A 72,089-nucleotide genomic window follows, 5' to 3' on the forward strand; every position below is an offset into this window, starting at 1 on the left:
TTGGGAAGAGCACAAGGTCAAGGATTTTTGTGATGAAACACTTTGATTTTGAGGAATCTATAGCAATATGAAGATACATTGCATGTTTAGAGAATCTTAAGTAGTTTCATACTACTGAAAGTTAAAGGGCATTGTACTCTCTCTCTGAGAAACATCCAATAGGCAAGAAGGAACCACCATGGAATATTTAAACAGCGAAACCATTTATTAGACAATATAATATATGAATGCTCTAATTTACAAAGAACATGAGGCATATAGAGAAGTGTGTTACATCAGGTCTGTGTTTCAGAATATATATTTGTATATATATAATATATGTAATATATATAACATATGTAATATATATTATGCATAATATATTGTATAGAAGAAGAGAGAAAGTAATTAGAAAAAAACTAGCCTCAGTAAATACAAGCATACCTCCTTGTATCACACTTTGCTGTATTGTGATTTGGCGATATTTTGTTTTTCACAAATTGAAAGTTTGTGGCAATCCTGCATTAAGCAAGTTATCAGCACCATTATTCCAACAGAATGTGCTAATTTTGTGTCTCTCTGTCACATTTTGGTAGTTCTTACAATATTTTAAACGTTTAATCAATATTATATCTATTATGGAGATCTGTGATCAGGGACCTTTGGTGTTAATAATATAATTACTTTGGGGCACCAAAACTGCACCCATATAAGATGGTGAACTTAATCAGTAAATGCTGTGTGTGTTCTGATTGCTCCACCTACTGGCCACTCCCCTATCTCTCTCTTCCTTGGGCCTCTCTATTCCCCGAGATGCCATTGAAATTAAGCCAATTAATAACCCTACAATGGTTTCCAAGTGTTCAAGTGAAAGGAAGAGTCACCCCATCTCTGATGTTAAATCAAAAGCTAGAAATAATTAAGCTTAGTGAGGAAAGTATGTCAAAAGCCCGAATAGACTGAAAGCTAGGACTCTTGTGCCAAACAGTTAGCCAAGTTGTGAGGACAAAGGAAAAAGTTCTTGAAGGAAATTAAAAGTGCCACTTCAATGAACACATGAATGATAAGAAAGCAAAAAAGCCTTATTGCGGATGTGAAAAATGTTTTAAATGATCTGGATAGAAGATCAAACCAGCCACAACATTCCCTTAAGCCAAAGCCTAATTTAGAGCAAGGCCCTAACTCTCTTCAAGTCTATGAAAATGAAGAGAAATGATGAAGCTGCAAAAGAAAACTTGGAAGCCAGCAGTTTGGTTCATGAGGTTTGAGGAAATAAGTCTTTTTTTTTTTTTTTTTTTTCTGCCTTAAGACTGAGTCTTGCTCTGTTACCCATGCTAGAGTGCAGTGGCATGATCTTGACTCACTACAACCTCCACCTCCCAGGTTCAAGTGATTCTCTTGCCTCAGCTTCCCAAGTAGCTGCGACTATAGGAAAACACCACCATGTCCAGCTAGTTTTTGTATTTTTAGTAGAGACGGTTTCACTATGTTGGCCAGGCTGGTGTTGAACTACTGACCTCAAGTGATCTGCCCACCTTTGCCTCCCAAAATGCTGGGACTACAGGTATTAGCCACTGTGCCCTGTCTAAGGCATTTTTATAACATAAAAGTGCAAGGTGAAGCATCAAGTTCTGATGTGGAAGCTGCAGCAAATTATCCAGAAGATCTAACTAAGACAATTGCGGAAAGGTAGCTACACTCAACAACACATTTTCAATGTAGACAAAACAACCTTATATTGAAAGAAAGTGCCATCTAGAATTTTCATAGCTAGAGAGAATTCAATGTCTATCTTCAAAGCATCAAAGGACAGGCTGATTCTCTCATTAGGGACTAACTGTAGTTGGTGACATTTAGTGGAAGCCAATGCTCATTTACCATTTCAAAAATTCTAAGTCCTTAAGAATTATGCTAAATCTACTGTACCTGTATGTTATAGAGGAAAACACAAGGCCTAGACGACAGCACTCCTGTTTACAGCATGGTTTACTGAATATTTCAAGCCTAGTTTCAAGACCTACTGCTTAGAAAAAAAGTTTATTTTAAAATATTACTGCTTATTGACAATGTACCAGGTCACTCAATAGCTCTGATGAAATGAATGAGGAGATTAATGTATTCATGCTTGCTAACACAACATCTATCCTGTGACCCATGCATCAAAGAATAAATTTGACTTTCATATCCTGTTATTTAAAAAATACATTTTATAAGGCCATAACTACCATAGATATTGATTCCTCTGATAGATCTGGGAAAAGTCAATTGAAAACCTCCTGGATCTTTCATCATTCTAGCTGCTATTAAGATTATTTATTCCCAACATAAAGAAATAATAAATGCCTTACATTATGAATGTGTTAATTACCCAAATCTGATCACTATATATGTTTTAAAATATCACTATTTACCCTATGAATATGTACAATTATAACTTGTCAATTTTAAAAAAGAATAATCATGATTCATGGGAGGTCAAAATATCAACCTTAACAGGATTTTAGAAAAAGTTGATCCCAATTTTCATGGATGACTTTGAAGAGCTCAAGACTTGAGTAGAGGAAGTAACTGCAGATGTGATAGAAATCGCAAAAGAACAAGAATTAGAAGTGAAGCCTAAAGATGTGACTGAATTGATGTTATCTCATGATAAAACTTAAATGAATGAAGAGTTGTTTGTTACGGATGAACAAAGAAAGTAGTTTCTTGAGGACAATCTACTCCTGGTGACAATGCTGTGAATATTGGTGAAATGACAACAAAGCATTTATAATATCACCTAAACTTCATTGATAAAGCAGTGGCAGAGTTAGAGAGGACTGACTCCAAATTTGAGAGAAGTTCTACTGTGAGTAAAATACCAAATAACAAACAGCCTTGCATGCTATGGAGAAATCTTTCATGAAAAGAAGAGTCAATAAATGTGGCAAACTTTATTGTTGTCTTATTTTAAGTAATTGTCACAGCCACTCCAATCTTCAGCAACCACCACCCTCATCAGTCACCAGCCTTTAACATGGAGGCAAGACCTGCTGTCAGTAAAAAGATTACAACCCACTAAAGGCTCACATGATTGTTAGCTTTTTTTAGCAATACAGTATTTTGTAATTAAGGTATATACACTGTTTTTTAGACATAATGCTACTGATCACTTAACAGACTACAGTATAAACACAATGTTTATATGCACTGGAAAACAAAAAATTGTGTGACTTGCTTTATTGTAATATTTGCTTTGTCGCAGTGGTCTGGAAATGAACCTGCAATATTTCCAAGGTATGCCTGTAGAGTATACATCCTCCACCTGAAGTATCTTAAATTTCATATTTAATTTAGTAGTAGCTCAAGATTATCACTGTCACAAGTGAGTTAAATTCACATTTATGAAAAAATGTGCAGCGTTAATGTGTATATTCATGTAAGTAATATATTTCATAAACTTTAGTTTGACTCAAAACAAGGCAAAAAACTTATTATCACAACTTGGAACATCAGTAAATCAATATCATTATTTTTAGAACTAAGAAAAAAGTAAACTTTGAAAACTAATTTTAAGTATATAATCTAAAATACATATAAAGTAAAAATAAGTCATGAAATCTGTATATACTATGATCTTAACTAATTTATTTCTTTATATTTCTGTACTCAACAAACATTTACAATAAAAAGAACATTTTGAAAGTAACTATATTAGAATATTATCTGTTATTGTCTCTGAGAAATGAGACTATAAATACTTATTTAATTATTCTAGCCTTTCAGCAATTATGGAATTATGTTACAATTACAAAAATCAGAAGAAAGGGAAGGTAGGAAGAAGAAAAGAAAGAAGGTATGAATATAGAAAGGGAAGAACTTAAGTTAAAAAAAAAAGAGACAAAGGCAATAAAATGATGCATTGTTTTATGACTTGCCTGAGTAGAAAAGGAGATTTGAGAAAGAAAAACAATAAACTACCAAAAAACAAAACAAAACAAAACAAAAACAAAAACCTACACAAGTGGTTGAAACACAATGATTGCTTGTTGAGTGTAAAAACTAACCTTTTGTGAATATTTTCACCACTTTACAAGACCTTGGACTTTGAGTATGAATTGTTGATCTGTTACAGTTATGAGCTGCAGTTTGTCTTTTTCTCACTCTTGCCAGTTCATTCCTTTCATGTCAATGGAAGTGAGATTTAGTGATACAAAATGCATTTTTGTCAGCAAGTCATGCTTAGGATCCACACACAGTCAGGCATGTAGATAACACACGCTGCTCTTAATATCCCAACAATTCAACCTCCGTTTCTGACCTTTCCCACTTATGGCATATTGAAATATAAAAGTCCCAGTGTATGCAAACTTAAAAATGAGGAAATTTAAACATTTGTCCCGGGAAGGATGTAATTTGGTTTAACAACTATGCTCACTAACTCTGAGTGTAAAATCTTAGCAGAGGGACTGGGTGGGGTTTACATGATACTATTAAATTCAATAAAGAGAAGAAAGGGTCTATTCATTCATTCACCCATTCAAACTAATTTCTTCATTGTACTTTTTATTGTTTGTTATCCCTAAAAGGATGAAATTCAATATGTAAAATATGTTTTTTTAAGAGATGAATCAGCTCTAATGCCAAATTCGATAAACTCAGCTGCTAAATTCACATTTCATTATCATAAGAGGGGGGAAAATAAATGATGCCCCAAATGTTAACTATTTTTCTCAGAAGCTCCAATCTGGAAATTAAGGGTAAGTTATTGGAGTGCTTAGAAACCAAATTGATACTTGGAAAATAAAACTCACATAATGATTTTTGCAGCCAGTGTATTTATTCTGAATCCGACAGCCATTAATACACTTTAAACTCCAGGGAATGGAAGGAACCAATGTGAGTTACTTTATTATCTCATTTATAGGGGATATATGACTTTAGAAAGAACTGTGATTACAGAAAATTTGGCTTCACCCCTTCATTGTCTGATACTTAATGTATTTATTCTGGAGATCCTATCTTCTCTAGCATAGAAATACCACAAAGATCTCATGCAATTACATGAAATGCTCTCTTTCAATGCCTTTGAAATTTCCAAAGAAGAAAATCGTCCTTCAAACAGTTGGTAGTAAAACCTTCTGACAATAAGAAGCCCTGATAAGAGATGATGGGTCTATGTAAGTGATTAACAACTTTAATATTTATGTTGCCATATGGCTAATTCATGGTTTAAGCAAGGTAGGGCTGCATTGATTTTAGCCTTCTAGTTTGTGTTAAGATCACAGCTTGCTAGATACAAACCTCTCTGAGTTAGATATTCATTTCAAGAAATGCAACATATTGATGGATCTCTTCTATTTGTCTCTTTGAACATTTGTCTTGTTATTCCCATCACAGAGAGGGTATACTAGAGCGACATGGAGCAATTAACAGAGCAAGGGATCTGGATTCAGGTGACCTGGGTTCTAGGTCTGTATCTATCTTATAAAAAGTGACTCAAAGCAAGTTCTAAGCATCTCTGGACCACAGTGTTCTCCTGGGCAACGTGAGGATTGACCACTGTATTATAATATCAACTGACTCTGCAGTCTTAAAAATCCATCTCCTATGAATAAAGATGTGAAACTGAAGTAAAGGGACCATATTATTTGACAAAATACAACTCATTCTGAAAAAAAAATCAAAGTGCTAGAGATGAATTACATTACTACAAAAGTGCCGAGACCAGCTCGGTCAGGGAGACCCTAACCCAGTGGCGCTAGAGGAATTAAAGACACACACAGAGAAATACAGAGGTGTGCAGTGGAAGGGAAATCAGGGGTGTCACAGTTTTCAGAGCCGAGAAACTCGAACAGAGATTTACCCACGTATTTATTGACAGCAAGACAGTGATTAGCATTGTTTCTATAGATTAAGTATTCTTTATGGGAAACGAAGGATGGGCTGAAATAAAGGGATGGGTTGGGCTAGTTATCTGTAGCAGGAGCATGTCCTTAAGGCACTGATCACTCATGCTATTGTTTGTGGTTTAAGAATGCCTTTAAGCTGTTTTCTGCCCTGGATGGGCCAGGTGTCCCTTGCCCTCATTCCGGTAAACCCACAACCTTCCAATGTGGGCGTCATGGCCATCACGAACACGTCACAGTGCTGCAGAGATTTTGTTTATGGCCAGTTTTGGGGCCAGTTTATGACCAGATTTTGGGGGGCCTGACCCCAACACAAAAGAGTCATTGTTTTGCTTTGTGCTTCAAATGTAGACACTAATATAGCCAAAGAGGTTGACCAAAACTAGATTTGTAGGGTATACATTTAAATTAATTATCAGGACATTAAAAACTGCTCTAAATAAGTAATCAAATTACATTGGTTGGTTGGTTTTGTACCGTTGGTTGGTCCTAGTTCAAAAATGCTTACATGTTTAGAGAAAATACTAAACAATAACAGATGATACTATAAAAAATGTGTGTGCATTCTTAAAAACAGTCTTACAGGACATTTTATTAACTGTGTTTTACAAAACCCAAAATAATTTTCTAACTATGTCTCACAACACATTTAGAAGGAAATTTGTAATGCATAGGAGAAAGTAAGAAAAAGGACCAGAATTTTCAATTAAAATTGACCTTTAAATTTCATAATGGACAAAAATCGAATCAGTGCCTACAATGCTAATATAGATAAAAATAGTGATGATTGTATCCTGGCTAACATGGTGAAACCCTGTCTCTACTAAAAATACAAAAAATTAGCCAGGAGTGGTGGCAGGCGCCTGTAGTCCCAGCTACTCAGGAGGCTGAGTCAGGAGAATGATGTGAACCTGGGAGGCAGAGCTTGCAGTGAGCTGAGATTGTGCCACTGCACTCCAGTCTGGGTGACAGAGTGAGACTCTGTCTACATAATAATAATAATAATAATGATTGTAATAATAGGAATGATATTTAGCATATGTGAGTGCTACGATATCAGGAAAGCACTGTGATAAGAACTTGTATTGCATTATATCACTGAATTTCCCTAATAATCCTATAAAGTAGATAATATTATGTGACTTTACAGAGCAGGAAACTTGCTGACGTTCAATGTGAAAGTTGAACACTGACTACCCATAGGTACTAAGAAAGTAGCAATAGACATCGGGGCCTGCTGGAGGGTAGAGGGTGGCAGGAAGGTGAGGATCAACAAACTACCTATCAGGTACTATGCTCATTACTTGGATGATGAAATAATCTCTACACCAAACCCCCATGTCAGGCAACTTATCCATGGAACACACCTGAACATATACCCCTTGAACCTAAAATCAAAGGTGGAAGGGGGAAAAAAAGAAAGTAAAATGGCAGAATGAACAGGAATAAATATATTTGTTTTTCTCAAAGTGGTTTCTTCAAATTATAGCTAGATAGTGTTACTTTAGTCATATTTAATCTGGCTCTGCCCATACAGCAATTACAAAACTGAGAAAAATAGTTTTCCCTTGGGAACTTCCTATGCTCCTTGCTAGATATTGTCTTTATTTGTCTAGTGTTTATTTTTTTAACTTTATTTTATTGAAGTGTAACACATACAGTACACCAATATCACTTGTACAGTTTAACTTTTACAAAGTGTGCACACTTAGACAACTTCCACCAAGATTAATATGTATAACATTTCCAGCAGCCCAGCACTCAGCCTCATAGCCTCCCATGGTCATTGCCCACCCAATGAAATAAAAGTGCCATTGTGGCTTTTACCACTGTGGATTAATTTCTTGGTTTTATAGCTACATATATATATGTGTGTGTGTGTGTATATATATATGCATATATATACACATATGTAAGTTTATATATACACACATACATATGCATATTTTTTTAACTTTTATTTTAAGCTCAGGGATACATGTACAGGTTGTGCAGATTTATTGCATAGGTAAACGTGTGTCATGGTGGTTTGCTGCACAGATCATTCCATCACATAGGTGTTAAGCCCAGCATCCATTAGCTATTCTTTCTGATGCTCTCCCTTCCCTTATCCTTACAAGCCTCTGTGTGTGTTGCTCTCCCGTCCACGTGTTGTCGTCATTCAGCTCCCACTTGTAAGTGTGAACATCTGGTGTTTGTTTTTCTGTTCCTGCATTAGTTTGATGAGGATAACGGCTTACAGCTCCATCCACCTTCCTGCAAAGGACATGACCCTGTTCCTTTGTATGGCTGCACAGTATTCCATGGTGCGTATGTACCACATTTTCCTTATCCTGTCTATGTCTATCATTGTTGGGTATTTAGATTGATTCAGCATCTTTGCTAATGTTATTCATGATGAATAACATTATATATATATATAAAACATTATATATATATATAATATTATCTATATAATGATGCAATGAACATGCACATGCATGTATCTTTATAATAGAGTGATTTACATTCCTTTGGGAATATACCCAGTAATGGGATTGCTGTGTCAAATGGTATTTCTGCCTCTAGGTCTTTGAGGAATTGTCACATTATTCAAAAGAATACATACATGCAGCCAACAAATGCATGAAAAGTAGCTCAACATCACTGATCATTAGAGAAATGCAAATCCAAACCACAATGAGATACCATCTCACTCGAGTAATACATCTTAATAGCAGCCATTTGTACTCGTTCATCAGTGACTTCTTTCACTCAGACTCAAAATCATGTGTGTGGTTTATCTCTGTTCTTACGAATAGGAGTAATTTGTTGTTTTTAATTGATGTACAGTACTTCATTGTATATACAACAATTTATGTATCCAATTCACTTGTGAGGAGCATTGGAAAATTTGACAAAATTGGGGCCAATATAAATGATGCTGCTGTTGACTTTCTTCTTTGTATCTTTCAATGCATATATATGGATATACCAGTTGACTGAAACACAGACACATTACAATTTAGAATTTATCCTGTGCGAGTGTGTGTGTGTGTGTGTGTGTGTGTGTGTGTACAAAATATTAGGTGACATGTTATTTTAATAGATACTGGAAGCAAGTTTTCAGAAGTATTTGTAACATTTAATTTACCCTTAATTATTAAGACCTGCAATTGTTCAACATGCTAGTCAACACACTTAATATTGTCTATTGTCTATTTATTTATTTTTTGTTTGTTTGTTTAATTTAAGCAATTATTTATTTTTTATTTTTTGGTTTAACATGTTTTATTACATTTAAGCCTCACATGAAACTTGGTAGATACAAATGTCAAGTCAGTTTACAGATGAGAAAAAAATGAGTCTCAGAGAAGCTTTCCTGTTGCATATCAGGAGATGGCAGGTCTTGGATGGACATGGCAGATGATACCTTCTTGATCATTACGGTGGGGGAGTTTGGTGTCCAAGCCTCGGGTCAGTGGAGAGCACCACGATGAGGACAGCTCTGTAACCCAAACAGAGCAGAGTGCCAGAAAGACCATGAAAGACTCACACTTGACAGCATCACTTCTGGCCTCCGGGGTCCTGTGGTCAGCTAGAGAGGTGTGATGATGATACTAGACTCAGGAGACTGAGCTGGCAATTCTGATGAGCGTATACTGGTATGTCTTTGATATCATTGCCTTTTAATTGGCATTTCTCTAATGAAGTACTATTTTGTAAAACTTTATGGTATGATTTAGCTGTGTTCCCACCCAAATCTTATTTTGAATTGCATTTCCCATAATCCCCATGTATCGTGGGAGGGACCTGATGGGAGGTAATTTAATAAGGGGGATGGTTACCCTCATGCTGCCCTAGTGAGAGTGAGTGAATTCTTATGAGATCTGATGATTTTATAAGTGGCTTTTCCCCCTTTTGCTCAGCACTTCTCCTGGTTGCCGTCATATGAAGGACATGTTTGCTTCCCCTTCTGTCATGATTGTAAGTTTCCTGAGACCTCTCCAGCCATAGGGACCTGTGAGTCAATTAAACCTCTTTCTTTTATAAATTACCTAGTCTCATGTATGTCTTTATTAGCAGCATGAGAAGGACCAATACACTTCACATATGTGTGTTGACCTTCTACATATGTTCTTTTGTGAACTGCCTGTGCTATTTTTCTTGTTTGTTTTTTTCTATAAAGTATTTTTTGTCTTTTTCTTATTGCTCTAAAGATATTCTTTATAAATACTGGATATAAGTCTTTTGTCAGATGTGTGCATAGCAAACATTTTCTTTCTCTGCTTTGCATTTTATTTCTCTGAATAGTTTATTTTGATGGAAAGGAATTCTTAATTCCTTTCTTTAATTACATCCAGCTTATCAAACCTTTCTTTTGTGAATTCTGCTCCATTTAAGAAATATTTGTCCACTCCATATCATAAGGATATTCTCCTATATTATCTTCTACATGCTTTATGGTTTCTCTATTAAATTTTAAGTGGCAGTGGAAGTCAACCTATTTATAATATGCCTAAACACCTGCATAAAAGACCATTTTGTTCTATTTTGATTCACAAATCCCCTTAAAACTCTGTTGAAAACTATAAATGCTCCTCCTATGCTATAGAAAAAACACTGGGGAAGGTTTTACTAGTCACCTTCACTATTGAAAAATTCATCCACTGGACTTTATCCCCTGCCTCTATGTTGCATGCCTAAAAATGTAGGAAGACTGGAATCCAGGAATGTGTCATCATAGCAACCTAAGAAATAACAGAGTGATTGGATTATTCAAAGGGCACGGAAAATGACTTTTAAAAAAGAAAGGTGGTGGTCTTAGAACAAAGAAAATAAATTTCTGAAAACCCTTCCACAGGATCAGCAATAAGTTCCTGCAGTAAATAAAAGCTTCAGTCAAAGAGAAATCATTTTTTCATGATTTTGGCAAAAATATGCAAACACTTTCTTTAGGTTACTTCAGTATAAGATACCTTAGATACTGGCCTATATTAATCCAAGCAACAGTAGAGTTTCTCCAGGAGGCCTAAAGGAAACAGATTTAGGGGTTCCACAACTGTCAGAATCAAGAGGCAGTAGACAGTTTCAGCCTTCCCACTTGCTAGAGAGATAAGCAAATATATATCTGAGTTCTCTTAGGAAATATCCCAATATTTATACATAGTAAGAAGAGTTAATTATGGATACATAATGTTTTCTAATCAATTAAACACAGAGTAACTTAGATATAATAAGGCTTTTCTGGAATTTTAGACATGCTCACCATTGTTAAGAAATGTGTATAATTTACTAAATACTATTGGATAAAATCTATTATTTAAGGGAAATATTTAATGGGTTTAAAAATTGAAATGCTACAAAAATCATTTTAAAAATAATTAAAGGTAAGAAAAAAGGCTGTGTTGAAAATGTATAACATAAATTGAGCAAGATTTTAGCAACTTCAATAGAACAACTGTTAATTATTTTAAAAAACAAGAGATAGCGGTAGTGTTTGAAGGATGATTTAATGAAACACAACAGGTGATTTCAATAAATTACGAATGTACATTAAAACTTTTGACTGGCACAATCATCATTGCTTTAATTATTCCTAATATATTTAGAGTTTAGAGAACTGGTTACTCAAACAAATCTGTGTTTGTGTGTGGAAAAAAAGAAAAATAGGATGCAAAATGCAGGAGAACTTCAACTCACTAAACATTTCAAAACAAAGATATAGGAACTTGAAGTACTTGAGGCAGCAAATGTTTACCTTACCATTCCATATCAGGTATGCAATAGCAGACATAGCATTCATGTATTCATTCCTAATTAATACTAATAGATGATTTCAGCAGTCAAAATGAATGAAAATCAGATAATTTAGAGAATGTATGGAGTATACCAACAAAAAGATATTCCTGACAACACAGAAGGAAATACTCTTGAGCGACTAAACTTCTACAGACTTCTCCAGAAAAATAGTATTAATGTAATTATGCAAGAAAATTTTGGAGATTTGGGGACATAAGTTAATAGGAATGAGATCTGTAATGATATGGAAAATATGAACTCATGAGTTAGTCAATTAACTCATGAGCAGAATGGTATAGCTCAAAGAATCTGAGTTCGAGAGACAAATAGGTCTGTTTGGATAATAGCTTACTCAGTGTTTAATCTCTCAGGTACAGTTTTCTCACATATAAAATCACTGTAAAAAAATGTGTACATTGCAAAGCTGTTTTGTGAGCTGTAAATATATAAAGTGCCTGAAGATGCAGTCAATGCATGAACACTGTCATTAGGACTAATAATGTCCTTCTCTTTTCATAAATATCTTTTGTGTCCATGAAATGGGGAGAAATCCTTGAAATTCCTATCAAACTTGAGAACTCTGGGAAGAAGTAAAATATGACCTTAGGCTATTAAATCTTAGAAAATAAAAATCTAACAACTTCCAATTCAGTCTTCTGCCTGCTACCTACCTGCCATGTAGCCTAGAGGTGCTAAAAAAGCTTTTTATCGAAATGCTGGTGTTCTGACCACTAGCAGCAACCTTATTTTCATTGCTCAGTTGACTGGAAAGGGTCGCCATCCATACATATTGCAATTTTGATATTGCAGAGTCACATTGCAATTGTTCTACGAATTTCCTCTGGTGGTCACAATTGTTCATCTTTATCAGTCAGACACAGAGCTCAACAGGGCCATTGTGAAACTGCAGGTGAAATCCATTCCCGGCCTTCTACATCAGTCCCCAGTGACCCTCAGTCTCAAACCACCACCTAGGATGTTCTGTTTGAGGCGCTTATACGCTCATGGGCCTCATGAATTATCACTGACAAGAAATACATTTATTTCCATGTGAATTCCATCATTAACAGTGCTATAAATAATGGTAAGCCAGAGGAAAAATTTTTAATTGGAAGCACATGGGCAAGGATTTTAAGTTTCCTTCTATTTCATCAGGGTGATTTTATTTCCATGGGCATTCATTATTGTACCTGACAACTGATGGCTTTATAGGTGATTTTATTGGAGGTTTTAGAGCAGACTTAAACAGGCAGAGATTAGCAAAGTAACAAGTGACGTTGTCAAGCAGGGAGGTGGTCATCACTGCGTAGGCAGAGAAAGGGGAGGAAAGGTGAAGAGTCTGCCACTCATCATTTTTTTTCACAAGGAAGAAATGTGAAGGTTGATAAGATGGAAAAATGGCATTAGACAGAGTTAATGAGAATAGCTAATAGAAAAAGTGGTTCTACAATTGAAACATACCTCGAAATTTCACACAACAACGTGGTAACCAGGTCACATTGCCGAGAGCACTGAGCTATGTGAAACTAAAGCAGAAAAGCAAAAAGTCCCACCGCCAAATTTACTTTCAGGCCTCTGCTGAATGGCCATCTTTCAGCCCAGAGCCAGGAATTGATTCTCTGGCATCTCTTTTCTCAATATTTTGAATTTGGATTTATCAATTTGTGAGCACTTGAACCATAAGCAAATATATGCCTAAGAGGTTCTTGTTTTGTACAAGTATGGAGTGAATCACTCATCATTTATATTTTATTTTAACAAGGTAAATGAGACAAGACAATGATCCTATACATGCTCACATTTATATAACTAATTTATCTTTCATGTGCAGATTTTTAGACTAATAGTTGCCCTGAGATGCATCCCATTCGTAAATCACATGTAAAATTATTTGGGAGTAGGCTTGTGGTATGTACCAATCAATGGAGTAGTTTCAAAAATCCAAAATTTAGAAATGATAGAAATAAAAGCAAGTATTTACTGATTATGGATTTTCATACCTATTATTCATAGTATTATGTTTTCATGCATATACTTAGACTTAATATTCAGCACAACAATATGCAGTAGTTACTCATATTTTGACAATAAGGAAACAGGCTAAAATGGCATAAACGTTATCCATTTCTCCAGCCAAAGAAATATAAACTGGTATGAGAGATACTTGATCCCCAAATTATCTGATTATAAAACCCATAATTTTTTCAACTACTTCAAACTTGGTAAGTGACTGATACCATGATAGACATTCAGGGAATTGTTGGAGCAAAATAAAACTTGTTTTATCAAAATAATCAAAATGTATGTGTTTTAATCGGGTATATTATATCCTGTTTTATTAAGATATTTCTCAGTTATCAGAAAATCTTCCTATAATTAGACAGGCAGTAATCAAAATCGGAATAGCAAATAAAAACAATTTGAAAGACCTAATAATAGCTTTAATGATGCATTATGTAGGTGCTTCATATTTTATTTTTAAAAAGAGTAGAAAATGCTATCCAGAAACCACAAACCATGTGAAATCTGCCTTTTGTTTCAAAACAAATATTTCTGTAAAGACAAAAAATTAGTGATGCTTTGAGATTTATTTTCAGAGTTTTAAAGCTACCAATTTTATTTTTTTGAAGAACAGAGCCTAAGACTTAATAGTTATGCAAAAGATAAATCATCTAACCATGTAATTAACTCAAAATTACAATGGCAATAAAGGTACAGTTAAATTCATATTGATATATGAAATTGTATAGAATGTTAATACACTTAATTGACATTTAATAAGATAGCTGCAGCAAGTTAATTGGATATCAATTTACGTAGTTCATAAATGTCATTTTTTAAATAATTAAGCTCATATCCTGAAGTTAATGTTCATATAGTTTACCATGAATTATTAACATATATTTATTTACATATATAATGTGTTTCAGTCTTCCACATGTCTTTTAATAAAAAAAAACATTTATTTCTTATTTATTTATGCTTGTCAGTTAATGTGCAGAAACATAATACATTAATTTTCATCATTACAACTGAAATCAAACTTACATGGCCACTTACTATTGTTCCTTAAAGCCTGCAGAATACACCCAGTTAAAACTAAAAATCTTTTCTTCTTATCAAGTTCTTGAAAAAGACCTCAAATTTACTCTTTTCTCTAAAGCTTACTTAACTCTCCTTCACCTATAAGAAATTTCTTCTTGCTATCTCCTCCTTTTGGGTCTTGGAAACTGTGTCCTACCAATAACTACTCTTTAATTTCATGGCCTTGGAGTTGCTGGGTAAAGATGAAAAACAATAAGGCTGATGCACAAATGGTTCCTTCTTCATTTCATAATCAAGTAGAGAAAAATAAACATAAAGTTTAAAATATTACAATAGGTATAATTTCATCAGCAATATTATGTCGCAGACTTGGAAAAGTTAAGGCCATACCTATTGGTCCAGCTAGATAAGCTAGACAAGATATCAAAAAGAATTGCCCTAACTACGTCAGAACACAAAGTTATCTGAATCTAGCTGCCCATATTAAGAGCAAGATGAAAACCAAATGAGCTAGCAACTCTTCAAATGTAGTGTGAGCAAAACATAACCAAAGGAATAGAAACTACTTCAATAAAAGAGTTCTCTAAAATTGTACCATCTGATAAGGATTAGGTGATAGTTTGAATTCAATGAAATAAGTGTATAATGAACATTAATTATGAAAAATGCGTGAGATTTTGTTTTTAAAGCAGCACCAAGGGAAAACATTGAGTACAAAGTAATCATGCATTGGAAACAACAAATAACGAAATAGACATGGCCAAATATTAGTTAATTTAATCAAAAACATATTGCACAGAAAAAAATGATATAGTTGCTGTGAAGGGTTAGAAAAAAGAGACTAAAGCAATTCAGGAAAAGATGACAAATACAAAGACCATAGGAAACCAATGTAACCTACAGTTTACTTGTATCCTGAAATTGACAAGTCAATGTATTTGTTATGAATATATTGTATCTATTATATACACAATGGACAAATATATGTATTTTGTGTGTGTGTGTATGTGTGCAAAATATATATCTATCTCAATATATTTTCTATGGACTGAATGTTTGTGTCCCTTCAAAATTTGTATGTTCTAGTCATAGAACTCACAATCGTGTTTGGAGATAGAGTTTTGAGAGATAATAAAGTTGAGATTAAATCATGAGGATGTGGCCGCCAACATAAAATTGCTCCTCTTATAAAATATGATATTGGAAATCTTGCATTCCTTTTCTTCCTTTACCATGTAAGGACACAGTGAGTGAGAAGGTAGCCTTCTGCAAGCCAGGTGGACAGCCCTTTCCAGAATCTCAACATGCTGAACCTTCATCTTGGACTTTCCAGCCTCTAGAACTGTGAGGAATACGAGTTTCTGTTGTTTTGTTGGCCTGGTCTCTGGTATGTTGTTATGACAGCCTGAGCTAACTAATACAAGATTTAACACAAAAAAATTCAGAAATAAAATATGGAAAAATTGTTAGGAAATTAGTCATTAGATCTATATGGTGAAAACACACATTGTATGTATGACAACAAAAATGATTTGGAGTACTCAACATCAAAACATCCTGTTGTTAAGCTATTGAACTTCAGAAACAATAGTAAGAAAGGCAGTATGTAGGCATCGAGGAAGAAAAAACAGATAATGAATGTATTTTTAAAGGAGCATAATATGTTCTAGGTCATTACCTCAACACTGTTATAAAATTTGGTTAACTTACTGCATTAACTTACTGCATTAACAATAATACCATCACAAATAAAGGTATTGTTCAGGCCTCCAGGTGGAAAAGCAAGTCGCCAACAAGAGTTGAAAAATAGACTGACCTCATATTTCTCTTCTATAGTATCTATAGTAAGAACATAAAGAGTCAATGGCTACATACATAGGTGGGGACCAAACAAATGGGTTACCCACAAATACATGCTGTCAAGCACCCTTTATAACATATAGGCAATAGCTAGACATTTAAGATAATAAAAATGAGACTATTGTATCATTGAGGTCATATGGTCTTTAAAAAATGAAGAAAAAAGAAAGTTATTTGAGGATGCAATCAAGTCAAACAATAATGAATTGAAATAAATAAGCAGGCAATCAAGTCAAACAATAATGAATTGAAATAAATAAGCAGGTAATTGAAAGGTGATGTATACAAGTGGTACAAGTATCAAATTTATTTAAATATCAAACTAAGATTAAATAACTGAAAAAGTGATTAGATGATAAATATAAATATTAAAATCCCTGACAAGGTGAAAAGTATCAGCATTAAAATTGGTAGATAAAAGGAAGGAGGCAGAAGGCGTGCAAAAGAGAAGATGATGCAATCTTTCATGAAAGAATATGTATCAATACTGTGAAACTCAAATTCTTTAGTTTAAAAAACTCATTATTTAACAGTTTTTTAAAAGTTATAATGACCTTTCAGCTAGTATTTTTTTGTGTGATAAAACATAATTTGTAGTTTGGCTATTTCTTCCTATGTCATATAGCTTTTTTTCCATTTGATTAAATCAAATTATGAATAATTCAATAAAGTGAATGCTGTTTTAACAATAACAGGCATAGTTTGATTCAATTCTTACAATTGTTTTTCTATCTATGCATCTATCTTGCAATTCATCTTTTTTACATTTGGACATCAATAATTATCTAGAATTATGATCACTAAATTTTAATTCTCATTGTGTTAGAGTAGTATAGAATTATACTTCCTTCCTTCCTTGTACCTTTTTGTATTCTTCAGAACCTAATAATCAAAGTGTATTGATTGTATACATTATTCTAAAATAAATACATAAATCCAGAAATTACTTTATCTTCCACTACCACTAACTTTAGTGACATGTTGATATATATCCTTTTACTATACATTCAGGGAGTATGAAATAGAATATTCTGAATATATTATCTGTCGAGGACACAAAGCCTCACCTACATTTTCCAAACTCTGTATCATAATTTGAATTTACTTGCACATTCTCTGTTGGAATCTTCCATTTTCAATACATCTCATATGCTACCTCTTTTTAAGAAAGCCTTCTCTCATTTCTTTTTGAAATTATTTTTTTCACCTTTAGGGTTCTCAAAACATATTTTTTACTCAACTTCTATTAAAATATAAGTGTTTTAATATATTCTGTAAAATATAAATTCCTTAAGGGAAGGGACCAAATCTTAATTGTTGCATTATCTGTAAAGCTCATTCAGTAATTTTTCATAGTTCAATAAACATTTTCTTAATTATGATATAATAAGCTTTGTTAACATTGCTAGTCAGGTATATATTGGTTTTGTGTTTCTGTGTATTTACAACAAACACAAATGTAAGGAGTAATCAAGTATATTTTTAAAATTTTTATAATTGCCTATTCTAATTACACAAGTTTTGATGCATGCCTTTCTACAATGTGTGCTTGTATTTCCATTACAGCTAATGGTCTGGGAATTCCACTTAAGCACTATTTTGCTGTACTGCTTGCAATTCCTTTATGTGTTTGGATGTAAATTTTAATTTTTTTAAAAGCAATTTGCCATTTGGATTTTTCATTAATTCATACTGGACTCCTCTCTCATGAGTCTTGTGGCTAGAAAAAATAAAGAGTGAGTATACCACACTGTAGCACTGTTGCTTAACTGATGCTAATATGAACATCAAGGGATTTAAAGGCCACCATTCATTCCAGATATGTCTCTGCATTATACCCACCATTTGACTAATGCAACTAAAATACATCTCTTTTTTTTTTTTTTTTTTTTTTTTTTTTTGAGACAGTTTCACTCTTGTTGCCCAAGCTGGAGTGCAATAGCGTGATCTCAGCTCACTGCAACCTCCACCTCCCAGGTCCAAATAATTCTCCTACCTCAGCCTCCCGAGTAGCTGGGATAACAAGCACGTGCCACCACACACAGCTGATTTTGCATTTTTAATAGAGATGGGGTTTCTCCATGTTGGTCGGGCTGGTCTTAAACTCCCGACCTCAGGTTATCCACCCACCTCGGCCTCCCAAAGTACTGGGATTACAGGCGTGAGCCACCACACCCAGTCCATAATAAATCTTTTTAATGGTATAATTTGTGACTCCCATGACAGAGGAAGAGGATTTCCTGTACTTACAAAAAGGGTTGGTTGAAAGTAAATTAGATTTTGTTGAATAAACCAAAAAGAAACTACCCCAGATACAATACAACTTTTGGGAAATCGGCTTACATAAGACAAAACACTGGCACATGATGCGCTGATTTATTTTAGGACTGAATTTTCCTGTGTGAATAATATCAAACAAAATGGAACTTGCCATAGCTACATATTAATTTATTGCCAGTTTACAAACAAGTGAATTTTCTTTAAGGAGAAATAGAACTTTTTTGGTTTTGGTGTAAATCTGACTAGAACATATTATTTTAATTTTTGTCAAATTGACTTGATTTTCAATATTTTGAAATAAGAATACTGGGTATATGAAACCATTTTTGTTTTTGTTTTTCCTAAGAAATCAGAATATCTTGAGATATTGGCTCCATTTTCCTATATGTTAAAAATTGCAGAGTTGAGTAGTGAGAGTCTCCTTTGGAAGAGATATAAAATCTCCAGTTTGCCAAACACTCACCATTCCCTCTTTCTGTGACCAAAATTCATGATCATTTGAGATACTTTAAAAAAAATTAATAGACTTTATGTTTTAGAACAATTTTAGATTTATAGAAAAATTGAGCAGATAGGACAAAGTTCCCATATTTCCTTTTCTATGCACACAATTTTCCCTATTATTAACAGCTTGCACTGGTGTTGTACCTTTGTTACAATTCATAAATCAATCCTGATGTGTTATTATCAACTAAAGTCTGTAGTTTAAGTTTCATTCTTCACATTGTACAATTGCATGGGTTTCAACAAATGCATGATGTCATGCATTCACCGTTACAGTAACACACAGAATTGTTTCACTATCCCTAGAATCTCTCTTGCTTCACCAATTCATCCTTCTCCCTTTCCCTGAAACCCATAGCAACCATTGATATTTTCACTCTCTACATTGTCTTTTCCATAATCTCATATAATTAGAATCATACAGTATATAGCCTTATCACATTAGTTTCTTTCACATAGGAATTCCTATTTAAGATTTCTCCATTATGTTCATAATTTGGTAGCTTTGTGTGTGTGTGTGTGCACACACATGTGTTTTTAGTTATTAAATAATATTTTATCCGATGAATGCAGTACAATTTGTTCTGCTTGGTTTAACAAAGTCTTTAGTCTGATCATGTACAAACATCTTAGTTGCTTCTACTTTTTGACAATTATCACCAAAGCTGCTATGAACATTTGCATACAAGTTTTTTGTGGACTTAAATTTTGAAATTAGTTGGGTAACTGTCAAAGAGCACAACTGATGATTGCATGGTAAGACTGTTTCAATTTTTTAAGAATTGATGAATTGTCTTCCAAAATGGTGGTAGCATTTTAAAGTTTAAAACAACATGTATATTTTTGTCTCACAGATCCTGTAGATCAAGAGTCTGGAATGTATTAGCTGGGGTTTTGCTCAAGGCCTCACAGTGCTGGAATCAATATGACATCCTGGCTAGGGTCCTATCTGAGGCTCAGGGTTTTCATAAGGTTTATTCAGATTGTAGACAGAACTTAATTCCTTGCAGTTGTGGGACACAGGTTCAATTTTTTATTCTTTTCTATTGGTCAGAGGTCACTTTCAGCTCTTAGATGCTGCCCAGAGTTCCTTGCCATAAAACTGCCCCCATAGATCTTCTCACAACTTACCTGTTTGTTTTTCTCAAAGCCAACAGGAGGATTCCTCTCATGATTTGAACCTCTCTGATTTCAGAAAGGGACCAGTTCTTTTGAAGGGCTCATCTGATTAGGTCTGGCCCACCTAGGATAATCTCAGTTTTGATTAACTCAAGATGAACTGAATTAAGACTATAATTATATCTGCAAAATCCCTTCACCGTTAACATAAAACATGATCTAATTATGCATGTGACATTTATCATATCTTTAGTCCTGCCCACAGTGAAAGAGAGGGGATTATACAGAGATTGTGCACCAAGGTGTGGAGATTTTGTTGGTTCTCTCAGAATTCTGCCTACTTTTAAAGAACAATGAGTAGAAATGGAACTGCATAGCATGCACACACATACTTTCATATTTAAACCAAGTGTTTATATATTTGAACTGCTTTACTGGTTAATTTCACTTGAAGTACCCTGCAGACATTTCACTGGAGCCAGTTGTTGACCTCTTATTTCTATCAGATTAGTCTAACCTCTTTGTGTATTTTCCGGTTAGAGGAGGAAAACAATATTGTTTTCACTGAAAATATCAGTTGCTTTTTTTTTCTTCTTCTTCTTAGAACCCCTTGTCATTTATTGCATAAACAGAAACACAAATTGCTCACTCTGATCTGACCCTTGCACTTCTCTTTCCATTTAAAGAAGAGCTTTACATTGGTGATCGACAGAATAATTTCTCTCTGTATATGTCCCTTTAGTAGTATGTGTTAGGACTTTGTTGAACCAAACAGATTTTTCACACAATTTTGGATCTCCCTTCCTTGTTAGAAATACAGAAACAATGAAAAATGTGCCTTTTCCCAAGGAAAAACTCTTCACTCCATTATGGGGCTTTCTTTCCTTCTGACCTGGGTGTCCTGTCATCTGGCTTAATATTTTCCTCATGTGTCCCTGTCTTGCATATTGAAACACAACATTTTAATTGTATGCGGCTGAATTAATGAGACTTTATTGAAAGTTTAACATGGTAATTTGAGTACCGAATGCTACAAAAACATATTTATTTTCCAAGCAACGCTTCTTTATCTTTTTCCCAAAGGGGAAGATTTATTTCTCTCAGTATGCTTTACCCTGCTCCAGATTGTAATATTTTTTATTTTGGGGACCCTCCACCTGTCTCTTTCTGGGGTTTCCAGGAAACTTAAGGAAGGAGTCAGCCTTTTAATCAGCCAGAGTGGGGAGGATGTAATTCCCCACAGGTCCTCTGACTGTTGGATGGCTGAGAGGTAAGGTGAACTCATTCATTAGAGAAGCTTCCCCATGCCTTCCTGTTGTTTATAATCAGTTTGTTTAAGAGTAACATTTTCAGTGATTTGCAGTGATTACCAATTTTGAAGTGATTACCAATCCCCAGAGAAAAACTAAAGACGTTTTGATTTTTATTTTACTTTTTTTTTTCCCTTCAGTGTCTCTGCTATGCTAATATTTTACAACAAGGTGAAACCTAAGAGGAGAATCCTTCCATAAATGGCATGGTGATATTTAGGATTTGGAATACCATGGCATGTGCCCAAACTGGCAAGAAAGGAAGAAAAAAAGATGGGAGTTAAAGGAGAAAGCCAAGACCGATTGAATTCAGATCATTATTAAAATGTTTCAATACAAGAAAGGAAACGGTCCAACCAATGGCAAAGAAAGCAGTACATGGCAAGAAACACGAACCTGAACATGAGGAACATGTGTGACAAACGCTCTTGGGGATACTAGTCCAACATTTTAAAACATTTTAATATTTTAAAATTAAAATCAGAAAACTTATTTTTTCTATTTCTTTAAACATTTATTAGACTAGATTGATTTATTTTCCAAACAAAAATAATTTGGAACTTGGCTAATTTAATATTCCTTTCAACATTTCTAAATCTAAATCAGATTCCTCACGACTGTTTTGGCAAAGCAAACTCCTTGGTATTTGGTGGACATTCAACCTCTTCAAATAATACTTATTTATAAAGCAAATGGGCTAGTTGTTTGAGAAATGAATAGTAAGTATGAAATACAATGACTGAATAGAATGCATTTTCAAACTCGGGAAGATCAGAACTAAACATACAAATATTAAACAATATAAAATTCAGAAAATAATGTGGAAGAATCATGTATTGCTTATTATCTTTCTCAGTTCATTAAAACATGATTCATCAAGAACAAAGTAAGAAGTGAGAAGAGCTCCTCAGAAACATGATTATCAATTCATGTATCTTAACATCTGATTGTAAAAGTTGAGTCATTCTTTTGGAGAACATTGAAGATAGTCTTCATCTTCTGCTATTCAATGTGTGGTTCACGAACCAGTTACATTGGCATCAGATGGCAGTTTGTTGGAAATGCTGAATCTCAGATCCCGTTCCATAACCACTAAGTCAGAATTGCATTTCAGCAAATTCCCAGATAACTTGTGTGCACCTTAAACACACTGGATAATCCAAACTACATAACACTATCTTGATTTTACCTAAACTAAATCACTTACCATATATACCTGTGTATATTTTACTTTTTCTCAGTGATGTATCGCAAACTTACCACATGATAAACCTGTGTTAGGAACTTAATAGATAATTGCTGACTAGTTACTGGAATGGCTTGCTAGGATAATCTGTTCCCTTCATCCATTGACTGGTATTGACTCTGTATGTGTTTTATGATATATTTTTACACAGCCACATAATTCCTCTGTATTGTGAAAAGAAATATTTAGAAAATTAGTGGAGAATACATGCAGTTATCATTTATTCCTCATTATTGCCACTTTTTGAGTCTGATTTAGAAATACTTGACTTCTTTCTAGTCTCGGGCATGCAGTACAATAATTATTTTCAAGTATTACATTTGTGTCACAACCCAGGGACCAAAGCTAGGGCAAATTTAGTATCAAGTACAAATGTTTAAGAATGACTACAAATACCAGAGATAATCTTTTGCAGTTTTCTCAAATGAATCATTGGATTTAATTTCCATTATAATAAATCATTCAAGTTGAATAGTGTTACACTTCTTAAAATAAAGCAAGCCTCTGACCTTTTGACTATCAAATGATTTTATATTTAGTAACTTTAATTAAGGAAATTAAATTCATTTAAGCAAAATTTTGAAGGAAAATTGTTCAACTTAATGACATTCAAATCTTACTAATATCCAGCCTGGGGATCGCTGAGATTCAATATCCGAAAGATACATTAGCCTATCTCCTGCCAGTTCAATGTCATTACATATAACATATAATTTAAGTATTTTTCACATCCTCTCCTTTTATAATGTCTTGACTAAAAAGGTTTCTGGCAAGTACAACCTTTTTCATGACTGACCTTCTAAGGCTAGTTATGTATAACCAGCATACAAATCAAACTGAACATTGATTACGATATTAATATTCTCACATAGTCATACGAATTCACAATTCTCCTCCTTCCTAGGTTAGGGGCAATTCACACATTCATCACACTTATTTTAGGCTTCACATTTATTTAGGCTTCCTACGTATTTGTTGTAAAAACTGACATCTTAGCTATTTTCTCATGGAACCATAGAATTTCTGAATGAAAGAAGTCTAAAGAAAATCTAGGCAAACACCTTTATTTTATATCAGGAAATTGTGATCTAGAGATAAAACTCAATGGCATGTGCCCAACACGTTGTCCGTAGTCAAGCTGAGATTGAAAGAAAACAATAACCTACAGATAAATATAATGCCTTTCCTTTTACATATATGATGCTTTTATTATAAATAATTTGATTGTTGGATTTCTTCTAATTAGGTACTTTTTAGTTGTTCCCATCAGTATTTTGTTATACATTCTGAATAAAAATGACAGTCAAGAAGATTCTGTGTGACCATTTCAGCCAAGGAAACTGGAGATAAAGACTAAAGACTCAGACTGGGAGGATTCCAGAATGGCAGAGAGAGAAACATGAAAATCTCTTCCCAAAACTTAGTGACAAAACCTGATGAAGTTATCAAAACCAGGTCGGTAAATTGAGGCAAACAACAAACTGAAAGTCCTTTATTCAAGACACGTCACTGAACTCCAGGTAAGAATAATGGGAGGGAGTCTGCAGTTCATCAGTGGGGGCTTCCTACTCTTAATCTACCCTCCCCACCAACCTTCACATTGCAAAAAAAAACAGATTTGCTACCGGAAGGGGCAGACTGATTGAAAGTGGAACAGAAAAAAAATCCATACTCCTGGGCATTGGAAACTGTAGGAATATCAATGACGGATGAATGGAAAAGGCCAATGTTGCAGTTAGCACTTCCTTGTTTTCTGGGACCACAGCATTTTCAAGGCTCATCTTGCACTTTTCTTTCCTCAGCAGAAAGCCATTTCTCCAAGGAGCTCTCGGTTCTTCTATGGGAGGGTAAGCCTTTAGAAAACAAAATCTGGGAGTTAGGTGTGCTCTCTGGTTGTTTGGGTGACAATGCCAGTCTAGTACCCTTGTCCTAGTCAGTTATTCAATATTTTGCCTGGAGGCTTTTGTGAAATTAAATAGTTTTATAAGTCTTAGATTTGATTATTGTTGTTTAATTTTGCACAAATACTCACATTCCCTTTTAATATATTCACTTAGGCCTTTTGGGGAGTTGTCTTGGATTATAGATTTAAATATTTGTTTTTTAGGGCCTCTGATTATTTGTGTTGTTATTATTTTATTAACCTTCCATTTTTACCACTTTATCTCTGACTTTTTCACCTCTTTTTTAACCTCTGTTTATTTTTATGGTGTTAACTTTCCTTAAAGGCTTACTCAATTTTCATTCAAATCCATTTACCTTGGACTTTTTGTAAATTATTCTTCATGTTGAAGATGATTATGTTCCTGTCTTCCAACCAACCTTCTTTCAATCAACATTTTAAAAAATATTTATTTCTTTTTTTTAAAAAATTTGAATTTGTAATTGATGGTTTCTAATTTTCCCAAATACTATTCTGGATATACTCAAATCAGTTTAAATATACTAAATTTAGTTTGGATGGGTGAATGTTATCAGCTAAGGCGTGTTTGTTCCATGTTTTCTGAAATCTTCTTGTAAGTTTTAATGACATTATTAATTTTTATCTATTCATTTTGTGGATTTGGAATGTTTACATGATTCTTAATTCAATAATTGTTTTTTTCCTTTAGTGTCCTAATATATAAAATTTGCTTCTTTTTTTTTTTTTTCACCATCCAACTGCCAAATGATACTTATTCATACCATTTAACAGTTTTCTCCCCTAGTGGTTATACTTTTCAAAGATGGGCTTCTCAAACAGCACGTGTTTTTAAGTGCTCTGATCTACCAGGACACTTTTTCAATATTTGCATACAAACGGTGGAGGTACTTTTTATGGAGCAGTAATGCGCCATATTTGAGAAAAACTACTATGTCCTCTTTTCCATCTTTCATGGAGTTTTTCTTGGACTAACCTTGTTCATGTCAAAGACTTGTGGCAAAAGTGTGAGATATTGCTTCTTGGTATTTCGTGTTTTACTTTTTTTTTTTTTAATATGCAGATAATTTAAAATTTGAACTATTTCTTTGTCTTCAGGCATGCTGAAAGAATGTTGTTTTGGTATTTTTATGTATCCTTGATACTCTGTTTTAAATTTTAAATAGTATTTGGGAGCATGGGTTTAAACTGCTGCCATTATTTTCAGTTCCCTGGGAGATATCTTGTTTATGATATACATTACTAGAAATAAGGGTGAATATTATTACTAGTATTATTATTACTGCTTCCTTCAATAGTGTATTATTTTCAGATATATAATTATATACCAAATGTATATGTAATTATATACATTAATTTAAATATATTAAAAATTATATATTATAAAATAAATATAATATTTAAGTAATAAAAAAGTATTTAAGTAATAAGAAAATAATATAATTTTTTTATTTGATTTCTAAATTTTTAGAATAACTATTCATGAATTAGTGATACATGACATTTGTTTAGATCTTTCGTGAACTTAGCTACTAGGTATGTTATGTTATTATTTGTCTATCTTAACAAACTGTTACTAGTCCTAAAAATAATTATTCCACCTTTAAAACTGGCCTTTCTTACTAGAATTATGATAAGTTTACAGACTAAACTTGCAAACTGAAACTTCTGTAGTTTTAGTTTCTTTCAGTTTCTTTCTTTTAGTTTACAGACTAAAATTTTTCACTTTCAATTTCTTGTATTAATACTTTTGTTTAAAAATATACACGCTTCATGTTTTTCCTTTCTATATTAATATTTAGAAACTGAAAATTTCTAATATATCTTATGCTTTATTTATGTGAAGTTAAATAATTGGTTTGATTTTAATATCTCTCCTTCATAGTACAGCAATTTATAAGCCCTTTGAGGTTAGTTATTTTTAGAAGATAATATATGCCATACTGTCTACAAACCATCCTGGGAAATAATTCGTAGTGCCTAATTTGATAAAACCCTAATTTCTGAAAGCACTGTGGTTAGTTCTGTCTTGGGTATATAAAGATAAATAAAACCTTTTTCTACCTTCAAGGCTACAGAATAGTCACATAAACAATGCTTTAGGTGGATAAGAGAGAAAAACATTACATGAAAATTGAGAGATTTTTAAAAAGTTCTCTGTAAACTGCAATAACTAATTTTGACAAAGTAGATAACTTGAAGCTTCAAGATAGTGGACCAAGAAAACACGGGGCATTAGCAGACTAGAGAGTGAGCAAACGCCAAACAGGAGTGAAACACACGGATTTAAAAATACATAATTAACTCAGACCAAAAAAAAAAAAATGGCCTGAACGACTCAAGCATCAGGTAGCTGTTGTCCAATTGTGGAGGATATTAGAGGTCATGCAAGGAAGTTTAAATTTTGCTTAAAAAAACTTTATTGAGTTATGATGGATATACGAAACTCTACATATTTAATGTACAAACCTTGATGAATTTGTAGATAAGTGTATACCCACGGAACCATCACAACAATCTACACTATAAACCTATTCATTGCCTCCAAAAGTTTCTTCTGCCCTCCTTATTACATTTTTGTGATAGGACATGTAACATAAGATTGACCCTCAGTGAACTTTTAAGTATACAGTACAACATTGTTAAGTACAGACATTATGCTGTACCGCATATCTCTAGGACTTATTCATCTTGCATATCTGAAAGTTTGTACTCTTTGACTAATACCTATTCATTCCCTGCCAACTCCTGGGAACCACCATTCGACTCTCTGTTTCTTTGAGTTCAACTATTTTAGATTCCTCAAACAAATGGGGTCACGGAGAATGTGTCCTTCTCTGTGTAGCTTATTTCACTTAGCATAACCTCCTGCAGGTTCATCATGTTGCCACAGATGGAAGGATTTCCTTCTTTTTTATAAGACTGAATAGTAGTCTATTGTATGTATATCCAACATTTTCTTTACCCATTCATCTGTAGATGGACATTTAGGTTGTTTCCACATCTTGGCTATTGTGAATACTGCTGCAATTAATTCAGGAGTGCAGATATCTATCTAGTTGAGACCCTGATTTTAATTCCTTTGGATATATACCCAGAATTGGGATTGCTGGATCATATGGTAGTCTTATTTTTAATTTTTTGAGAAACTTCCGTACTGTTTTCTACAATGGCTGTGTTAGTATGAGTTCCTGCTAACAGGATGCAATGGCTCCCGTTCTTTACATGCTCATCAACACTATTATCTTTTGTTGTATCTTTTTTTGATAACAGCAATTCTAACAGATGGGCAGTGATCTTGTTGTTTTGATTTGCAATTCTCAAACGATTGGTGATGTTGGGCACCTTCTTAGATACTTGTAATAAATTTTACTTATTTGACAGTTGAGAATTTCCAATAAAGGTTAATATTGTTCTTACATTTTATGAAGATCAGTTTGTTGCCAGTGTAGAGAGAAATTCAGAAGAAAAAGAGGCAAGGGAGTCAGGAAGTATTACCATAATGCAGACAAGAGTAAATGAGCACTGCATTATAAGCATTGGTTATATTATTCCTCCTGAAATACATCGCTCTTAAACATTTAATGTAAGTTGAAGGTCACATTATAATTCAAATATTTTTAAAAATTATAAAATATACTTACTTCAGAAATGTAATTTTACATATTAATTGACAACCATAATGTGTGTGTATTTTTGCAATTTACTGTACTAATTATAAGCTACCTTCTCAAATCTTAATCATAAATGTGTTTTTTTAATCCATCATGCCTAGTAATATAAACATAAAGGCAATTAAAATCACAACATTGAGAGAGTAACCTTGGAAATAAGGACAGTGTGAAAAAAATAGTTTTATTATATATATTTCAGTCATTTTATTAGAAAATCTATCTTTGTTTTAAAAAGTAACTAACCATCTTATATTGACCACTAGAATCAAGATTGAAAAATATATTATATATTTTCAACTTGTCACTCAAGTTTGACATAACAATGCATACAAATAAAACATTAAATTATGTTAATATGTGGAGATATTTAGGATTTTCATACAAAAGATGCTCATGTATTTTACATAAAATTATACAATAAATTAGCATGCACAATTGATAATGGTGACAGTGATTAAATTATGTTTAAATTTATAATACAAGATGAATAAATCATTCATCACCCATCTGGTGAATGTTTCAAATGTGGTCATAATCAGCGTGCCCCTATGCCTCTTTAAGACAACAAGACTACATACATTTCAAGAACGTAGTATGCCATAGAGGCTTCAAGTCTCAGTTCTACTATGATACCACCTGGCTTTATCAATTACTAACTTTATGCCTAATGACAAGTTAGTTAACCTGTCTGTGGCTTAGTATTTTTAGCTATAAAATGGGACAAAAATAAAAATCTTATTTGAGGTAATGATTAAACAAAATGAATTATGTAAGACCCTTAGATTCATGCCAGACACAGAGATCAGCAATTATGAAAGTTAAGTAGAACACCTAGGAGAAAAGAGAGTGCTCATGTACCTATGGAATCATATATTTGCAGATTCAAAACTGAAGGCATTTCTTCCACACCAGAACCTGCATTACTTATGGGTTTTGGAATTTTCTTCTGAGTATTCTTTTTCTTTCCTTTTGCTCTTTAAAATGTAGTTATTCTGTAACCGTAAGAATTTTCAATGAAAATTAGTTAAACTGGGTGTTTTTCCTCATTGATTTAGACGCTCTAATTACTGAAGATAAAAAGGCATTAAATGTAAGTCTTAAGCTGAATTATAGTGTAGCAAAATACAGCCTATACTGTATTACTTTGTCATTTATTTAGCAGCTGTTGTGCAGTTATTCTGTAATCATTAGAATTTTTAATGCTTAAATTATTTGGTTACCATGCACTCTGAAAACAAGTTAGGCTGAAGAGGGTACAATATTAGAAAGGAAATCCCACTTAAAAGGTATTGATTACCAACTCCCCCAAAAAGCTCACTTTATTAGGCCACTGTGTAGTAATGGAGAACACCAACTTAGAAGAGTGTTTGTAGTATCTCAAAGTGAGAAAACTAGAGAAGGGTGTATATGGGATATTAGAACCTGAGCTGAATAAGGTGTGTCTTGAAAAGTGGGGAAGTGGTTGGATTTGAGAAAGATTAGTTGGTGGATAAAATACTGCTTGGTCATAGTATGTTTTAAGGCAGGACCAGTGAAGTCACCTGTCCCAGAATTGTTTAACTCATGGACAGTGAATTATTTCATCTTCAAAAGGAAGCCTATAATTTATAGAAAGAGTCAGAGAAAAGATTCATCTGGGATAAATCCACAATGGTCATATAGGATGGACACATCCTGGCATTGTGCAAGGCACAATTCACTTATATAATGTAAGTGGTGACATCAAAGCTGAAGAGCCAGAGAAGGTCTAAAAAGACAAATCCATGGGAGCAGACAGGCAAAAATAGTAGGACAATAAAAGAAGCTATAGGATGTTAGAAGAGTTCAGGTGGAGCACGTTTGTCAGGAAAAATTCTAAATATCAAATATTTAGTGTAAGAGTATATGGAACAACTATGTCATAAATTTGTCTCCAAAAGCATTTAGCAGAGTGCCCAATATAGATTATGTACTAAATAAATGCTTACTGATTAATTGATTGAAAAGTAGTTATTTAAAGATAAATTTTCTCTCTCACACACACACAAACAGTATGAACGTATACAGTTTTACTATGGTTCTTTGCCAATGCAGGTGATTTAGATAGCTATTCTCTTCAAAATAGCCTTCATTCTTTCTGATAGTTCTCCCATAAGAAAGGACAACCCAAGAGGTGGAACCCAAACTTGAAATCGAATTGATTATGTCAAAAGTCCTACTTGCTCTATTTTCCCTGTAAGAACATCCTACAAGTCAATTTGAATATAGGGAGAAAATTAAAACATAAAAATGTATCAAAGCTACTGTAATCAGAATTACTATACCTGAATGCAATCAAGTGTTGATTGATGCAAGCGTTCTTTTCCATTTCTAGAAGTTTCAGTGATATAAAGATAGTTATATGTCAGTTATTGGAAAATGAGAAAATTTTAAATAGGAGAAAATATTTCATAAACAATTCATTCAATAGATGGTTTTGTAATGAAGTAACATTCCTTATGGCTAGTTAGGGTTATTTTCTCATTTAGTTGAACTGGGTGTTATTTCCTCATTCATTTAAACATTCTAAGTACTGAAGATAAAAAGATGCCTTAAATGTAAGTCTTAACCTGAGTTACAGTGTAGCAAAATACAGCCTATGCTGTATTATTTTGTCATTTATTTAGCAGCTGTTATGCACCTATGTATTCGTTTTGTCCTAGGGGAAATGCTGAGATAAGTACGTCATGACTCATTATCTTTCTTAAGGGAAATCAATTAAGTTTCTGGAAGAGAAGATAAACATATAGAAAACCCCAGAGAACAGCATTATAAGGCAGTTTTAAATAACTCTTAATAATAGCTGTAGAGAAAATAATCTTATCCTTAAAATGAGGGATGCATGATAAAATTATAGCAAAAACAAATGGAAACAAAAGGAAATGGTAGTGCAAGGACTTGCAGGTCAGTGTCTTAGTCCATTTTGTACTGCCATAACAGATAGTAAAGACTGGATAATTTCTTTTCTCTTTTTATTTTCTTGAGACAGAGTCTCACTCTGTCACCCAGGCTGGAGTGCACTGGCACGATCTTGGCTCACTGCAACCTCAGCCTCCAGGATTCAAGCAATTTTCCTGCCTCAGCCTCCTGAGTAGCTGGGACTATAGGCGTACACCACCACTCCCAGCTAATTTTTGTATTTTAAGTAGAGATGGGGTTTTACCATGTTGACCAGGCTGTTCTCGAACTCCTGACCTCAGGTGATCCACCCACCTCGGCCTCCCAAAGTACTGGGATTGAAGGCTTGAGCCACTGCACCTGGCCAAAACTGGATAATTTATAAAGAACAGATGTTTATTTGGCTTATAGTTCTAGAGGCTGGGAAGACCAAGATCAAGGAACCACACTGGGTAAGAGCCTTCTAGCTGTGTCATCCCCTGGCCAAAGGCAGAAGAGTAAAAAAGCAAGCACAAGAGAGAGTGAGAGGAAGAGGGCCCAACACATTGTTTTAATGAAAATCCTTTAAGCAGTTGTCCTGTGATAAGTCATCCACTCCCACCACAAAAACATTAATCCATTTGTGAGGGCAGAGCCCTCATGGCCTTATCATGTCTTAAAGGTCTCATCTTTTGATACAATTGCACTGGGGACTGAGTTTCCAACACATGAGCTTTGGGGGACACAGTCAAACCACATCAGACAGAAAGCTATGAGTTCAATTCAGATTTCTACCACTTCTGAATAAACATGGTCAAATTATGTAAGTTTTCTGGATCTTGGGTTTCTCCTCTTTAAAAGAAGAATAATTATTCCCAACCAAGCTAAAGTTGTGCAAATTAAATGACGTAAGTCATATAAAATGTTAGCTATGGTACCTAGTAAACAGCAGGAACTCAGAAATGATAACAATTACTTACTTTAGATCATACTGTGTGCCAGGCATTGGACTAAAATCTATTTACATATTTTATTCCCCCCATCTTTTTTTTTTTTTTTGCAATTTTATTAAAGTGATCCTTCATGAGGTAGGCATACTTAATTTACAAATAAGAAAACTGAAATGAAGTTACTTACAGTCATGCTAGCCTGAGATCAAACAGCCAGAAAAAGAAGAAATAGCTTTAGTTTGCTTCTCATTCAAGAAAGAGCTGGCATTCTTACTTCTAGTCAACAGCACTTCTTATTATGGTTGCTAAAGGAATGGTTGAATTAACTTATAGATGAATATCTACTTGCTGAGTCCTAATATAACCAAGAAGATGATAGCTTTTCTCCATCCAATCTTCAAAGTAAAAATAGGTAACTATAAAATGTATCACCTATTTCATCTTCCATTTCGATGAAATTCATTTCTCAGATTCCGTCTTGCCACATGCCAGCTATCACATGTTCATCCTATTTTTTTTCCTCTTATCTGTCCATTACATATTTGTGACTTATCGTTGTAATTTCTTTGGAGCCTGAGGTCTCATTTTCACTCCATTTGGGTTTTTGGATTGTAACAGTTGTGAAGATCTGAGGACATCTGTGGTATTGAATAATTCAAATCATTATAATGCTTAAATCCAGCTTTAGTATAAAAGTAAAAAAGGAGTTTTCAGACTCATGTCTTCTCTGCAACCAAGTTATGAAGTATTTGCACAGAAAGAGTTGTATTTGGTCAACAAAATATGCACATATTGTTCTTTTTAAAGAAAGCCCACGAGTTAATAATTTGCTTGCCAGTTTCCATTAAACATTCTCCCACCCTTGACTTTCTCCCACCTATATGTCTTCAGAAAACTAGACTGCATTTTAATTCAGTAAGAAACTGGGGTTGAGGGTCTTTTAAAAAATTGAATTTGGGAAGACCATCTTCAATAAAAGATTTAAATTTTAGAAATATTACCAAGAGGACCTATTTTAATGTGGTTAAACTATAGTAAGTTTCTATTTCCTTTAAAAAAAATATTTGCAATAAAAAATAAAATATAAAATGTAAAAAATTTGCAAGTGCTAATATGTGAGAAAAATACCTGCAAGTATATCTATGAACAAAATACAATTTTAAGTGCTTTACATGTGTCTCACTTAATCCTCAAAAGTGTTCTCCAAGGTGGATCTTATTATTCCTTTCCATTTGAGAAAATGGAGGCTCAGAGGAACTTAGTAATAGTTATTAAGTAGTAGAGTTGCAATCTGGCTTATCTTCTATGAGATTTTACCTCCCCTCTAGTTGCCCTAACCTGAAGTATTAAATTGACTTCTTTATTGACCAGTTGTTCTCGATCAGAAAGAGACAGAGAATTTGGCTGGATGGTTTTCACAACTGAATAAGGCTAGTTATATGGTAATATAAATAATTTATTTAGGTTTAGAATTAAACTTGACCCTCAAATGATTTTTGTCCTTATTATACACATAACTTATCATAACTTCAAGTGGAACATTAGGAAAAGAGTTAATTCAAGAAATGCCATGTAGCATCCTCAAATGTGCATGTTACAGAAGTAAATATTAAGTCATTGCTATAGATTGGTGTTTGACTTTCTTTCAGTTCTCGTATCTTCCTCTTTATCTTTCTCCCTTCACCAGTTAACACACCTAGACCCTCATTAAAGGTGAGGAAGTTGAGAAAAAGGCAACTTCAGGAGAAGTCAAAAGGGCCACAGTTATCTGGATAACTAGGTTGACTACCAGCATGAGAAATCAGCAAAGTTTTATGAAAAAAAATATATCAACCAGTTATTTCCTCACACTTTTATTTGGCAGGATTTCAAAAACATTTACATAATTAAATTGTACTATAGAATCAAAACCAAAAGACCTGGAACAGTACTAGAAAATGCAGAGTGGTGAGATCCACTGCTAACTGCTCCTTAAGAAGAGTTCCTTCTAATTGACAATTGCTACAAAGACAATAAAATACCTAGGAATGCAGCTAACAAGGAAAGCAAAGGACCTCTTGAAGGAGAACTACAAACCACTGCTCAGGAAATCAGAGAAGACACACGAAAAATGGAAAAACATTCTATCCCCATGGATAGGAAAACTCAGTATCATGAAAATGGCCATACTGCCCAAAGTAGTTTATAGATTCAAAGCTATTCTCATTAAACTACCATTGGCATTCTTCACATAATTAGAACAAACTACCTTAAAATTCATATGGAACCAAAAAAGAGCCCATATAGTCAAGACAATCCTAAACAAAAAGAACAAAGCTGGAGGTATCACACTACCCGACTTCAAATTATACTACAATGCTACCATAACCAAAACAGCATTGTACTGGTACAAAAGCAGACACATAGACCAATGGAACAGAATAGAGAACTCAGAAATAAGACCACACATCTACAACCATCTGATCTTCAACAAACCTGACAAAAACAAACAATGAGGAAAGGATTTCCTATATCATAAATGGTGCTGGGAGAACTGGCTATATGCAGAAAATTGAAACTGGGCTCCTTTGTTACATCTTATACCAAAAGTAACTCAAGATGGATTCAAGACTTAAATGTAAAGCCCAAAACTATAACAACAACAACAAAAAAAATCCCTAGAAGAAAATCTATGCAATACCATTTAGGACATAGGCATGGGCAAAGATTTCCTGATGAAAACATCAAAAGCAATTCCAACAAAACCAAAAATTGACAAATGGGATCTAATTAAATGAAAGAGCTTCTGCACTGCAAAAGAAACTATAATCAGTGTGAATAGGCAACCTACAGAATGGGAGAAAATGTTTGCAATCTATCCATCTGACAAAAGTCTAATATCCAGAATCTACAAGGAACTTAAACAAATTTACAAAGAAAAAAAAATCATTAAAAAGTGGGCAAAGGACATGAACAGACATTTCTCAAAAGAAAACATTTATGTTGCCAAGAAATATATGAAAAAAAGCTCAACATCACTATCATCAGAGAAATGTAAATCAAAACCATAATGAGATATCATCTCACAGAACTCAGAATGGTGATGATTAGAAAGTCAAGAAACAATAGATGCTGGGAAGCCTGTGGAGAAATAGGAACATCTTTACACGGTTGGTGGGAATGTAAATTAATTCAACCATTATGGAAGACAGTGTGGCAATTCCTCAAAGACCTAGAACCAGAATTACCACTTGATCCAGCAATCCCATTACTGGATATATTCAATTGAATATAAATAAATTATTCTTCTGTAAAGATACATGTACACATATGTTCATTGCAGCACTATTTGCAATAGCAAAGACGTTGACTAAACCCAAATGTCCATCAATGATAGACAGGATAGAGAAAATGTGGTACATAAACATTATGAAATACTATGCAGCCATAAAAATTAACAAGATCATGTCCTTTGCAGGGACCTGAATGGAGATGGAAGCCATTACCTTCAGCAAACTAATGAAGGAACAGAAAATCAAACACCACATATTCTCGCTTATGTCAGAACTGAACAATGAGAACACATGGACACAGGGAGGGGAAGGACTCACACTGGGGCCTGTCAGTGGGGCAGGGGAAGGAGAGCATCAGGATAAATAGCTTATGCATGCTGGCGCTAATACCTAGGTGATGGGTTCATAGGCGTAGCAAATCACCATGGCGCACATTTACCTATGTTAAAAAACCTACATATCCTGCACATGTATCCCAGAACTAAAACAAAATATAAAGGGGGTTCGTGAGACACAGGACTAGAAATTAAAACTATTCAACTCCTCAAGGCCCAGGGACTGTAAAGGAAGATGTGGGCATGTGAGACTGCAATGACTGATTTTAAGAGATAAAATTAGCTCAGTTTCTCTAGGAATTAACCACTAATATCAAAGACACACTGACACAAAACCAGCATCTCGGTCCCTGTGTCAGCTTAACAATGTTTTCTTGGAGCATTAACCTACTCCTTAATACAGTATTGTAAACATTACAAGAAGGTTTATAGAAATTATATCTTATGGTAAAGATGATTAAAGTTTCATCGATTGTTTATAAGATTTTGAGAGACAGATTCAAAAAAAAGAAGTTCCTGCCTCCTCAAGGGTCAACTACTCACCTGTGCTAAGGAGGGGTTCTGTCTAGAAGGAATCACACAGTCAGGTCAGGTCGCTAGAGAATCTAGAGCATTTGGCCTTGAACCAGGTTGGTAACTTAAAACCAGGTGTTATTAAATCAATAAGATTTTTTGAATTGATTTTTTCTTTTGCAATTTCTGCAACAGAAAAGATTTGTCAGAGCTCATTTTGAAAACGAAGTAACAATGTCTTCTGAAGCATCACAAGTTTGCAGAAAATAAAGTCAATATTTATTTATTAATGGATTAATGAGACTGACTTCATAGTAAATAAAAAGCCTGTAATTGGGCTACAACGAATGGTCACATTGGAAAAGGAAGATGAAGATATAACTAACTAAATAAATAAATCCATTAATGAAGCTCATATTTAGTCAAATGCTCAATGTTATTATCAGGCTCTACAACAATAACTGAAATTGATAAAAATTTCTTGGAAGGTTTTCAATTCAGTATTTCTGAGAAATCAGTTTTCTTGACAAGAAATACATATTTATTAACAAAAATAATAATGATTATATTCTTGAAGAATATGCAACCAAGTATAATTTGTGAAAAACCTATAACAGAATGAGAATTTTTAGTTCAAAGTAGTTTCCTGCAGAGATGTCTAAATCAGATACGATTTATTTTAAAAATGCCTCTTTTAAATATCAAGCTAAGTCTCCATCAGTTTAAACATAGCTGTAGTTGTTTAATGATAGTGCATAGAACATTTCTAGCTGTGTGATCTGGACGATGTTATTTAATCCTCCAGAGATTTAATCTTTAATAGTGATTGTCTTCTCAGTTAGATCTCTTTGAACTGTAAAGAAGCTACTTCTGACTAAGTTCATCTAAAGGAGATTTTATTGGAAGGATAAGGAAAGTTTCACAAGATAAAGGAGAGGAAGACCAACAAGTTTAGAGGTGACAGGGAAGACGTTATATATGTTCTCAGTAGCAGAAACAAACCCACAGACCCGTCCACATTTCATCCAGGAATCATCTCTAGAAATGGTAATTCCAATATCCATTCCTCTGGCTCACTCTCCTGACTCAGCTGGGAAATCTGTTTGGCCAATTTACGCCTCGATGGTTGCGCTGCTCATAATAAAGATCTACTGAAAAGAACCATCAAAGACTCCTCAGATTTTTGATGGTAAAGCTTTTATCAAAAAGATTCTTCCAAAAGAAACTGTATACTGCTAGGAACTAGAAAGAAAGGGTGACTGGGCCACTCTCAATAATTCCTAGACTCTTCAACATAGAGTATGCATTGTAAGATCTAAAATTTACCTCAGCTGTTTTGCTAAGGGTTTCACTCTTACAGCCTCATTTACTTTATAGGACAATGCTGCGAAGAGGGAGCATCACTTTTACACATGAAGAAGTGGAGACTTTGGAATACTATTTATTATTAGTCGCAAAGGTAGAAAACCACAGCCCTGGAATTAAACCCATGTGATCTGAGTCCTGATCCTGTGATTTTAAATGTTGGGAATGACTGCTAACTTCCACATCTAAAATACCAGTGAAATACTCACCATGCAAGGAGTACTCTGGAAATGTGAGCTTGTTGAAATATATCATTAACGTTCCCAAAGCACAGGCCACCATGTGGTTCATGAGAAGTCTGCTGAGAAGGCCTTGTTCGCATTTGTGGTGTTGTGCCAGTGAGTATCATTATTGTCAGTGTTGTACCAGTGAATATCATTATATAAATGTAGACACACTAAGGTCTGTACCAAATTAAATAATTATAATTCTGTTCCTATGTGACATTAATTAGCAAAAGACCCATGAAAAATAAAATAGAGCAGGATAAAACAATATGGAGGTACCAGTCTATCAACTATTTAAACATATTGTAAATCCCAAAAGTTAGAAAATGTAGAACTGGCCCAGGGTAGAGACAGGCACTTCACAAAAAGTTGTAAAGGTATAAACACGTCACAGATGAACCCAGACACATGAAAATTCACTTTATGACAAATGTATGTTAAATCAGAGGGAGAATGACTTTTTACTAACTGGTAGAAAAATTGACTAGTCATCTAAAGAAACAAAGTTGAACTTCTACATGAATTTCATATTGATTTAAATGTCATGAAAAATGTTAACATTTATACATGACAAAATACGAATATATTATTAAACAACAACACTCATAGTAGTATTCCTTTATATGTTTTATAAGAGAAGACCGTGGTTATTATGCTTCAAACTGACAAAACTAAAGAAATCTCTGGTATATATAAACAACATAATACTACAAGCAAACCCAAAAGAAAAGGTGAAATTCTGTAAGGTATTTATGACCTATTTGACAGTGGAAGAGTATCTCTGATATACAAAGTGATACCAAAAATATATGGAAAAAAGACAAGCCAAAATAAAAATAATGGCAATCAGTTAGATGGCTAGTTCACAGAAAGGGAAATATAAAGGGTGTTTTATTAAAGGATGCTTACCTTCTCTCACTGTGAGGAAAATGTAAATTAACACTGCAGTAAAATATCAGTTTGGGCTATGAGACTGGCAAAAAGCCAAGTTTGAAATTACACTCCTTCACCACACAGGCTAGAGAAAACCAGCGTTCTACATAATTTAGACAGGAGTTCAAATCCATGCAGCAAATATAGAGACTACTTGGATATGGTGTATTCTAGGTTTTGTTGCTGCTGTTTATTTGCTTTTTAGAGCTGGGGTCTCACTCTGTCGCCCAGGCTGGAGTGTAATGGTGTGGTCATAGCTCACTGCAGCCTTCAATGCCTGGGCTCAAGTGATCCACCCACCTCAGCCTCCAGAGTGTCTGGGATTAAAACATGTGCCACCATGCCGGCTTGATAGATTCCAGTTTTGACCCATTGATATTGCCTCTGCATACTCTACAAATATTTCCCACATTCAAGAAATGGCCAATGTACAAAACTGAACATCATTTTACATTTAGCAAAAATACATTAGTTTGTAATATAACAACATGCCCACCAATAGGAGTAATTTGAATTTTTATTTCATATGTGCATTATCTATCTGTTTTCTATCAATCTGTCTATTTTTTTATCCAGTTAAATATGCAGATTAAAAGATGAATGAATCATTCTATGTGCTGTCATAAAAAGATCTTAAAGGTGTATTTTCAAGTGAAAAAAGAGCATAGTTCACAACACGTCTTTTGTAGAAAAGAAGTACATATATGCTCTTTGTTTATATAGACATAAACAACCTTCTGAACAATGCACAAAAGTTAGGGAGTGGTTACCTGAGGCATCTGTGTTTTTTATTTGTGTGTGTGTGTTTGTGTGAGTGTGAGTTGAACCGGGAGTGGGTGAAAAATGAATGATGGTTGCAGGATCAGAAGCAAAACATTTCTATTCTATAATTTGCTCTTATTTCTACTTTTAAGCCAAGTATTTCTTACCTATTCGTTGTCTATAAATGTTTAAAAAATCTATTACCATATCCAATAACAGATGAAACTATGAGCTTTATCTTTAAGATTAGTCCCGTGACATTAAAGCTTGTTGGACTAACAATTGTAAGTAAATGCTAAGGGTTGTGAATTTCACCCTAAGGAGTCAGGTAATTCAAACAATGGTCATTTGTTAACAGACCTTCCTAATGAAGACAAAAAAAAAAATGTTTATTATATAAAATGTTACCTTTCATGATAGAAAGATAAATGATTTGAATTTTACCAAATTCATATTCCCTCTTGAATATTAGCATCAAGACTCCTTAACCAGGAGATCATGGCAGGAAACATATATTACTCAGATTTCTACTTTTAGTGTTTATCATTGTGCATGAAATAATGAAACATTTAATGCAAAATAAAATGATCATTCATTTTCTGTTTCAAACCCACTGAGTTATTTGACTTGTGAAAGTGTTTTTAATTAAGCATATCAACATTATACTGAGAGAACCTGGAAATAAGGAAAATGGTGCAAGAATGGGCAAGATTTGTCTTTCACTTCCTGGTCTGTTTAACAAAGTATTAAATACGCTTTCGATGTCCTAAAACCCCCACTTTGCAGCTTCATTAGCTAATTCAATAAGCCCAACATTATGTTAGGAGCTCTATGTTAGCTTAGGTACACAGCTAATTGTGACCATCCACATGTGGAATACCATTTTTATATTAATTTTTTTCTCTTGCTTCCATAGCAGTCTAGTTTGAAATATGAGTGGTTTATATGTCATGTTGGGATTATCTGTCCCATGCACAACTACAATTGTAATAATGACTAATCATGATAATGATGAGTTATAAATTTGATGCTCAAACATAACAGGCAGTAGCAAGTGTAAATTAGTATATAAGATCTTGTTTACACTTTCACTATAAAGAACAGCTCTTTAAGATATATATATATATATGATATATTTGATATATATAAGCATTAGTGTCATAATGCATATTAATTCTTAATAATGCAGAGCATGGCAAGGAGCTAATATTTAGAGCAATTATTTACTTTATATTTTTTAGCATAGCACATTTTATATAAAATGCAAGTAGGCAAATAGAGGTGAGATGTTTTGCCATTTAATAGTTACACTTACTGACTCTGAAGCAAGTGTCACTGGATTGGAATCACTATTACAATACCTCTGTTATTTAATCCATTGGGTCACAATGCCAGGCTGTTAAAATAATGTGATTAATCAACAAGGGAAGCATAAAATATGAAACATTTGGTAATACTTTCCTAAAGTAAATTGAATTCATTCTATCATTTGCTCAACAATATTTTCTGCCCTATTAACAGCTTTGTTAATGTTCTATTGACATCCAATACATAACACAAATTTTAAGTGTACAATCTGATAAATTATGACATATGCCTATACCCATGAAACCATCATTCCAAGTAAGAGCGAACATTTACATCACCCCCCAAAATTTCCTCATGGCCTTTCATAATCCTTTGTTACTAATTTTCATGATCAAAAGTAATATTTTACAGTGACAGATTGTGATAATTTGAAGATATTGTTTTTACTTGGCATGCCACAAAATATATTACTTTGCTTAATATGTATTTATTGAGATCTAATTATACAGTCACTACTCCTGGATCAGGGAAGACAGCGGGAAGAAATAAGAGATAACAGGCCAAGCATTATGGGTCACACGTGTAATCCCAGCAATTTGGAAGGTTGAGGTGGGAGGATTCCTTGAGGCAGGAGTTTGAGATTGGCCTGGGCAACATAGCAAGACCACCTCTCTTAAAAAAAAAAAATTAAAAATTAGCTGGGCATGGTGGCATGTTCCTGTAGTCTCAGCTACTTGAGAGGCTGAAGTGGGAGGACTGCTTTAACCTAGGAGTTTGAGGCTGCAGTGAACTATGATGTTGCCTCAGCACTCCAGCCTGGGCAACACAGCAAGACCCCATCTCTTTAAAACAGTAAATACATAAATAAATAAGTAAAGTAAGATAGGTGCCCAAATCGAGCTTATACTTGTAAGGAGAAGGGACAACTATTAAACATGAGGTGATATTCAGTGCAATTGAAAGAGTCTTATAAAAGCGTGTGGAATAACCACAGAAGGGGGAAGGCTTTGACAGTGAGACAGTGAATAAGGGCATAAAGGTAATTTGATAAGCACTGCTTTTACTAACCCAGTGTTTGCTTGTTTTGACTTGATATCCCTCAGAAACGAATGACAATCTCTACAACCTTCCTTACTCATCTTTAAAACTGGCCTATTAGTAGTAACCTCTGCATAAGTTTGTAGTATTAAATAAGATAATAAAAGTGACTAGCAGGCTGGGAGTGGTGGCTCACGCCTATAATCCCAGCACTTTGGGAGGCCCAGGCGGGTGGATTGCGAGGTCAAGAAATCGAGACCACCCTGGCCAACATGGTGAAACCCCATCTCTACTAAAAATAGAAAAATTAACCAAGCGTGGTGGTAGGTGCCTGTAGTCCCAGCTACTCGGGAGGCTGAGACAGGAGAATTGCTCGAACCCAGAGGTGGAAGTTGCAGTGAGCCGAGATCGCGCCACTCCACTCCAGCCTGGGTGACAGAGCAAGACTCCATCTCAAAAAAAAAAAAAAAAAGTGATGAGCCCAGTGTCTAGGTGCCTAAGACATGGCAAGTATTCAATATAAAGATTGGTTTCTCATCACTGATCATTAGAGAAATGCAAATTGAAATCACAATGAGATATCATCTCATGCTATTCAGAATATCAGTTAATAAAAAGTCAAGAAACAATAGATGCTGGCAAGGCTATAGAGAAATAAGAACACTTTTACACTGTTGGTGGGAATGTAGATTAGTTCAACCATTGTGGAAGACAGTATGGCAATTATTGAAGGAACTAGAACCAGAAATATCATTTAACCCAGCAATCCCATTATTGGGTATATACCCAAAGGAATATAAATCATCCTACTATAAAGGCACATGTACACGTATGTTTACTGCAGCGCTAGCTACAATAACAAAGTCATGGAACCAACCCAAATGCCCACCAATGATAGACTGGATAAAGAAAATGTGGTACATATACACAATGGAATACTATGCAGTCATAAAAAGGAATGAGATAATGTCTTTTGCAGGGACATAGATGAAGCTGGAAGCCATCACCCTCAGCAAACTAACACAGGAACAGAAAACCAAACACCATAAGTTCTCACTCATAAGTGGTAGTTGAACAATGAGAACACATGGACACAGGGAGGGGAATAACACACACCAGGTCCTTTTGGGTGGTGGGGAGCGAGGGGAAGGAACTTAGAGGACAGGTCAACAGGTGCAGAACAATCATGTCGCACATGTACCTGTGTAACAAACCTGCACTTCCTGTGCGTGTATCCTGGAATTTAAAGTAAAATTAAAGAAAAAATTGGTTTTATTATTATGGCCAAGATACCAGAGCAGGGTATTTATACGGGTGAGATTCCAAGGCAGCTCACAATTTCCTCATGCTGCCTCCAAGTATTAAAATTGCTGGTCCAATCTAAGTATTTCAATAGAGCCAAGAGAAATATAAACAAAAACTTGTTAACGTCTACATGCTGATGCATTGAAATTGCCAGATGATAAGTCCTAATATGTTTGTTTTTCTGCCTACTTTTTATTGTGTAAAGTTTGCTCCTGGTGGCTTAACTTGTTAATAACATTATCATTTGCTGACGGTGAGATGATGGGGGATTTAAATTATCATGGCATAACAAATATGTTGACTTTCTCAAACTGCTATCATACTGAGACAGCCAGGTGGGCAGGGGGTCCCCAGAGAAGCTCCAGCCAGCCTGCTCACTGTGAGGAGTGCTCACTCGGGTGGAGCCACAGAAGTTTGCACCATTTGCAGTGGGGCGGAGCCTGGCCTCTCCTGTTCCTGGGTGGAACCTGGAATTCAATTTGTAAGCTGGGAAGCCCACTGGCAGGAAACACACGCTCTCACTTTTCTAAGAGTCTCTGTTTCCCCTTTTCTTCCTTTTCACCCAATAAAACCCTGGCCTACTCACCCTTCAAATTATCTGTGAGCCTCATGGCTGTGTGACAAGGACCCCATCTTTAGCTGAACTATGGAAATGTCCCACAACAATCCTATGTGCATTTTCCTGCAAAAATACTCCATTGAACAAAGCCTAACCCCATATATAAAAGGAAAGTACTTTTGTAGAGGCTTCCTCATATTGATGACCCTTTTGACACCACAGCAAATGTCGCAGACATTTGCTTATCAGAGGCATAAATGTGGATATAATGTCATTGCAATCAATCACCTTAAGAAAGATACCAAATAATGCAGCATTTTTAATTTTCTAAAGAAAATATTTAACCAATTCCAACTTTGTCATTCTTCTCCCTTGCAAACTTTCCCCTGACTTTTCTCTCTCTCTCTCTTTTTTTAATACTGAGTGTTTAATAAGAACCTGTACTGTTTCTTGACGGTATTAACAATGGTTTACCTTGGGTTGCTACTTCACTTCAGTTTCAGCTGAGATATCCATTAAACACAATGCTTAATTGAGCTTGCTTCAGTTGTTCAAAGCCTTTCATTCTTAGAAAACAATTGTATATTCATTCCCATGGTGTGAGTACTAGGCATTTTATTTCTCAAGAATTCAACAGCAGAGCTTTATTGGATTGGGATATTTTCATGATGCAAAGCGTTTCTGGAGAGCCCTATGTAAACAGGTTCAAGTATTGCTAACAGAAAACCAATTAACAATTTTTTTTTTAAGGAAAAGTATTTTGTTGCTTGGAGAATGAGGTGTTCTGGTTAATTTAATTTTCTGGTTGAGGTTTAACATAATTTAATCTTATTTTTTAATGACAGAGAAACTTGAATAGCTTTATTCAGTTCTTCTAAAAACTGTTTGCTCTAAGGAAGAAGAGAAAGAGTATATACTTCCAATGAATATATATGTGTGTGGAGGGTAGGAAGCAAAATATGTGTGTGTGTAGGCTTACGATATTGTTATTAACCTTAATCAATACTTTATTTTACATTGTTGGAAATGCACGTGTGAAAGTATGAAAGTTTAACAGTTGCCTCCTATTCAGGTTGGGGTATGTAGAAAGAGAAAGGGAACAAAAAATCGAACCAACTACACAATTATTTAGGAATATTTGACCAGAAAGTATCTCTAATAAATAGGTAGATGACATTTATCAACATCACATAAATGAACAAGGAATGGATATTTTATATATTTGCTATAAAAATATATATTTGTATGTGCTTATATATATATACAAGCACATATACACACACATATATGTATATATACACAAGCACATAGTAACATATTCTCAATTGCTTGTAATTAGAGCACAATTGAAATAATCTGATGAAATTATTTCATTTCATAGGTGAGGACAAAAGCCTGAGAACTTTAGTAACACGTCCAAAATGTCACAACTAGAGAATAACTGAGTTGAAACAATATCTAACATTTTTAAACGAGAAGGAAAAAAGCATTTAACACTATAAAATACAGAGTTAATTTTATAAAGTATCCAGTAACATGAAGGTTAATATGAAGAGGATACTCTATGGCTTGTTTTCATTTCTCTGGTGATTGCAACTAGGAGATGCTATGCAGAATAATTCAAATCGAGAACAGGCTCTATCAAGGAACTTGGACTCCACTGGGATGGTTATTCTATCTACAAAAGCAAGATTACACCAAACTTAACATTGGATGGTTTAGAAGTTGTATTGATTGTCAGAAATGAGTTATCTCTAGCCTATTCCCTGGTGCTAAATAAATGCATTTTAAATCTACACTCCTGTCTGCTTTCCCATGGGCACTGACAACTGTTTGCAACAGCAAACTGAGAAATCAGCGGTAGCTTCTGAAAAAAGTTTTGGTATTTAATAAAAAAGAATAGGTATTAGTTAAACAACAGCTACTTTAACAATACATTATAAAATTCTAAAATTGTACTACATAATAGGATCACAGGTCTTTGAAGAGCAGCTACTTTCTCGTCTTCGGTTACAACTTATCCTGTCACTCTATGTGTTAATTAGAATTATGGCAGCCATCTTGAAGACATGGAAAGCTCGAGGACCAAGATAATCTGCCTTACATTTCAAAATGTAAACTGGAAAGAGTCTTGGAGTCTTAAAGCATAGTCTAATCTCAGATTTTTTATTTTTTTATGTTAATCATTCAACTATTTTAGATTTAAAAATCTAAAATAATAAAATAAAATAACCCAAAATTATTATATATATAAAAATGATTGAATGATTAACACAAAAATCTATATGTGTCTACATATATAATAATATATACATATGTGCATATCTACATTTGCAGCAGAGAGCAACCATTACAACTGCAAGAGAGATTTTTCTTCAAGATTACAGGAGATAACACACGTAGTGATACTCCTGAAAACTTTTCAAAAGCTGGCAGCAAAACTGCAACATCCAGTCAGAGTGGATTCTAGTCATCTGCCCTGGGTGTGCATGAAAATCACTTTTTTAAAATATAACATTCTATTTTTAGTCATTATTTGTTACCATGAAGGAAATACGTGGCATGTTGTCAAATAAATGACTGGTTATGTTTCTAGACTTGTTTTTCTCTACATTAATAGCGCTGAATGGCCACACCTTGGATTCATACACAAGCTCTTTACCTATTTTATGATCCCCCAACTTGGTGTCTGCCTGCCAGTAAGGATTCTTTTCTTCTGTAGCTTCATCTGCTTCTAGCAGTATTCCCAGCCATTGTGCTATGGTATCTTCTACTTTGTGTAACTGGGACACTAAGAGACAGTGCTGGATACAATTGTGTGGATAGTTTTGTGTTAATTATCTAAAGAGGTAACATCAACATAAAGACATGTGGCTTCTATTTTGGCTGCACAGCGTCTGTTTCTCCTTTCATCCAGGACCTTGGCTCTTTTGTATATAGTCGTTATTTATCTTTTGTATACGTGAAGTGTAATTGAAAACTATAAGACACTTAAAGTATATGTTCTTTCTTAATCTAAATATAGCCTATAAAATTGCATCTATACCCTGCTTGTATTTTCTCAGCACATTGTTTTCTTAGAAGTAATTCCAAAATAAGGTTCAGAGTAGCTCATGTATAATTATCTTAAAGGTCTGAGTATGTGAAATTCTAGCTAATGATATTTACCATAATTAGGGAAGCAAATTAGAAGAATATTTAAGCCTTCATATTTCAGAATTCATAGACAGATTTCTAGGTAATTACAAAACAACATTGTTACTAATGAGATATTTTTCACAAAAATCTAAGAGAAATAAGCAATATTTTTCCTGTAAGAAATAATTTGGGAAATTTTAATTTAAAAAATGGCTTTTTTTTGTCTATAACTGTTTTGTCTCAGGAAATTAGATTGAGGTTTTTGAAACTTAAGACAAATGTTTATACCAAAGCCACATTTCTTTTGTTTAGAATAAAAATAAAAGATTTTAATTATTCTAAAAGTACAGATAATTTGGATGGTGATTATATGGTTTTGAAAGAAAATGAAATACATCCACTACATTTAGTTAAACAATAAATTCTAAAGTAAAAATCCTGCTATGGATTTAACGTAAGTCAAGTGGAAAAGAAAGTGAAATATAAACTCCTAATCCTATCCACAAAAAGTTTACAATCTGTTTTGAAGAACAAGGTACACCAATTAAACACTAGGTTATAAATAAAAGCATAATGATATAGCCAAGGACACGAGAATAAAAATGCCTAACAATATTTTTAGTAATTAACTACTGATATTCAGGAAATTTTCTGTGGACAGTATACTACACATATGATATTTTTAGAGAGTTAGATACCCTAATACTACTGAGTACTATTTGTAGAAATCTCAGTATCTATATGGGGCACGTAAGGAGAGGCAAATACAACTATCACACAGCCAATGTTTAGAGTGCCTACTTAGTGTAAGGTATTGTTGGTGCTAAAAAAACTGTGTGACAAAGCCTTTATAGTCTTGAGGTGAAGACATAGTAAACACATGTTACAGAACCTTCACATTGGGACTTTGGAGTTTATGACTCTTTGACAGTACAGAGACAGGGCATAAAACCCATTTGGTTAGGTTTAGAAAGAACAACACATTCACATTGGGACTTCGGATTTTATGATGCTTTAAGATTACAGGAATAGAGTGTAAAACCCATTTAATTAGGTTTAGAAAGCCTTCTTAGAAGAGGTCAGAGTTTTCCAGGACAGATAGCCATCAGTCCAATAAAGGAGGATTTGGGATATGGAGGTTATACCATGCAGACGGAACAGAATGTGCAAAGCTTTAGAGAAACCATCATTTGTTACAAACAGTACCTCACTGGAACAACTTGTGTGCTTCTCTGTGGGTGTGATTACACACCTTAGATGCTAAAGGGAAAAGAGTAAGATATCCCATTATCATTCTATGGCATCAAAAAATACTCTGCTTTTTTTCAAAGCCTTTCTTTATGATAAATTCTAGGAAAATATTTGTGCAGTGAACAATGGCTAGTAAACTAACTCTACCCATCACAGTTGGGCTTTGGACCCCAGTCTCAATATAGATCCCTTCTCATGTAGTTTGACCATTGAGAAGGAAGCATTTTGCCTAATTGAAAGATGGCTTGTTATGTAGAATCAAAGGCAGCAGCCTATTTTCTGCTTTTCCTTTGTGTCCCCATGGCAAGTTTGATTCCCCAGAAAATCAACTCTTACATAGAGATTGGAAAGAGCACTGGAGCTAGGATGGCATTGAAGAGTTGTCTCTACTGATGTGAGGGTGCTGGGCCTTCACTGAATATCAACCAGTTATTGGAGGAGCCTGACTTCAGCATGGGAGCACGACTTTGGGCACAGTGATTCACTTTAGCTCAAATAATTCTCATAGGGAGATGTAGATACAAGCTGTTAGTCACTAAGATTTCCGGCAACTGGGGGAATGAGTGTTTCAGTCCCAAAAGGAAATTTTGAGGGGTGTACAACTGTGTTCTCATCATTTAGCTCCCACTTACAAGTGAGAACATGTGGTATTTGGTTTTCTGTTCCTGTGTTAGTTTCCAAAGGATAATGGCCGCCAGCTTCATCCAAGTTCCTGCAGAGGACATGATCTCTTTCTTTTTTATGGCTGCATAGTATTCCATAGTGTATAAGTACCATGTTTTATTTATCCAATCTATGGTTGAAGGGCATTTAGGTTGATTCCATGTCTTTACTCTTATGAGTAGTGATGCAATGAACATACGTGTTCATATGTATTTATGGTAGAATGATTTATATTTATTTCAGTATATACCAGGAATGGAATTGCTGGGTCAAATGATAGCTATGTTTTCAGGTCTTTGAGAAATTGCAACACTGCTTTCCACAATGGTTGAACTAATTTACCCTCTTGCCAACAGTGTATAAGCATTCCTTATTCTCTGCAACCTCACCAGCACCTGTTATTTTTTGACTTTTAAACAATAGCCATTCTGACTTGTGTGAGATGGTTATCTCATTGTGGTTTTGCTTTGCATTTCTCTAATGATCAGTGACGTTGATCATTTGTTTCATGTGCTTGTTGGCTGCATTTATGTCTTCTTTTGAAAAGTGTCTGTTCATGTCATTTGCCTATTTTTTAATGGGGTTGTTTTTTTCTTGTAAATTTCATTAAGTTCTTTATGGGTGCTAGATATTAGACCTTTGTCACATGCATAGTTTGCAAATATTTTCTCCCCTTCTGGAGGTTGTCTGTTTATTCTGTTGATGGTTCATTTTGCTGTGCAGAAGCTCTTTATTTAAATTAGATACCATTTGTCAATTTTTGCTTCTGTTGTAATGGCTTTTGGCATCTTTGTCATGAAATCTTTGCCCATTCTTATATCCAGAATGGTATTGCTTAGGTGTCTTCCAAAGTTTTTATAGTTTTGCATTTTACATTTAGGTTTTTAATACATCTTGAGTTGATTTCTGTTTATGGCATAAGAAAGGGGTCCAGTTTCAATCTTCTGCATATGGCTAGCTAGTTCTTCCAGCACCATTTATTGAATAGAGAGTCATTTACCCTTTGCTTGTTTTTGTTGACTTTGCCAAAGATTAGATAGTTGTAGGTGTGTGACCTTATTTCTGGGCTCTCTATTCTGTTCCATTGGTCTATGTGTCTGGTTTTGTACCAGCACCATGCTCTTTTGGTTACTGTAGCCATGTAGTATAGTGTGAAATCAGGTAGCATGATGCCTAAAGGTTTGCTCTTTTTGCTTAGGATTGCCTTTGCTATTTGGAATCTTTTTTGGTTCCATATGTATTTCTAAATAGCTTTTTTCAAGTTCTGTGAAGAATGTCATTGGTAGTTTGATAGGAACAGCTTTCAATCTATAAATTGCTTTGAAAACTATGGCCATTTTAACAACATTAATTTGGAATATTTTTCAATTTGTGTCATCTCTGATTTCTTTAAGTAGTGTTTTGTAGTTCTCCTTGTGGAGGTCTTTTGCCTCCCTGGTTGGCTGTATTTCTAGGTATTTTATTCTTTTTGTGGCAATTGTGCATGGGATTGTGTTCCTCTCCTGTTCCGGTTGTTACTGTATAGGAATGCTAGTGATTTCTCTACATTGATTTTGTATCCTGAAACTGTACTGAATTTGTTTATCAGTTTAAAGAGCTTTTAGGCTGAAACTATGGAGTTTTCTAGATATAGAATCAGGTCATCTGCAAACAGGGATAGTTTGACTTCCTATCTTCCTATTTGGATGCCCTTTATTTATTTCTCTTGCCTGATTGTTCTGTTCAGCAAATAATTAAATAAAGGCAGAAATCAAGAAGTTATTTGAAACTAATGAGAACAAAAATAGGGAACATACCGGAATCTCTGATATGTATCTTAGATATGTATCTAAGGCAGTGTTAAGAGGAAAATTTATAGCATTAAATGCCCACATCAAAATATCTAAAAGATCTAAATCTAATAACCTAACCTCACAACTAAAAGAACTAGAAAACCCAGAGCAAACCAACCCCAAAGGCAGAAGATAAGAAATAATCAAAATCAGAGATCAATTGAAGGAAATTAAAACCAAAACAAACATTCAAAAGATAAAAAATTTCAGGAGTTGTGTTTTTAAAAAAATTTAATCGATTTCTAGCTAGATGAATAAAAAGGAAAGGAGAGAGCATCCAAATAAACACAATTAGAAACAACAAATTCAAACACAATTAGAAATGACCACTGACACCACAGAAATACAAATTACCATCAGAGAATATGAACAGTTCTTATGCACATAAATTAGAAAATCTAGAAGAAATGGATACATTACTGGACACAAACTCCCGCCGAAGACTGAGCCAAGAAGAAACTGAGTCCTGGAACAGACTGTAATGAACTCCAAAATTGAATCAGTAATGAACAGCTTACCAACCAAAAAATGCCTAGGACCAGAGGATTCACAGCAGAATTCTTCCAGATATACAAAGAAGAGCTGCTCCTATTTCTACTGAAACTATTCCAAAAAATCGAAGAAGAGAACTATTTTCTAACTCATTCCATGAGGACAGCATCATCTTGACATCAAAATCTGGCAGAGACACAACAAAAAAAGAGAACTTCAGGCCGATGTCTCTGGTGAATATCAATGCAAAAATCTTCAAGAAAATATTCGCAAACTGAATCAAGTAGCTCATCAAAAAGCTTATCCACCATTATCAAGTAGACATTTGGCTTCATTTGATCAGTAATAAGTATTAAGTTTTTACTACGTGTCACATAATCTAAGAGATGGTTCTGATGCAATGGTGAACTTAACACACATAGTCCCTACCCTTTACGAGCATATAGTCTAATGAAGGAGATGAGCAAATAAACAAACTATTACTGTATACTGATAGAAAAGAAAATAGATAAATAAATGAATACTGAAAATATTCTTGTGGTATGCCTACGACATAGTGGAAATCAGGAATGACTGGCATGAGTATTATGCTTGAGCTAAACTGTATTTGTAATTCCTTATCTACCTCTGTTAAATTTGTTGCTTGGTTTAACCTTGATGATATTTAAGTGTTTCATTTACCTGTTTAAAACCATTGTTGCTATTTCTTTCAGGAAGAATGAGGAGATGATTCATGCAAAAGAGGGGGATAGACTTGAATTAATCCTAGAGATAAACCTAGCATTTGGAGACATGACATTCTTATCTGTCAAACTGATGAAGCTTTTAAGCAATAATCCACTATGTTCAGTGAAAACATCCATGATCTACAATGAAAACACCTTAGTTCTGTCATCTGCTGTCTGAATAAGAATGGGCAATGTATTAATCTTTCTGAGTTATAATTCAGTTATATTAACATGAGAATTATTACGTGTTCGTTATAGAACTGTAAAGATAAAACGGATCAAGTTTTTACCAAATATTTGTAGAAAATTAATGTGCATCAGCCTCATGAATCCGAGAATAAAAATGAAGTCATCACGTCAAATGCCACAAGCTTTCAAATGTTCATGAGGAGGAAATCTTACCCAACCTTTTGAGAAGTCGAGACTTATCTTACATTTGCTCGTGGCCAGTTTCATTGGCACATGTTTTTTCTTCTGGACATGGTTCATTGCTGATCTCCATGGAAACACTATTTGCCTTCTTGTCTTGAGGGTCAATTCCCAGTGCCACCCAAACTGCAATACCAAGCCTTTAAATGCTACAGGATTATTTTCCATGTTCCCTGTGATGCTGAAACTTATACAAAAATGAACACAATCACCCTTTTCAGTGGTCAATGGCTTGTATCATTCACCTGGGTCTCAAAGCAATAATGCTGAATCTCTGAGTTGTACATAGATTCTAGAGAATAATGACACCTTAAATTTCTTCCAGAAGTGTCTTTATTTCTATGAAGAATGAAGTCTATTTCCTATAGTTGGGCTAGAAAAATGACATTCATACTGTACTAGACATTAGTATTTTGACTCTGCCCTTTCTCCCTAGGCAGTCTCATACAGTTTTTACTTAGTACGTCATAGGCAACTTCTTCATGTAGAAAAACACCTTGAGTTCCAAAACCTGGTAGAATCCACTTAATCTCTTTCTACATTCCCTGCTATACTAATAACCTCTACAAAGCAACAAAAATACTTTATAATTTAAAGTAAGATAATGTGAAGTATCCACTCCGTACCCTATAAATATGTGCAATTATTACATGTCAACTAAAGAAGGAAGAAGAAAGAACTAAGATGATAGATATGTTAATTTGCTTCACTATTAAAACCATTTCACCGTCTATATGTATATATCCCATAATATCATGGGTAAATGTTTTTTTAATTTATGATACAAATTTATTCTATAAAAAGTTATTTTAAAATAAATTGAGATAATATATCGTTTGAACACAGCTTACCTACAGGCAAATGTATTTTTATCAGTTTGAAGATAAAATGATAATTGCTTCTTATGGAGTATTATTCAGAAATTGATGTCATTTGTAATTTTAGTTTATGAATCTGTTTTAACATTTTGGAACATTGACTACAAAAACTCTGTTATTAACCTAAGATCATTTTATACAGTATGGTTTTCTTAGAAGGAAATTAGTTTATTTCTAAGTATCAGAAACTGAGAGCTTTAGAGATTAGTTTATCATGATTTAAGAGAATATAGATATGTCCTTTGTTTTTTCTTTTTTTTTTTTTTCTTGAGATAGAGTTTCACTCTTGTTGCCCAGTTTAGAGTGCAATGGCAGGATCTCGGCTCACTGCAACCTCCGCCTCCTGGGTTCAAGTGATTCCCAGCCTCCTGAGTAGCTGGGATTACAGGCGTGCACCACCACACCTGGCTAAATTTTTTGCATTTTTAGTAGAGATTGGGTTTCACCATGTTGGCCAGGCTGGTCTTGAACTCCTGACCTCAGGTGATCCACCCACCTGGGCCTCCCAAAGTGCTAGGATTACAGGCATGAGCCACCAGGTATGGCCAAATAGGTGACTTTCTAAAAGAAAGGATAAAAGAAAAGAAAAAGATTCAGAAACTTGCTTACGTACACTTGGGAAGTAAGGATGGGCAGAGATCCATGCAGCCTAACAAAGAGTTTTTGATTACATCTTGGGCAGGAAAGTTTTCCTTGATCATGCTTGGCAGCCAAGTTTAATTTTGCTATTTGACTAGGATTAGTGAAACATGTATTTCTCTAACTACAGTTGTCAATTACTCATTGAGTAAGAGACAGAATGTATTAGATTCTGATGCTGGATTTCAAAATCAGAAGAAACTTCCTTCCCCAAGTGGGTGCAATTATTGCATAGTTCAAATGTTCTTCAATCATTATTAGCATAGAAAGAAAAGGTTAAATTAAATAATTCCTGATTGTAAAATATAGTGCATCTCATTGAAGGAAATTTGTTTAGAAATAATAAAAGGCACTATTCACAATAGCAAAGACTTGGAATCAACCCAAATGTCCATCAGTGACAGATTGGATTAAGAAAATGTGGCACATATACACCATGGAATACTATGCAGCCATAAAAAAGGATGAGTTTGTGTCCTTTGTAGGGACATGGATGCAGCTGGAAACCATCATTCTTAGCAAACTATCACAAGAACAGAAAACCAAACACCGCATGTTCTCACTCATAGGTGGGAACTGAACAATGAGATCACTTGGACTCAGGAAGGGGAACATCACACACCGGGGCCTATCGTGGGGAGGGGGGAGGGGGGAGGGATTGCATTGGGAGTTATACCTGATGTAAATGACGAGTTGATGGGTGCAGCACACCAACATGGCACAAGTATACATATGTAACAAACCTGCACGTTATGCACATATACCCTACAACTTAAAGTATAATAATAATAAATAAATTTTAAAAAAAAGAAATAATAAAAGGCTATGTAGAAACTAAAATTCTCTAATTATGAGAAAAGGAATAGCAAGTCTTACAGCAGAATAACTTATTAGACAAAGCAAGTGTTTTGAGGGGACTGAAAAGAAGCTCCTTTCTTTCATAAATTAGGGATGAACTAAATAAAAGAATGAGGACTTCTAAAATAATATATTCACTCTACTTTTCCTGCAGATAGCTTGGGACCAGCCATTAGGAAAGGGCTGGCAAAAAAGTGAGCATCTCAAGGAAAGACTTTTTAATTACTTAGCATCAGGAAAGTTCCTCTTTCTGGAGATCATCAGGAAATAGGTTGCTTTAGGGATGTCTGCTTAATAAAACTACTAATTCACCAGTATAAAAATAATACACCAACTTTCCATAATTTTTGGAAAACATTCTCACCTACAAATAAAATAACAATAACCATACAAAAATGTCCCTACCCAAAGAAAACCGTTTTAATCATTGAAATGTGTTTCTATCCAGGCTTTTCTTTATACAGGCATTTGACATCATACCAAATTTATAGTTCAGTTTCCTGCTTAGAATTTTAGCCTACGTGCTTCCCTATCGTTAAAAAAAAAATGACTATACATCATTTCAAAGGATGCAATTATTTTGTTATCTGTCTTGCCAAAATCAACCATTCTGCTTTTGCACATTTAGTTTGCATTTGATGTTTGATGTTAGAAATAATGGTGACATATATGTGCTTCATTCTGAGAGTATTGTCCCTAAAATATTTTTGAAAAATTTTTTTGAAAATGTAGTAGAGAGGTGATGTGAAGAAAGAAAGTCAATTTGGGGAGCCTACACAATATGCCAGAATTATTCTAGATTCTTTATCACTGTCATAGGCTCTCAATCTGTACCTAATTTGTGTCTATCACTGAGATTCAAAAGTATGTGCCTATGAGTCTTCTGGCAACAAAACCTTACCTGTTAGGCAATTTACAAGAAAGACTAAGGAAACTACAACAAGATTACTCAGTCTTGGGAACTCCTGGAAAGCACAAATGATGCTGAATAAGGCTTGGTGTTTGTTGGTCAAATTTGTATCTTGCCTCAGCTCCACAGTCTATGGAAAGGAGAAGAAAGTAAACACAAGCAAAGTATTGCTTATCTAAAATTATGCACAGAGATGGAAAATAGTTCTAAATGTTTGAATATAAAAGAGAAGAGAAAAAATTGCCCAGTTTATGAGCAAATTCCAAGCACTAGCTCTTAATGATCTTCAGTGCAGAAATGTTGAGCCAAAGGTAGCAGTCCCCACTGGAAGCAGAATACCAGTGGAAGCCTCTGTGTTGTCCCGCTGGGACCGGGTCATTAATGCTCACCAACATTTGCTGGGCATGGCTGCCACTTCTGAAGCAAAAATGACAGCCAAGCCCAACAAATTGGAGGTGTCCAATGGTTGCAAGAGATACTTACCAGATGTGGCATTACAGTGTCCCTGCGTCTGACACAGGGGAATTAGGAGTCAGATATTTTAAGCACAGTGGAAAGACCACCTGAAAATTAATAGAAATTATTGGAGAGGAACAGAGATAGGAATCTGCTAGAGGCTGGATTTCTGCTTATTGGAGGGGGGGAGAGGAAGAGGGTAATAACAGAGAGACATACACCACGTATAAACTCATTTAAGCCTATTGAATACTGTATTTGCTAAGCTGAGAAGGTTAAACAACTGTCTAAATTAACTAAAGGAGAGGATATGTGTGAGTTCACAGGCAAAGGAAGCTGCATTTTGAGAAACTTGTATTAAACAGTCCCACTAGTTAAATAACATGAATGTTATTAGAACAGGAGGAGCTGCCCTTGGGTCCAATATAATGATAAATTCCTGTGGTAGTCCCAAGATATATAGAGATATTCAGTTTCAAACTGTAATTCCTGAGATGATGCTACAGTGGTGAAAGTTAGACATATTCGATGATGGATTTTTATAGCTCCTCCAAGCTATCATGGCCCCTTTGGGTTGGCTTATTATGCATGGAGGCAGGAAATGACAGAAGACACTCTCAAGGCAGTGCTCTCCCTCAATTGCTATTACACAAGCTTATTCTTAAACGCATTCATTCAAGAAAATGAGCTCCAATGTTTCCTTCCTTGCAGCTATGAAACTAGAACAAATGTCCTGTATGGATTGATCAACATTTAGTTAATTTTCACTGCCTCTGTCCATGTCAGGTCAGCCATAACCTACATACAATTCTCTAGCCAGTTAAAGGCTCAAAAATCTATTTCATTTTTAAGTAAAGTTCGTCTTGTCAGAATTTACTTTTTACGTTTCATTAACACCCACAAAATTCCATCTCAATTAGTCCCACAAGGGAGCATGAGCCAAATAAGTGGTTTTCAAACATTTTTTGCAGAACTATGCATTCCCTAGTACATTTTTAGATTAGCATAGATTACTATTAATAAACTATGTAATTTATCATCAATCATACATGTATGTATAATTAATATACAGTTGACCTTTGAACAACATGTGTTTCAACTGCACGGGTTCCCTTAGAGACAGACTTTTTTTCACCTCTGCCACCCCTAAGACATCATCACTGACCCCTTCTCTTCCTCCTTCTCAGCCTCCTCAATGTGAAGGTGACAAGGAGGAAGACCATTATGATGATCCACTCCACTTAATGAGTAGTAATTATGTTTTCTCTTCCTTGTAATTGTCTTAATAACATTTTTATTTTTCTAGCTTACTTTATTGTAAGAATGCAGTATATATTGCATATAACATAGAAAATATGTAACCAACTGCTTATGTTATCCATAAGGCTTCCAGTAAACAATAGGCTATTGGTAGTTAAGTTTTGGGGAGACAAAGATTATACAATTTTTGCATGGAGGTTGGTGTCCCTAACCCCTGTGATGTTCAGGGTCAATTATACATCTTCACCAAAACTTAAAGGGGCTTAAATAGTTAATTAAATTTACAAAGAATGTCAATCACAACCTAATTCCAACAGCAAGTCAGCCATCATTGTTGAAACACTCAGCCAGATCAGAGTTGCTGCAGGAAATAAGAACTATGGTTTTATTTTCCAGTTCAAATAAATGAGTTAATGTAATTCTATTTGACAATCATCTTACATTTAAATGTGAAAAATAGAGAGATAGACAGAAGAGAGAAAACTAAGCATAATCTTGCCATGAATATGTTCATTGTGTAAGACAATTTACTATTTTTTAATAGTATCTCTCCTTGCTTTGCTTTCAGGGAATCTCACTCATGAGCACTGCATTCTTCAACAGCATTTTTTTTTTTTTCTTTTTTGGCATTCAGTGTTTTACACTTTAAGTCAATGCACTGTGAGTGAGAGAATGGCTGCCCTTTGTAAAATGAGAGAACAGGTGAGAAGGGAGAGAGAGTGAAGTGCCAGTGACGCTCTCTGGAAGACACGTTTTTAGGAGAGAGTACACCTGCAAGCTGAGGATCTGGGAAGCGATTTTCTAAAAACCAACTGCTTGGAAATACTCCATGTCCTTCAGTGGCATATTTCCCATGTATTAATCTATGTCTACTTTTTCTGGAATCCAGTGTTTTGCAGTGAATTTAGTCATAGGTTTTGGATAAAACTGAATAGGTTTCTTATAGCTCAGGGGCTGAGCGTAACTTTGTTCTTGATTTGCTTCACTCTTAATGGTTGCAAACATACAAATCCTCTTTATCTTGTCTTTTTATCCCAATGTCTTCCCATATTCACTGAGTTAGTGTATTTTATTAAATTTATAACTATTTTCGATTAAACTATTACTTAAAAGTGGACATATATATTGCAAGGTGAGTTTCAATTATGTGTGCACTCACGTCAGAATTGTGTTCCTTATTTTAGTGGTTATGACCCCTGCTCTTAGTTAGAAGCCTCCAGGACATTTTTTTCATTTTTTAAAAAAATTGCTTGTACCTGGACCTTATCTCCAGAATATTTTATTCAACTTATATGATATGAGGACCAGTCATGGGCATTGTTAAAAAAAAAAAAAATCAGTAAAAATGTGATTCTAATATGCAGTCCATGTTCCAAAGTGCTCTGGTAATGAAAAATCCTAGAATAGAGAGAGGGGGGAAAAAAGACCAAACACAGCAAGTTTTATTATGAGTAAGAGGTCTCTGAGTTACCATGCACGTCAAACCATCGTATTTGTGTTTGTCCAAGCAGTTTAAAAATACAGATTGAGTAATCATTTCAAGAATCACTTGGAAATTGGATTAACCCTGTATATTCATTATTGCAACAACCAAAGATTACTCTCTCAAGCTCCTGAGCTTATTTAAAAGTCTATTCTAAATCAGATTGACTAAGGTTACAAGGGAAGGCCTAAGAAATAAAGCAATGTTACAGGTGTGTAAAGAAACTTTGATGTACTTTTTGTTGTTCAGTAGTTTTACGTTTACCGACAGAAAACATTTTTGAATAACTAAAAGTGGCTAGGAAGATGAGGCATCTAGATCTTTTTAAATATTCACAATTCTAGAAATTATTGCAGCAGCCTCATAGCTATCCCTCCTTAAATTCTTTCTGATAAAGAGCTTAAAGCACAATACAACCTATACCCTCCTAGTAAATTGATTTTTACTCAAGTGGCTTCTACTGGATACAAATTAGCATGAATAAACCCCTAATGCATATTCTTCAGAGGAAATGCTAATTATTCTCACTGGGCAAAGTTTAAAGATATCAAAATGGAGGCATTTTTAAAAAATCAGTCTACCTCATTCAGAAAGGAAGTAAGTGTGAAGGTAAAGAGCTTAAGGGGTAATGAAGGTTAATTGCCAATTATACAGAAAAATTATGCAAAAGCAAGAATAAAAACCACTTCCAAGAACTATTGCCCTTTCTTTTATTTGTGTTACAGTACTATTTTTTTCCCCTCTCTTAGCATTGTTCTAAATTAGTTTGGTCTCTATCACTTTTATTTAGATGTAGAATATTCCTCAAAATATAAAACAATAATAGTGACTATGATGCATGAATTAGATCAAAAGAAATGTATCAAAGAGAAGGAGGGCAAACTAAAAAGGGTGTTCTCATTTTGCTGAACTCTCCTGAGTAACATTAGAACAGCTGAGAAGTTAAAGTAGTCCATCTTCCTTGTGTATGAATGCTATTCCGGTTATTTTGAAATGAAACATTTAAAACAGATGTTTTGAATTAAGGCAACGTTAAAACTATTAGGTTTCATTCCAATCACTTGCCCTATACTACCAGAAAAGGACACATTAGAAGTTCACATCATGTATATGATCCAATTTGTCCTTCCATCCTTTAAAATGTCAACAAAGTTGCATTCATTTGTGCTCCAATTGGACATCCATTGAGAAACAGGTTAAATAAATATTTGTTTCTGTAAACCCATCAAAATCTATAGACATCTAGTTCTCATACTCTAGTCGTTCTGAACAAATTAAACTAAACATCAGCCAACTAGTGGAGCATCCTGGGATCTATACCCAATCAAAAAGATTGTGAGTTCAGACCCAAATGCATTTTCAGACAGCAATAGCAGGTTGAGGCTGGGTTTGAAAAATTACAGTGACTTAGAGAAGCCATACAAATATTGACTAGCTTTCATGTTGTGGGGAAAATAGGGTACTGACAAGTCACTTGAAATCATCAAGAAATGATTGGTGATTTCAAAATGATTACCTTTCTCAGTACCTTAAAGTCTAAAATCTTGGCAAAATTAGATGTTTCAATGTATGTTGACCACACATAACCCAGATGCTTTCTTGTGGCTATCTTTAGCATCCACATATTACTGTATGGTTTATATTCATTCATTCAATTATTCTCTTTTTCTTTCTTCAACAAATAATGATTGGATCTTTTACAAGGTGATGGTGTTGCAGAGAAAGACTGAACTTGAACGTGCCCCTATTTTTCATTAATTCACAGGGTGCTAACTAATTGTTGTAGACAGAATTTTAAAATGTATATGATTATACACCCTGTATAATCCTCTCTCTTGATGTAGGCTGGACCCGTGAATATAATGGGAAATCACCCCCATAACTATGATAAAGTCCTTTAATGAACCATGAGTTAATCAAAGGGGAGCTAATCATGGGTGGGCCTGACCTAATTATTTGAGTCCTTAAAGAAGACAAGAAGCAGCAGCAAACACTTTTCTGCTTGTCTTTAAGCAACAACCTACCTTGTTGTGAGAGGAGGTCATCTGAGGCTGAACTCTAAAACTGAGAAAAGTCTTTGACCAAGAACCAGGAAGAAAATGGAACCTCAGCCATGTAATGGCATGGAAATACATTCTGCCAAAAACCTATGAGCTGCAAGAGGACACTAAGCCTTAGATGAGATGGTAGCCACAGTTAATGCCTTGATTTCAGTATTGTGGGATACTGAATAGAGGACTCAGCTAATCTATTAATATAACTGGACTCCTGACATACACAAGCTGGAAACCAATAAATTTGTAGAGGTCTAATCCTAAATGTTAAGTAATTTGCTACATAGAAATAGATAGTTAACATACAGACAAATAAACAAAATATACGTAATAAGATGTTTAAGGTAGTGTGAGAGGGGCATGTGAAAAATAAGGTGGGCAGAAAGGAAGCGTCATAAAGTCTTGATAGGATGAGGCAGCTTCATGAAGAGGTGACTGTAGGTTGATAGATGACATTTAGCTTTGTCTGAAGTACGTATTTGCTAAGTGTCTGTTATCTGGTTAAATCCAGATATTGGAAAGAGAAATATAAAGGAACCATGTCCCCAGGTCTTGAGCAATTAAGATACTGACAGATACTGACACTGTGGAAAGTAGGGTAGTGCATGAAGCAGTGGGCAGCCCAGAGCAAAGCCAGGCCAGTAACAGCTAAGACGTTTTGGGAGCTCATTATGTAATGATCGCTATTCTAAATGTTTGAGATATATAAATATATTAACATATTTAATTCTTATGCAACATAATGACAGGATTACTATTGTTATCCCCATTTTAGTGATGAGAAAACTGAGGTACAGATAGGTTAATAAAGTTACCCAAGGTCATTCATCGAGCCATTAATTGGCACGATTGTGAAGTGATTCTAGGTAGTTTGACTGTAGAGATTCTGTTTATAATCACAGTGCTATAATAAGAATATAGAGTGGCACAATATAGCTTACCATATTCTGGGAAGCAATTTTTGCTTTGGATTTTCTATTGTCAACTGGATAAAGAATACTGACCAGTTCTGTTACCTTCTTAGTTAATGTGTCATTGATATATCTGCCTTAAACTAGCAAGTGACAGTGAAAAATATGTGGGATTTAAAAATGCAATTGTATCCTTGGACTCTGGTGGTTGTATTATTAATAAAGGAGTTATTGAATAAGAAAGAAGTGTGGGTTAGAGCTCAGAGAATTAAGAAAAGGATTACATAACCAAAGATGTGTAATCTCAAATACTTAATAGTATTCCTTTTAATATTTTTACCTAAATATGTTACTTAGGTAAAATATATTATTTTGATTTTACCTAAATATTAAGCAGTGCAATTTAATGTTGTAATGTCTTTTGCATGCAATAAAATATATTTGTGATAAAATCCAGAGTTCCAAATCTCTCATTACAAAAGTCATTTGAACTTTTCAAGGACCAGAGTAATGTAGGATTAACACACAATTGTCCCCCATCACATTCTGGATTAAAAAGCATAATTTTATCTGAAATAAGAATTATACAAAGTAAGGTTTATAATTAGATTCTGTGATCCTATTCTATGGCTTCAATTTTATGATGTGTATTAATCTTGCATGGGAGTTTGCATTTTAATAGGAAATAGGGTACATTTCTTAATGTTGAAAGACCAAGTGGAATTGGTGATCATGTACGCATAGATGTTTTTATAGGAAACCATCATTCAATACTCTTTTAGTCAAAATGCCTTTAGTTAATAAAGGGGAAAAACATTTCCACCTCATGAGTGAGATCCTTTTTGTACTTTTTTGCAGACTCCACTCCCCTATTAAGTTATTGCAAACATTCTTTCAGTCAAACATTCACAGATTCAACTGAAGTTCTTTACACTTAGATGTGAACAAATATTTTATGTTAGTAGTTCTCATCTATGAAGTTAGAAATTGGAATGCCTGTGTTTGTCATTTTTGTTTTGTTTTTTTTATTGAAGGAGAAGACAGAAAATTTTGCTTCTACACATGAACTGAAATAGAGAAATTGTCCTTTTCTACTGTCATTACCATGTTTTCCTCAAAGTTCAGGCCCTATTTCTAATACCTCAATTGTAATTCCGTTATCTTGGAAATGTGGTTTTATGATTTCTGATACTATAATGAAGAGAATAATCCGAGTGGGAGATAGGAGACAATCCTGCTATGTTAAAAACATTGAGTGACATTATTGTTGTATTACAGGACATATTTCTGGAGAAGTAACATATTTCTTCAGGACTTTAAACACATTTATTCAGAAAGTAAACATGCTATTTAAAATATTCCTTTAGATTTTATAAACTTATAATTTATTCATTAAGAAATACATACACACCATTAAGAGGTTATTTCCAGGCAATAATCTGATTTTTTTTGTATTTTATTCTACCTGAAGATGCTCTCTACAGCATCAATAGCAGAAATAGACATATAAAGTGATAAATTTCCTTTGCTTGATTCCTGTTCTCTAAGAATAAAAACTGTGGTTGTATTGTTAAAACATTAAAAATTATATTTCTTCATGACTCAATGTCCTATATTTCCTTATGCAATGTGACCATGGCAAGAGTTTATGTGGCAGAGTGAACAGATTGAATTGAAAAGTAATCACAATAAGAGTCTGAATTAAGTGTTCATTTAATATTTAACATATGTATCATATATCTTCTAGGTGGTAAGGACACATACCAAAAGTATAACATAGACCCTGTCATCAAATGACATAATCTGAGCAATAGGGTGCAAAAACACAGAGAGTATCATAAACATTGATTTAATAATAGAATGATAAATTTAATGATGATTTATACTTATGGTACAGTGAGGTCATACTGGGTAAATGACACAGGACGAGACTTTTAAGATAAAAAGTGTGCTATTCTCATCAATGAACAGTGAAATGGTGCTTATGCTATGTCTCAAAATTTTGGAGTTAAGATGATAAGTTTACATTCATTATAAACAACAAACCTGTATCTGCCAGAACAGGTTAGGACAAAAGTATATTCCAGCCTATAGGTTAATTCTTTTGAGAATTTCAAAGATAATTTTTGTCTTAGACACCAGCCAATATGGTGCTTTAATCATTTTTTGTATACACCACATTTTTAAATTTTATTTCATCAACTTACATTTTAGTTCTAGGGTACATGTGCAGGATATGCAGATTTGTTACACAGGTAAACGTGTGCCATGATAGTTTGCTGCACAGATCATCCCATCGCCTAGGGATTAAGCTCAGCATCCATTTACTATTCTTCTTAATGCTTTTCCTCCCCTGCCCAACCCGCTGACAGGCCCCAGTGTGTGTTGTTCCCCCATCATGTGTCCATGGATTCTCATTTTTTAGGTCCCATTTATAAGTGCGGACATGCGATGTTTGGTTTTCTTTTCCTGCATTAGTTCGTTGAGGATAATGGCCTCTAACTTCATCCATATCCCTGCAAAGGACATGATTTCATTCCTTTTCATGGTTGCATAGTATTCCATGGCATATATGTACTACATTTTCTTTATCCAGTCTATCATTGAAGGGCATTTGGGTTGATTCCATGTCTTTGCTATTGTGAATAGTGCTGCAGTGAACATACACAAGTATGTATCTTTATAATGGAAGGATTTATGTTTCTTTGGGTATATACCCAGTATTGGGATTGTTGGGTCTAATGGTATTTCTGGGTCTCGGTCTTTGAGGAACCACCACACTGTCTTCCACAATGATTGAATTAATTTACATTTCCACTACCAGTGTAAAAGTGTTCCCTTTCCTTTGCAACCTTGCCAGCATCTGCTGTTCCTTGATGTTTTAATAATCACCATCCAGACTGGTGTGAGATGGTATCTCATTGTGGTTTTGATTTGCATTTCTCTGATGATAGTGATGTTGAGCTTTTTATCGTATGTTTCTTGGCCACATAAATGTCTTCTTTTGAGAAGTGTCTGTTCATGTCCTTTGCCCACTTTTTAATGGGGTTGTTTTCCTTTGTAAATTTATTTCAGTTCCTTGAAGATTTGGGATATTAAACCTTCATCAGATGGATAGATTGCAAACATTTGCTCCCATTCTGTAGGTTTCCTGTTCACTCTGATGATAGTTTCTTTTGCTGTGCAGAAGCTCTTTAGTTTAATTAGATCCCATTTGTCAATTTTTGCTTTTGTTTCAATTGTTTCTGGTGTTTTCGTCATGAAATCTTTGCCTGTGCCTGTGCCCTGAATGGCATTGCTTTGATTTTTTTCCAGGCTTATAAGTTTGGGGTTTTTCAAACAGTCTTGAGTTAATTTTTGTATAAGGTGTTAGAGAAAGAGTCTAGTTTTAATTTTCTGCATATGGCTGGCCAGTTCTCCCAGCGCCATTTATTAACTAGAGAATCCTTTCCCCGTTGCTTGTTTTTGTCAGGCATGTTGAAGATCAGATGGATATACTGAAAACAATTGAGAGTTTTAGAAGGCATGGATACATTTATTCAACATTAGGAATATTTTTTTCAACACATAAATGCACTTTTTGTGGATGAATGTCGCAGCCAAAATATGTTTTCAAAATCGAAGAAAAAAATAGCAAAGGGAATTCTTCACAGCTGGATCTCCTTGTAGACACTATTAAGAATGGCAATAGAGTATCTATGCTAAATTAAATACATATGGAAGTTACAAGACTGTAACTCACATTTGACAGTTTGGGAAGAGAAAAGCATAACTGGGATAGATTATAAAATACTATTTCTCTGAACATCTCACAGCACCTATGTGTGTGAAAATTGGTTTGGATGCATATTCTCTCTCTCTCTCTCTCTCTCTCTCTCATTCTCTCTCTCTTTCTCTGTAGTATCCATATTATACACGCTATATATGGAACATAGAATTAATCCAGTTTGTACCACTTTATTTTCAATCATCTATTGTTGAAGGTAATTCTATGAAATAACTTTTGTTTGGAAAATATCATTTAAATATATATATACACACATATACATATATAACTTGTCAATTTATCTCATTGTTGTCATCTTAAAGGCACAAAATTTCTTTCTTTCTTTTCTCCTCTTCCTGATGCTTCTTTCTCTTTCGCATCTCTGCTAATACCTCTCCTGATACAGATTCTTTTCCTATTAAAATAGAACAGAGTTTTTAATATTCAATGGTTTTAAAAAAGCCAAATTTAAGAAAAATCACCTGAACTTAGTCACAGAACAATATTCAGGTACTTTAAAATAACATGGTCATGTTGCTAACTACAAAATAAATTAAATCTAAAAAACAACAACAAAAACCTTCTTTTTTTTTTTTGCCAAAATGAAGTGTATTTGTCTATTCTCATGCTGCTAATAAAGACATATCTGAGACAGCGTAATTTATAAAGAAAAAGATATTTAATGGACTCACAGCTCCACATGGCAGGGGAGGCCTTCCAATCATAGTGGAAGGTAAATGAGGAGCAAAGTCACATCTTACTTGGTGGCAGACAAGAGGGAGTGTGCAGGAGACCTCCCCTTTACAAAACCATCAAATCTCATGAGATTTATTCACTATCACGAGAAGAGCATGGGAAAGACATGACCCCCACGATTCGGTTACCTCCCCCAGCGTCCCTCCCATTACATGTGGGAATTGTGGGAGCTACAATTCGTGATGAGATTTGGGTGGGGACACAGTCAAATCATATCATGGAGTACAGGGAATATATTTATCATTCCCCACCAAAAAATCACAAAAAAATATTTACGATAGTGAACATCAGCCAGGGATGAACAGTGATTACCAATAAATAGGAAACAAATAATGTGAGCCCCAAAATAGCTTCAGTTTACTACCTTGTGAAAAAGTTTCTAAGCTGAGCCACAGGGCCTGGGAACTCAGATTTCAGGGATCTCAGGAGACAAGGTTAAGAGTTCCAGGGAAACCACAGTTGATTGAATAGAGTCTCCTGAATGCATGTTCTCCCAGAGCCTCTGCATGTAACCATATTTGGAAATAGGGGTTTTTGCATACAGAAGTAAGGTAAGAATTGAGATCACATTTTACTAGATTACTGTAGGTCCAGAGAAAGTTTCCTTATAAGAGATGGAAAGGAACACACAGAAATGCAGGCAAGAAGATGGCATAAAAACAAAGGCAGGGATTTTGTAATATTTATTCACCTGGATTTTCTATAATTTTTATTTGTGCCTTTATTATATCATCCATGTTTCTAATTTCATGATATAGCAACTTAAGTGTATAATAATAACTGTGCTCATTCATTGTATGCTAATTCTAGCATGTGTCAGTTCTGGATCAGTTTCAATTGATCTACAAGTCAAATAACACCAAAGATTGCCAGGCAGTGAGATAAGCAGCTAAGACGGAGGCATGGAACGGATTCCCCCTCACACTCTATAGAAGGAATCAACCCTACAGACACTTTGATTTTGAACTTCTGGATTCCAGGACTAGGAGAAAATAAATACCTGTTATTTTAAGCCACCAAATTTATGGCAATTTTTGTCGTAGTCTTTGGAAACTAAGAGACCAAGGCAGCTAGAGTTCACAGGACAGAATACTGAAGATGAGAAAATTTCTAAAATCACCTGGAAATCTGCAGAGGATTCCACTCGAGTACTCAATAGAATTTTGAGCAGTACATGCATGTAAGAGAACAATTCATGGCATGGGAAGACCTTCTGAAAGGATAAGGAAGAACTATTCCCAGAGACACACAGGGCCAGGAATAGTGCCTGTCCCCATCAGCCAGACAAGAAAACTTCAGGATTGACAGGACCTTGGGTAGAGCGCTCAGAGCATTTTGCTTATTTCCCAGAAGAGTGGGAAATAGTCCTCAATTAAACACAGCTCTGATTCTAGCTGTTTTTTAAAACAAGACTGAAAGGAACAGACTGTTTTAAAGAAACTGTGACTCAGGATATTGTAGCAATACCAATATATCCAGCACCCAACAAGATAAATTCAAAATTATCTGGCATTTATGAAAGATGCCAAAAAATGCAAAGAAGAAGAAAAATTTGATTCATAATGAGAAATATAAACCAACTAAAACTGACCCACAACTGACACATGTTAGAATTAGCAGCCAAGGAATTAATACAGTTGTTATGATACACTTAAATTATTATATCATGAATATAGAAACGTGGATGATATAACAAAGACACAAATAAAAATTGTAGAAAATCCAGGTGAATTAAAATTACAAAATATGAAATAGAAATACAATGGATGGGATTAAGAATTTATCATTGCAAAATCAGTACTAGTGAGCTTGAAGACATGATGAAAGCAGCAACTCAAACTAAAGTACAAAGCAAAAATTCAGTAAAATTAGAAGGGCATTGGTTAGCAATGGGAATACTTCAAGTTACCTAATATACATGTAATTGTAGTCACCAGAGTAGAGAAAATGAGAGAGAATATATTTGAAAAAAAAAATTGGAAAACACGTTTGAACAATTATTTGAAAAGTAACTAACAGAAATTAGAGGAGAGAGAAGCTCTGTAAAGGGAATCTGTAAGTGAAAGAGGAACGATCAAGGTCAACCACTACAATTTAAGGAAATTATTTGGATCCTAATACAATAAAAAACTTAACTGTATATTTTCTGATATTAAGAAATTGTTGTCCTAATGGTTTGGTGGTATTGTTATAAAAGAATTTATTGTATGTAGTGTCATAAAATATGCAGAATAATTTTCAGATGAAATGGAATGATATGTCGTGTTTCTTTCAGAATACTATACACAAAGATAAATGGGTGGGACAATATATGAAATCAGATGGGTCCTAAGTTGATAATGTTTTCAGCTGGTAATAGATATATGGGAGTTTATTATATTGTCCCGTTTTTACATCTATTTTAAATTGTATGAAATTAATGTTGAAACAGAAAGGAGTCAGTAGTAAGTCATTGGACATTGTGCAGGAAGGAAGAGGAGGAGAGGCAAAGCATGAATTAAGATCATGCTCTTTGAAGCCCAATGGCCTAGATTCAAGCACACTTAATCTTTTAACCTCTCTAAAGCCAACATTAATAATATTATAAAATGAGAGTAATTTTAGATCCAACTGTGAAGTAATTGTGGAGTAAATAATGTTTGTGATAAACATTTTAATTTCTGGTATACAATAAATTCCCAATAAATTTCAGTGTTTATTTGCCGAGTGACCTAATTACACAGATAAAAGAAGAACTATTTAAAAAGAAAGAAATTAGGATTTTTTCTAATAATTATCAGAGGCTTTGAACTATAGTGACTCCATTAAGAACGGAATAGATTTTAAATCCAAAAGAATCTGATTTTTCAATAAAGTATTATTCAGGAGTGAGCTCTAGTGGGAACCAAAGATCATTTCAAGGATAGGCTTAGTGGCTCATGCCTGTAATCGCAGGACTTTGGGAAGCCAGGGTGGGAGAATTGCTTGAAGCCAAGACTTCAAGATTAGCCTGGGCCACATAGCAAGACCATGCCCCTATAAAACAAAAAATATTCCTGGGTGTGGTAACACATGCTTCTAGTCCCAGCTTCTTGGGAGACCGATGCAGGAGGATCATTTGAGTCCAGGAGTTGACGAATATAATGAGATGTGATCACATTGCATTCCAGCCTGGGTGATGAGGTGAGACCACCACCTCCCAAAAAAAGATAATTTCAAGACTTTAAATGGAAAAATGCATTATTGCAAAACAACATGTTGTACTATTTTTCATCAGCTAGATGCTAAGGTACAATTAACTTAATTATCAATCGTATAACACTAGTAAAGTAAATAACAACACATATAAAGATTATTTTTGAAAATTAATAGGCTAAATGCCTGACCCTTGCCAAGCACTGGATGAGCATAAGGCTCTACTATTAATATATTTCGAATTTACCTATGTATAAGAATTGAATCCAGTTCTTATACATACTATTTTTTAATCCAATATTTAAAAATAATACAAGCATACTTCATTTTATTGCACTTTACTACACTTAGCATAGAATGCTTTTTAATTTTTTTTATTTTTAAATATTTTTGCAAATTGAAGATCTATGGTAATCCTGCATCAAGCAAATCTCTTGGCATTATTTTGCTAAGACTCTATGCTCACTTCATGTCTCTGTGTCACATTTTGGTAATTCTCATAATATGTCACACTTTTAAAATTATTATTCTATCTGTTACGGAGGCCTGTGATCAGTGATCTTTAGTGTTACTATTGTAATTTCTTGGGAGTACCAGAAACCATGCCCAAATAAGACAGAGAACTTAAGAAAGGCTGTGTGTTCTAACTGCTCCATGAACTAGCCTACTCCTGTTTGTGTTCCCTTTCTCAAATCTCCCTATTCCTTTAAATACAACAATATTGAAGTAAGGCCAATAATAACCTATAATGGCCTCTAGGTGCTCAAGTAAACAATTCACATGTTAAATTCACTTTATTATTTTTTCTTTTCTTTTTTTTTTAATTATACTTTAACTTCTGGGGTACTTGTACAGAATGTGCAGTTTTGTTACATACGTATACATGTGTCATGGTGGTTTGCTGCACCCATCAACCCGTCGCCTACATCAGGTATTTCTCCTAATGTCATCCCTCCACTAGCCCCCAACCCCCTGACAGGCCTTGGTGTGTGATATTCCCTTCCTTGCGTCCATATGTTCTCATTGTTCAACTCCCACTTATGAGTGAGAACATGCAGTGTTTAGTTTTCTGTTCTTATGATAGTTTGCTGAGAATGATGGTTTCCAGCTTCATCCATGACCCTGCAAAGGACATAAACTCATCCTTTTTTATGGCCAGATAGTATTCCATATTGTATATGTGCCACATTTTCTTTATCCAGTCTATTATTGACAGAAATTTGGGTTGGTTCTAAGTCATTGCCATTGTGAATAGTGCCACAAAAAACATACATGTGCATGTGTCTTTATAGTAAAATGATTTATAATACTTTGGGTATATACCTAGTACTGGAATTCACTTTAAATGCAAAGAGAGAAATGATTAAGCTTAGTGAGGAAGGAACTGTTGAAAGCCAAAATAGGCCAGAAGTTAGGCCTCTTGTGCCAAACAGCCAATGTCAGAGTGCAAAGAAAAGTTTTTGAGGGAAATTAAAAGTGCTACTTTAGTGAGCACATAAATGCTAAGAAAGCAAAATAGTGTGATTGCTGATATGAGAATGTTTCACTGCTCTGTATAGAATATTTAACCAGATACAACATTCTCTGAGTCCAAAGCGTAATCCATGGCAAGACCCTAACTCTCTTCAATTCTATGAAGGCTGAGCGGGGGAGGAAGCTGCAGAAGAAATGTTTGAAGCTAGAAGAGGTTCATGGGTTCACAAGGTTTAAGGAAAGAAGCAAAAAAGTGCAAGGTGAGGCGGCAAGTGCTAATGGAGAAGTGCAGCAAGTTATCCAGAATATCTAGATAAGATATTTGATGAAGGTGGCTACACTAAACAGATTTTCAATACAGACAAAATGGCATTCTGTTGGAAGAAGGGGCCATGTAGACCTGTCATAGCTAGAAAGGAGACATCAATGCCTGGCTTCAAAAACTTCAAAGGACTCACTAACCGTCTTGTTAGGGGCTAACACAGCTGGTGACTTTAAATTGAAGCCAATGCTTATTTACCATTCCAAAAATCCTAGGGCCCTCAAGAATAATACTACATCTATTCTATCTGTGCTCTATTAATGGAAAAACAAAGCCTAGATGACAGATCATCCCTTTACAAAATGGTTTGTGAATATTTTAAGCTTATAATTGAGACCTACTACTCAAAAGCAAATATTTCTTTCAATAAACTACTACTCATTGACAATACATCAGTAACCCAAGAGCTCTGATGGAGATGTACAGGGATATTACTGTGTTTACATGCTTTTCTAACACAACAGTTTAGCAACCCAGGGATCAAGGACTAATTTTGACTTTCAAGTCTTAATATTTTAAAAATTTTGTAATACTGTAGCTGCCGTAA

At 34.5% G+C, this 72,089-nt stretch overlaps 1 long non-coding RNA gene across 1 annotated transcript; it reads right to left on the reverse strand.

The window, feature by feature from the left end:
- Positions 1–18,650: 18,650 nt before the first annotated feature.
- Positions 18,651–34,605, reverse strand: LOC108586935. The gene is made up of 3 exons (XR_001904959.3): positions 32,640–34,605; positions 30,911–30,956; positions 18,651–24,865 (listed from the first exon to the last, which is right to left on the reverse strand). It is a non-coding gene; the product is annotated as an uncharacterized LOC108586935 (long non-coding RNA).
- Between the last annotated feature and the right edge of the window lie 37,484 nt (positions 34,606–72,089).

The sequence above is a fragment of the Papio anubis genome, chromosome 7 (genome assembly GCF_008728515.1).
Source record: "Papio anubis isolate 15944 chromosome 7, Panubis1.0, whole genome shotgun sequence".
NCBI lineage: Eukaryota > Metazoa > Chordata > Mammalia > Primates > Cercopithecidae > Papio > Papio anubis.